Source organism: Castanea sativa, chromosome 12 (genome assembly GCF_040712315.1).
Source record: "Castanea sativa cultivar Marrone di Chiusa Pesio chromosome 12, ASM4071231v1".
Classification (NCBI taxonomy): domain Eukaryota; kingdom Viridiplantae; phylum Streptophyta; class Magnoliopsida; order Fagales; family Fagaceae; genus Castanea; species Castanea sativa.
Window position 1 is genome coordinate 25,364,171 of NC_134024.1, and position 71,692 is coordinate 25,435,862.

Here is a 71,692-nt window from a genome sequence, read left to right on the forward strand (position 1 = left end):
GCCTCAGAATGTTCTCGGGAAGATCGCCGAGGTGGCTGCCTCCTCGGAACAATGGCAGGATTGACGTTTAAACGATGGCAAATAAAGTTCGGATCTACGCCTGGAGCCTCATAGGGGTCCCACGCAAAGACATCTAAATTATCTTTCAGAAATTCCAACAACTCCATCTTCTCTTGGTGTGGCAAAAGTATGCCAATTTGGAAAAACCTCTCCGGATCATCTGTTATTATAAACTTCTCTAACTCCTCACAAATAGCCTCGTCTCCTGCCATCGCCCTGTGTGCCTCCGAGCCGTTAATTGCTATGACTCTGGATGGGCAAGGTTGATGACTCAATTTCGACCGACGAAGCACCGCGGCGGATATGCACCGCCTAGCCACTACCCGGCCGCCGAGGATTTCCTCAACGTGCTCCCCGAGGGAATTTCACCTTAACATGTAAGGTAGAGTAGACAGCTCCCAAGGCGAGTAACCATGGCCTGGCGAGGATGGCCGTATATGGAGAGTACGCGTCAACCACAATGAAATCTACCTCAACCGTTTCAGTGCCGGATTGAACGGGTAAACGGATCCGTCCCTTCGGCATAACGGCCCTTCCTTCGAAGCTTATAAGTGGGGAGTCATAAGTGGTTAAATCTTCCAACTCCAATCTTAGCCCTTTAAATAGATCAGGGTACATGATATCTGCACCGCTGCCCTGGTCTATCATCACCCTCCTCACATCATAGTTCCCTATTCTGAGGGTAACCACAAGAGCATCGTCATGGGGCTGGATAGTCCCTACCTTATCCTCCTCGGAGAAACCCAAGACAGTAAAGTGCTCTTTAATCTCTTCGGCTTGCTACCCACATCCTCGGCCCGCGGATGGGAAACCGCCATAACCCTAGTGGGACCCGAGCCGGTCCTACTGTGTGCGGCGAAGATAACATTAATTGTTCCCGGCTTGGCCGAGATGAACCGTTCCTCCGATTGTTTGAACCAACTTGACCGACCTGCCCGGTGGGCCGACACAAGTGCCGCTTTAACTTTCCCTCACCGACGAGCCGCTCTAGATGGTTCCACAGGTCCGACAGGTTCTCGGTAGTGTGGCCCACATCCCGATGGTACCGACGAAAAGGTTTTGATTTCTTCTAGCAGGGTCCCCCGCCATCTTGCCGGGCCATCGAAGAAGGGTTCTTTACGAACTTTTTCTAATAACCGATGCACCGGTTCTCGGAACACGCATTTACAACTGGGTGCCGCCGAGCCGGATTGTCCGAAGTAATCCCTCCTCGGCTTGTTGTGATATCCGTCCGACCTAAAATCCCTTCTCTCCCCGCGGATAACCTTCTCCTTTCCTTTCCCCTCGCCGTGGTCTTCCTCTACCCTCTTATATTCATCGATACGATCCATAAGACGGCGTACACTCGCGTACGGGCTTTTTCGTCAAAGACTTTCTCGTGTCGTGATCGCAGGGAGGCCCACCTTAAAGGTATTAAGCGCCACCTCATCAAAGTCGCCGTCTATTTCATTGAACATCTCCCAGTATCGGTCGGAGTATGCTTTCAGTGTCTCCCCTTCCTTCATGGCCATGGATAGCAACGAGTCCAATGGCCGAGGGACTCTGCCACGTAATGAACCGCGAAGCAAATGCCCTAGTTAGCTCCCCAAATGAGCCTACGGATCCTGATTTGAGACCGTTAAACCATCTCATAGCCACAGGTCCCAAGCTAGAGGGGAAGACTTTACACATCAAAGTCTCGTTGTGAGAGTGCACTGCCATCCTCTGGTTGAAGTGACTCACGTGCTCCACCGGGTCAGTCCGGCCATTATAGATGGTAAACGTGGGCTGGGTGAACCTTCTAGGAAGCCTCCCGCTCTCAATCCTCCGTGAAAACGGAGATTTAGAGAGTTGGTGCAACGCCCTACTCATGGTATCGTTACCTAAGCCCCTAGAACGAAACTTCTTACGTCTGCGTGTTGGTTGATCGTCTTCTTCACCGGAGGATGTTGCGCTGGTGGGGGAACATGACCTTGAACTGTACCCAACTCCCCTATCCTTCTCTGAGGAAGAACTAGACGAGGACGGGGAAACCTTACGCTTCGCGCGACGTAACTTCCTCTTTAAACGATTAATTTCCCTCTGCATGGATTTAGAACCCTCATCGTGAGTAGTACTACCTCCTCCATGAGTATGGCTAGTGCCTGGGTATTCCGTATGGACGCTTCCCTCACGATCCCTACGATGTTCAAGACGTTCAAAGTGATCTTCCGGTTGTGATCCTTGTGACTCTGCATGGTGAGAGCCTAAGCCTGCCATAATATCCCTACCTCTTCTAGACTAGACTCCCCACAGACGGCGCCAATTGTAAGTGCACAATTGCACCTGGACCCAAGAACAGTTGTGGGCTCAGGCCCAATGAGCCTTAAACAATACAAATTTGTAGAGTGTGGGTTTGAAACCCAGGTTAGAAGTATTTGGGGATTAAATGACAAACTAAGGATTTCGAATATTTGGAAACAATAAGGAATATTATAAATTGGCCTCCTCGGACGTAAGCCGAGAGCTGTTCTTATATTATATCCCCTTCTTAGTCTTTATCTTTCTTTTTAGGTTACAAAAATCCCCCTTCTTCTGCCTTAAATTGCTCTTTATATACTACTCTTTTGAATGCTTTGTACACGTGTTGCCTCACCTCTCCCTTAGACTAGATATTTCTTTTCTCAGTGCCTTTGAATAGTAACCAGAAGTTTCTCTCCCACTGTTCAGGTGTCACTTCCCCATAAATGCGGCCAGGGTGGTAGGTGCAGGGTCTTTAATGTGGAGGTAGCAGCCTTTATCTTTGACATTTCTTCCACACCGGTGCTTCTGGGACGTTCTAGGGTTCACCCCTTTTAACCATTGGCCTTAACCATGTCATTCCCTAATCTTTACTATGAAATCCCGAGTTCTTCAACATTTATCCGAGGATAAGGTCACCCTCGGCTGGATCCTCGGATCCTCGGCGTATGGGCCGACTCATAGTACTAACAGTTTCCAAACCCAGGATCAGGTCGGCCTTCCTTAACACGGCCCACAAGGCCCATGTTCCCATCAGGATCTTTTTGCCCCCCACACACAACAAGTTGAAGATTTTGCAAAGAGGGTAAAGGACTTCATGAGACTACTTTGTAATGTTGTATTCATGGAGTTGCTAAGAGTAAATGCAGAGGTAAGGAAATGTTGCCATTTTTCATGCTCTAACTCTCTATGATTATTACTTTATAATATTACAATTTTTTTGTGATCAATAATCAATTTTATATTAATGTTGTCATATAGTCCATAGGTATTTTTAAGAAAAAGTATAGTCCATGTGTGAATGGTTTAGATGTTTCCTACTTAATTTTGGAATCTTAGATTGATTAGTAGAATAATATGGTGTGAGGAAGTGCATTATTCATATTAAAAGTGGCAATTCACATTAATAAGAAACTAAACAAGGGCGTGTAATAACCTCTATACATAGTGGTGGTGTAACGTTAGTGCATGTGAGAGTTAGAAGACAAAGTTTTGTCTTATTTATTTATTTAAAATACGCATCCTACTTTATTGATACCTATACAATACCTATGAGAAACTATTCAAATTCTACTACAATTTATTTGTTCATATCCTGTCAAAATTTGTTTTTTTGGGATAAATAATAAAACAAAAGTAGCTACCGCTTACCATTACAGTTTTTTTATTATTATTTTATATTTATTTAAAATATGTATCCCACTTGGTTGATACCTATACAATACCTATGGGATACTATTTTAAATTATAAAAGAATTTTTCTATTAACTTTTAATTAAAATTTTTTTCATGCATGACTCTCTATTTGTTTTTTTAAATATATGTGATTTTAAATTTAACTATCTTATACAACGCACGGGTTAACGACTAGTTATATATATTGTCAAAAGTCTTGTAGCTCAATTATTTAATACCTTTTGTTATTTCCAACAGAAATATTCATATTCAAATTCCTCGCCCCAAACTACCAATTTATAAAAAAAAGAAGTTACTATATTAGCTAAAAGAAATAAAAAAGCTAATAGAAATAAATTATGATAGCTTGCATAAAGCATGTCCACCCTAAATAACATGTTGCTATATTTTTTTGTTGTAATAACAAGTTGCTATATAACTTTTATCATTTTAAATGTATAGTTGTAAAGTATGATATGTTGTATAAAGAATAACGAGTTACTATTCCTGTCAAGAGTCTTATAGCTCAACTATTTGATATCCATTAGTGTTTCCAACGAAGATATTTAAGATTTAAATTGGTTGCATAAAGAATATCCATCCTAATAACAAGTTGCTATTTTAGCTAAAAATGAAAGAGCTCATCCAAACCACGATAATATAATCAGTTAATATTAAATAATTGTCTAGTGCTAATTTCATTTTCCAAAATCACTTAAGAGTTTTATAGTTCAGCTAGTTGATACTTACTGTGTTTCTAAAGAAGGCATCTAAATTTTAAATCTTCCCTTCCCTAATTATCATTATTTAAATAAGTAAATAAAAAAATAAAAACACTGCAAAAACGTTTACAGCCATCTTATCATTGCTTAAGAACAGATGGCAAGTGAAGAAACAACTATTAAACACCATGATAAGGTAAGAGCACATACACAGAAGAAAGTCCAAACCAAACCAAATCTGGGTAGTTCCGTAATAATATGCAACTCTAGTGTCAATTCCCAAGTAGAAAACAAATACTATTAAGAAAACATCATGCATGATGATAATGATAATCATGAATGATGATAAATGATAGTAATATGCATTCACATAAGAAAGCCTTTTAGAGAGAGAGCGAGAGAGAGAGAGAGAGAGAAACAAGAAAGAAAGAATAGCATTTGACTTCATTTCTCACACACAGTGAAAGAGAAGAGAGAGAGAGAATGAAGAAAATTCAATCGGATCGAATACAATTTTGACGTCCGCAAGGACACACACGCACACTCTTGTCTTTCTCACTCTAAAAAACTTTCTCTCTCTACAAAGTGTTTTTTTTTTCTCTCTTCCTTTCTCTCTCTAGAATACAGCGAGGTACAGGGCGTCGTGCACTGAAGCTTCTTCAGGCTTTTGTTTGTGAGAGAAGAAGAAGAAGAAGAAAGAAGAAGAAGAAGAAGAAAGAAGAAGAAGAAGAGATGAAACCCTAAAGCAAAGCAAAAAGAAAAAAAAAAGCTTTCTTTTTTCAACTCGGACTCTGTTTCCTGTTTTTTTATTTCTTAGTACTTTGAATTCACATATATAGATATTTATGTAAAAGAAAGTGAAAAAAAGGAGTTGGGTATTTCTTATTTTTGTTTTTGGAATAATATTTTGATCAGTGGGTATCGAAGACTTTGTCACTGTTCAATTTGCAACTCTGGTGAGTTCTCTTTGGTAGTCTTTGACTCTGACCCTTTTGAGTTCTACTTTTTTTTTTTTTTTTGGGCTTGTGAGGTAGTTTTTGGACTCTGTTTATTTACTCATTTGAAGTTCTGGATCGTTGATTTGTGGAATATGGGGCTCGATCGAGAAGGGTTTAGTATAAGCAGTGTTTGTGTTGTAGTTTGAGTAAAGTTTCAAATTTTTTGGTTGTGTGTGTTTGAAGTTTGAAATTTGAGCTAAAAAGGGTGTGGGGGAAAAAGGGTTTTTCTTTGATGGGTTTTTTAAATTTTATTTTTACTTTAATTGATTTTTTTTTGGGTGGGTTTTTGGTGATGTGGGTTTGTTTGTAGCTGTTTTGTTTGGTGGCTTTTTATGAGGGTTTTTGGTTGATAGTGTGAGGAAATTGAGATTTGGAATCTGGGTTTGTGTGAGTGTCAATTGGCTAGTTTTAGTACAATGGTTGAAGCTATAGTAGATCTAAAAATTTGTATATTGTTGTACAGAGATTCATGCGGGAGCAGCTTGGTGATTGCTGGTTTCGCAGAGACGGTACAATTCTAGAATGTTCAGAATTGATACCTGTTTCTTGGTCTTGGTTTTTATCAGTATCTGGCTTGCCTTTGGAAGACGTGAACTTCGTAGACACAAAGCCTACCCGTTTGGATTCGAGCACAATAAGGGTTTTGAACCTTATAGCCCTGAAGTGCTATCTGGTTTGAGTTATTTGTCTGGATTTTCACACTTTGTTGTGTAACTTTAGTTTGTTCAATTCATGTTCTTTTAAGATAGTTTTAGAACTTTAGGTGAGTGTTTGTAGATTTTGATTTTTTTGAAAAATGGTGCCTTCGGGGCCACCCACTCCGATCGGTAGTGCCCAGTCGGTTACACCTTCACTCTTGAGATCAAATTCTGGGTTATTGGGAGCTCAAGGAGGTCCCATGCCTCCTCAGTCAGCTTTTCCTTCGCTTGTGTCGCCTCGGACTCCGTTTAATAACGTGAATATGCTTGGAAACATGCCTAATGTGTCCTCTCTTCTAAATCAGTCTTTTGGAAATGGAGGTCAGAATCCTGGGCTTTCTGGTCCTGGGAGTAGCCAGCGTGGAGGTATTGATACTGGCGTTGAGTTGGATCCACTTTCTACTATTGGCAATGGTATGGGTTTTAATACTTCTTCATCTTCACTTGTAGCTTCAAACATGGCAAACTCTGGTTCATCCGGTCAAGGACAGGGTCAGCAATTCTCGAACCCTTCTGGTAGCCAGCTAATATCGGATCAGCAGTCCCAGCAACTTGAATCCCAGAATTTCCAACACGGTCAGCAGCCAATGCAACAGTTCTCTGCTCCTCACAGCACCCAGCAGCAGCAGCAGCAGCAATATCAATCAATGCGAGGAGGCTTAGGTGGTGTTGGACCTGTAAAATTGGAGCCTCAGGTGGCTAATGATCAGCACCAACAGCACCAGCAGCAGATGCAGACATTGAGAAGTCTTGGTCAAGTGAAAATGGAACCACAGCAAATGCAGGCAATGAGAAATTTGGCGCCAGTAAAAATGGAACCCCAACATTCTGATCAATCATTATATCTGCATCAACAGCAGCAGCAGCAGCAGCAGCAGCAGCAGCAACAGCAGCAGCAGCAGCAGCAGCAGCAACAACAGCAGCAGCAGCAGCAGCAACAACAATTCCTCCACATGTCGAGGCAGACCTCTCACGCTGCGGCTGCCCAGATTAATATTTTGCATCAACAAAGACTCTTGCAGTTACAGCAACACCAACAACAACAACTATTAAAGTCAATGCCTCAGCAGCGGTCCCAATTACCGCAGCAATTTCAACAGCAGAATTTGCCTTTGAGACCTCCTGTAAAACCTGTCTATGAGCCTGGAATGTGTGCCCGGCGTCTAACACATTACATGTATCACCAACAACACAGACCTGAAGTAAGATTTTCTTACCATTTAGTCTTTTGTATGTGTATGGGGTGTGGGTGATTATGAACTGTAATAATGCATTGTTTTTTTTTAATGTAGGACAACAATATTGAATTCTGGAGGAAATTTGTTGCTGAGTACTTTGCTCCCAATGCTAAAAAGAAGTGGTGTGTTTCTATGTATGGAAGTGGTCGGCAAACAACTGGAGTTTTTCCTCAGGTCTGGTGCTAATGACATGCAAATCTACTAGAGCTCATCTTAGTTGGTATCTTGTTTTTATTTATATATTCATTGATATTTAATATCATCTTCATCCTATTTTGAAGTAAATCATCATAATAGTCTCTCAAAATGTTATTGGCCCTCCGGATTTCTTTGTATACATAACGATCGATCTTGTAAATTTTGCAGGATGTATGGCACTGTGAAATATGCAATCGCAAGCCTGGCCGTGGTTTCGGTATGTTTCATTGATAGTTTTTCCAAGTTTTGTAGTTTTCTGCATCTTGTTGTAGTCCATGGTGCCCACTGCTACTCTAAATTGGTGTCCCCTCTTAAATATCTCTTGTCATGCCATGTGTTCTTTAGCATCTTTGCTTTTCTGCTGAATATTCATGTTAATTAGTCAAGTACTTACGCTATATGTAAATGTTGTAAGGGTTAAGTTTACCATGTCTAACTGGCTTCTGAATTCTGTTGACTGTAAATTTTCAGAAGCAACTGTCGAGGTTCTTCCCAGGCTTTTCAAAATCAAGTATGAAAGTGGTACTTTGGAAGAACTTCTTTATGTTGACATGCCTCGTGAATATCAGAATTCATCTGGTCAGATTGTCCTGGACTATGCAAAAGCAATACAGGAAAGCGTTTTTGAGCAACTTCGTGTTGTACGTGATGGTCAACTTCGGATTGTTTTCTCTCCAGACCTAAAGGTTATGCAGAAAATAAATTGGCTTCTTTACGTTAATGCCTTACAAGGTGTCATTCATTGACATTCTGTCTTGTCCTTCATTTATTATACCAGATATGCTCTTGGGAGTTTTGTGCTCGGCGTCATGAAGAGCTTATCCCTCGAAGATTGTTGATACCTCAGGTAAATGATGAAATTTTTTCATCTTATAACAAGAGAAGCTCTTTTGTTTTATTGTTGATGCCTGCAAAATATGTTGTCCCCTGGGCCATGCTGGGGGCAACCAAATTAACTGCCTGATTGTATTTATATAAAATTTGCTTAGCGACAATCGGACTTTAAAAAAAAAAATTTCTTGAAGTATTTGAAGGTGGTGATTTCGCTTCCTGTAAATAAAGTATTTGTACGAGGAGGTTCAGTAGTTTATAACTATGCCTTATTGCTAATACACTTGTAATACTAATCCTTTTCTTCAAGACTTCCTTGAGGAGATCTAATTTCTTTAACATACAGATTAACAATAGAAGTTTATCCATTTGGTTATCCCTTTTTGGATAGCTAGTAATATGCGCATTATTCAGAGGAACTATGTCTTGGATTTATATGATAAATGAGATTAGTGCTTTGATAATGACCTTTATTTTCTTGATTGTCTGCCTTTCCCTTATTTTTGACTATTATGGTATGACTTAGGCAAATATGATCCATTAAGCTTGAATGTGTGTGAATTTTTATGATTTCTCTTTATTTGATTCTTTTTACCCCTATTATGTCTGATTGATCTGAAACCATCCCAGGGCATTATATGTACCGAGTGAAATGAATTTAGTTTGTCTTTCTGCATTATTTGGTGTGAGTTAATCATGAGTGATAAATGGAATCAGTTTATGATTTGAGAAATTAAATCATTCATGGTTCATTATGATGGTTATGTTGCTAATGTTTGGTGCAATTCCATTTGGAGTGTTGTGCTACACAAAGATATTCAAAAAGATCTCTATTTAAGCATGTCAATAAATCTGGAAACCAAATTGAATGGATTTGGAAGTACCATGAATCCTATAAGGGTTCTTCTAGAGCATCATGGCTCCTAATATATTAAATCTTTGCCAGAACGAATGCAGATCTACAAAACCAAGTTTCCTATTTGTCAAAGGGGTTTATTACTTGGAGAAGAAATTGGAAATAATTTTGTCTTGTTTATATTCTTGTTCTAGGTTGCACTGTCATCATTTTACATATACTTTTGAAGCATATCCTGGATTTCTAAACTGGATACCTGTTTGCCATTGAATGAAATAATATCCATTGGATGTATACAATTTCTGGATTCAATGTCCATCATAGCTTGGTCAGTTTGTTTTGGATGTACCATTAGAGTATGTATCTTACGGGTTCTGTGACCCAGTTACTTTCCAAGAAATATTCAAAAGACCCCTTAATCAAATATTGTTGTCCAATATTGGTGTCAAAATGTTGATTGTTGAAATGTATGTGTGGGGGCATTAAGTATTTTTGCCACTATTGGATATTGTGTGTATTTAATAGTTGTAATTTTTGCTTCTCAGGTTAGTCAACTTGGAGCTGCAGCCCAAAAATACCAGGCTGCTACTCAAAATGCACCATCCAATTTATCCGTTTCAGAGTTGCAAAATAATTGTAACATGTAAGTCCTTGATCATATGTTTCCTTGTTCGTTTGCTATCTCTGAGCGTTTTTCCTGTGCTTTATTTTTGTCCAGATTGAATTTTGGTGGTTCAATTAGTTCCTTAAAAAAGAAGAAGAAAAGATAAAACATTCCATTGGTTCCTCCTTATCTCATTCAGAATGTTTCAATATCTACAATGCAGCAAATGTTCATAGATTAGTTATTTTTCTCTGCATGTGCCATATATTTATTTTCTTCACTTATGCTCTGTTTACGCACTAGAGCAATGGTGTTCCTAGGGAAAGTATCTGTTTTTACACTGTTCCTGTTGATGCGTACTGCAAGCATCCATGATTTTCATGAAGTATAGGTTGCACGAGTTTTTAAGTTTGGCAGTATGTAGAGGTTAAAATTTAAGGTTTCTCTGAGAACCTGCAAAGGATATTGGACATTGGATTCTCAAATTTGCTTTGTTTATGACATATGGTTTCTATTCTCAAATATTTAATTGGGCAAGGCTGTGAGACAGCCTAACACTATTATATTTTATTGCAACTAGTTGGTTCTTTGATTATTTATGGATTATCATGACATGCAGGGAAAGTATTCCATTTTTGTTGCACCCCCCTTCCTCTATTCTCTCTCTCTCCCCCCCCCCCCCCCCCACTGCCCAGGTGGTTATGGGTGTATTTATGTGTGAATTGTTGCTGTGATACTCTGATTTTTTATTGTATTTCCTTGGCTTTTATCCATGTTGTATGATGTGTTAATTGTATGATCATTGAGGCCTTATTCTTTTTTACTGTAATTTTTCTTTAGGTTCGTAGCATCGGCTCGACAATTAGCAAAAGCTTTGGAAGTTCCATTGGTAAATGACTTAGGATATACCAAGAGATATGTGCGCTGCCTTCAGGTAATGCCCCTTTTTTGTTTAATGGGCTTTGTAGTATCCTGGCTTCTGTATTATTCCCTATGTATTAAAAATTTGAATGTTGGTGGTATTTTCTGCATTTAAAAGCTGCAGTTCATCTTACCATGACAAAAAAAAAGGTGAAAAGAAAAGGCAGTTTAGGATATTGGGGATATATTCTTTAGGTAACTGCAACAGAGTTCGTATTTAGCTTGAGTACTGCTGTATTTGGAGTGTCAGTGGTATTTTCTTTGATGTAGAACAATGTTCACATTACTGATACTTGTCGGTCAGTCTTATCTCAAATTGGCATGTAACATTATCTTATTACTGTAGTACCCTTTCTGTTTCTCTTTATTCATTTTGGTGGGGGGTTTGGGGGAAAAGTGTTCTAATCGTACCTTGCTAGTTGATAGTGAAACTCTCTTCCAATGCCTTCCTAGAGAAAAATTTGTGATTTAAATTTTGTTTCTCTTGTACACATCCCCTGTACTAGGGTTCCACACCTTTTTTTTTTTGAACTGAAATTTGTTCAAATATTCTTTGTTTGACACATTTCTTTCTCCTCTACCATATCTGTTAAAAATATATTCCATTTCTGATATTAGGTTGAATATGCTCTTCTTAGGTCAACTACATCATGGGTTGGACTAGATGATTCTCTCCATTGATTGAGCTTAACAGTTATCATTTTTTCTCCCTATGCAAGTACATTAAATTAAGTCTCATTAAATCTAGCAGTTCCAATGCAATGCCATAGTCATACTTTCAAAATATTCAATATGTGCTCGGGAATTTTTTATTCCTATTCTATTGGCTTTTCCACCTCACTCATGAACCCAATATGCAGCACTGAACCCTTAAAGTTTCTTATCTCTCTCTGAACCACAATAGTATACACTAATTTAAATGCTCATCTGCTGATAATTTGAAGGCTCAATTTGGAAATTTCTGTAGAATTATATGTTAATTCTTAATTGGTATAAAAGGTTTTGGCTTCTAAGCAGTGCTTAGAGTGTATTAGATATTTCAAATGCTTAGAGATTTGCTTGCAGCATTGAGTTTTTGTTATTAAGTTTTTATTTATTGTACATTGATGTTATGATTATGGTCCCTATGTGGAATGCTTCCATCTCCACTGCTGTTGCATTAGGGATGTGGTATTGTTAAAGATAATAACTAAATATATGCCAGATAAATGAGGCTTCTCTTGGCTACTCTCTATATGAAATATATATAATTTTATAAGTAGTAATCTATGATGAACTATATTAATGAGACTTGTGTGCAGTGTGATTGATCACCTAGTTGTTTCTCTTATTCTTGGCATGCAGATATCAGAAGTGGTTAATAGTATGAAAGACTTGATTGATTATAGCCGAAATACAAAAACGGGACCTATGGGTAAGTTTGATGTGAATTTTCTTTCAGTTAAACTTTTACCTTTACATACATATGCCACATTTGTGGTCTCTTTTCCAAGGTGGAGTGGAATGTTAGATCTGAGAAATGGAGCATGGGAAAATATGGTGTTCACGGTTATATAGCTATACTATCATACTAACGTTGTTAATGTGATTTTATGAGGCGAATAGACATTCAATATGTTAGAATTTGGTTTGTTGTAGAAATAAGGGAAGTTGATTTTTTTACATTTTATGCAATAGAAGACTTTAGTGAGAGGTTTTTTTCAATCTAGCCTGATATTTAACCTTCACCACCCCCCCCCCCCCCCCCCACCCCCACCCCCACCCCCACCCAACAAAAAGAAGAATAATAAAAGAAATTGTGATATATATATAAAATTTAATTGTTACAATAATTGGGGAGGGGACTTTGAACCTTGGTTTTCCTAGTAAGGAAACTAGGCAATGCTATTGAGCTACAAGGCTTGTCACATATACACTTGTCAAAAATAAAAAGGGTTGAGCAGGTTCATAAACACCAAATCATTTGAAAATTTGGAAAGCCAATAACACTTCTGTCTAGAGGCTGAATATTTGGGCTTCCAAGATATCCTTCTGGTGGTAATGTAATTGCCTGGGCAAGAGGTGTTAGAAAGTTGTCTGATCTTTCAAGAGAAGAAAAGGATGATGATGAGTATTGTAGTACCTGTCATACCGTATGTAAGTCGGAGGTATACATTCTTGCAAAACAAGGCACTTAGAGGGATTGATCAAATGGACATGCCATCATAGAATATTTTTTGTTTAGTAGCTCAATGCTTGTTGGCATAATGTGCCCAAACTTGTTTCTTTTAAAGCTTCTAATGATATTTGCAAGAGGCATCAGGCTTTCAGACCTTTTTAGTTTGAGGGGCTTTTTGTGTGTGAAAATATTAGATCTGCAAATACTTGTTTATGATTTCTCATCAAGGTAGTCTAATTTGAAAGGTGAGAAACAAGGGTTTATGCGATGTGAATATGAAGCAAAACTCTGGTGGCAGTTTTCAACACACACACACAAGTAATTGATTTAATTAAGATAGCAGCAGCAGTTTTTAACATTTAAGGACCTGATTCTGACAAATGAAGAGCTGCTCCCTTATACTCTAAACTATTTTGCTGACAGTCTTCTGGTGGAACATGGATTTTTTTTTTCTTCTGTGTATTTGCATGTGAAATGGCTATCAAAATCTGTGTAGTTAGTATATGGAAAAATGTGCAAGTGCATTGTTATTCCAATTCCCTCAGATTTATTTGTGCTAGTGATTTTTGCATGCGAGCTGCATCACAACTCTATCCTGGATATCAAATGCCATAGGGTAACTCATTTTATGTCTGTTTCTTCTCAGAAAGCTTGGCCAAGTATCCTAGGAGGACAAGTACGTCATCTGGGTTTCATGGTCATTCTCAACAGCCGGAGGAACAGCAACAACAGCAGCAAACAATGGCACAGAACTCAAGCAGTGAACAAGGCTCTGTCCAAACTGGTGCTATGCCACTTGCTGTTAGCAATGGTGTGCCTAGCGTAAATAATTCCCTCAACATGGCATCCACATCAACCTCAACAAGCACCATTGTTGGGCTTCTCCATCAGAACTCCATGAACTCCAGACAACAAAATTCTATGAACAATGCAAGCAGTCCTTATGGAGGAAGTTCTGTTCAGATTCCCTCCCCCGGTTCCTCCAGTACTATTCCGCAGGCACAACCCAACCCTTCCCCATTCCAATCACCAACACCCTCCTCATCTAACAATCCCCCACAAACGTCTCACAGCGCCTTGACAACCACCAATCACATGAGTACCTCAAATTCATCAATGTCCTTGCAACAGCCAGTTCTTTCCGGTGAGGCTGACCCAAGTGATTCGCAGAGCTCAGTCCAGAAAATCTTACATGACATGATGATGTCCAACCAACTTAATGGCACAGGTAATATGGTTGGTGTTGGTTCTCTGGGGAATGATGTGAAAAATGTTAATGGGATTTTGCCGACAAGCAATAACACAGGTCTCAATGGTAGCAACTGCTTTGTGGGGAATGGGTCAGTCAACAGTAATTCTGGTATGGGGGGTGGTGGATTTGGCAGTATGGGTGGACATGGTCAATCTGCCATGGTTAATGGAATTAGAGCAGCAATGGGAAATAACTCCATAATGAATGGAAGGGTAGGAATGACCTCAATGGCTCAAGACCGAATTATGAATCATCAACAACAGGATTTGGGAAACCAGCTGCTTAGTGGGCTGGGAGCAGTTAACGGCTTTAATAATCTTCAGTTTGATTGGAAACCTTCCCCATGAAAGGCTTTAATTGATCACGCCTATGGTTCCAGTTCTTAACTATAGCTGCTTATGCAGCATGAGAAATGGCAGAATTGCCGGAGGCCCTGCGAAGATGGTTGGTTGTATACGGTGAAATATTATTACAGGGCTTTGCTCCCACTCTGTACTAATCTGTTATTTATATATAGAAAGGAAAATTTGGTGGCTGGTGGTGTGGCTAAATGGGCTAATTCGCTGTGATTTATATTGTACGTTTATATATATATATATATATATTTTTTTTGTTCTAAATTTCATATTTTCTTTACATATAATACCCCCTTTTTATTTTTCTCCTTTCCTTTTTTTTTGAGGGGGTGGTTTTGCGCATGACCAAGTAGATAATCTAGCAAGCACGCTAACAACGAACCTTACAATCAGAAATTAAAGCAAAAAATGAATGAAGAAGGTCTAGGGCACAACAAAACTGAATCAGCTGTACCTATTGTTGTAGCATCTTTTCTTTATGAGAAAGTCTAGGGCACAACAACAAAATTTTACATTTTCGCAACAGGTGGATCCCATTATATTTTACTTATTTATTTTATTTTATTTTGACCTATGATGGGTTGAGCGGTTGATAAACGGGGAAGAACTCATTCTTTATTCTTATCGTTGACTCTCTCAACTCTCAAGCAACCTTATTTGAAGCTATCTGTAGATAAAATTGGTTATCCTATTTTGCATTGGCTGTCCAATTAGAGCTGTTGGGACATTTATATTTTTGCCTGCCGATGTGGGTATGGTAGTCCGGAAACTTTGCTCCAGAATTAGCCAAGTTGGCAGACATAATTAGGCCTACTAAGTAAGGTCTGAAAGAAATATTATCCAGTTGTGGAGGGATTAATAAAGGGTCGAAGAACCAATAATGAAAAAACAATTCAATTGTTATGTTACTGAATTACTCGGGGAGAAAATTCGAGGTTGGAAAAAAGATTCAGGGACAGAGAAATTAAAAAGGCATTCTTCAACACATTGAGCTAAGCAAATATGAAAAATGAATAGGCCCTCTTGATATCTGCCCTCACTTATGCTTTGAGAAAATGCAAGGATACATAGTTGGAGTTTCTGGAAGAGAATGAGAAACTGAAGGCATTCTTGAATGCAGAAAAGGTAATTTAACATAACATGTACCAAATGAAGGAGATAATGAGTATGGTGTTAACATTTACATACGAAAATGCTCTTGAATACTGGAATAGTGCCTTTTGAATCAACAATAACTTCATTGACACAACATTAATGTCCTTATGCCTAAAGGTAATTATGTTTCTCATTTCTCTCTTCAAGCTTCAAACCTCAACATATTTCTCGACAGTAGCAGATAGGGTGGACTTGGGCACTGCACCAATTACACTCTCTTTCTTCTCTCCATTCTTGAAAAACAGCACAGTTGGAATGCTCCTGATTCCATACTGAGTGGCAATGTTGGGGCAGTCATCGGTGTTGAGCTTGAGGCACAGGATCTTTCCTGCATATTCTTTTGCTAGTTCCTCAATCACAGGGGCAATCATCCTACAAGGTCCGCACCATGGTGCCCAAAACTCCACCAGAACTGGGTTTTCACTTGCAATCACAAGGTTATTCCAGTTTGAATCTGTCACCACTTGAACTGCAGATTTCAAGCATTTCCATAAATTAGCAGTGAGAAACTTTTTGAGAGAATCATATTTACAGCAACTCAAACTACTTTCTGTAGTCTTTCTCAGAATTCATCAATTATGATACATAGAAGGCAGTAGTATCATATCCAACTTAACGTTTCTTCCTTAGAACTTTTTGAGTTTTAGGGTAAAATTTTGGTACAGTTCTTTAGGTGTTTTATCTTAGGTTCTCTAAATAAATTCAACCAAGCAGTTGCATTGACCAATGAACCACCTGGTTATATATTTAACTGTTTTTGAAAAAAGATAACACTCATTTTGTTTTATTGATCTATACAGACATATGGTTAAATGCAATTGGAAAACCTAAGCTACAATACCTAAGGAACTATACAAAGTTTTCCTCCTAGTCTTAACAGCAAAATCACAAGGTTATTCTAGTTTAAACCTGTCACCACTAGAACTGTAGATTTCAAGCATTTGCAAAAATTAAGTGAGCAACTTTTTGAGAAAAAATCAAATTTACTGGACTCAAACTCCTTTCTGTTTTCTTTCTTAGAATTCACCAACTATGGGATATGGAAGGCAATAGTAGCACTATCCAACTGATTATTTTCCTTAAGAACTTTTAAGTTTGAACAGAAAATCCCAAGAAGCAATTATGACAAGTTTAGCCAAGCTAGAAAAGATAAAAATAACAAGACCAAAGCAACAACAACAACATCTCTAAGATCTTGGCACTTAGGCTTATGAGTTTCATTCGTATATTTCCTCATTCTAACTACTATGCAGAAATAGATATAAAACAAAGCAAAAAAAACCTCCTCCTAAGTCTTCTCTTATGAAGTTGCTTTAAGCCTTGAACAAACCCTTCAGTTGTTTGATAGACTAAGATGTTCAAGTCAGCTCTACTACCATTTTTTGCTAAGGATTTATAAATACTTAAAGACCATAAACGAAAGGGGATGTAATTTTTACAAGCCACCTTGTAATCTACTATCAATAAATAAATTATGTTATAGAGTGAGTACTGAGTAGCTAACCTTCATTCACAGCTTCACGAGCTTTGCAGACAATGCTTGGTTTTCTGGGTTTGACACTGATTGAATGAGGGTACGATGAAGATGATGAAGAGCATGTGACTGATGTGAGTAATGACTTCTTCAATGCATTACATGTCGGAAAATTAAGCCGTTCCTTTGAAGAAAATGGATGGTAACATTGTAGAGCAGCAGTTCTAGTAGTGCACACTGTGCTCAGCTGAAAACAGTTTTCTAAAGCCATTTTCTTTTTTTCTTAACAGTTGTGTATGTTTTTTTTAAGGTATTTTAAGAGAGTGGTGAAAACTGAAAAGGGATTGTATTCTTTTTTTTCTATTCCTTTTTTTTTTGGTCTATTGGGCAAGTGACAGCACAAGGTTTTCTATTGATTCTTTTTATTTTATTCTTTTAGGTTTTATATTTTTAGGATTTCTTTGAAAATTTGTAAGTGGATATTATTACAAGATTCTAAGGTGCTAAGAGTGCTCAAATTCGTGTGGATAACATTATGTACTGCAGTCTCAATTTGTGCCACTCAAATGTATGATACTCTCTATTTTTATGGAAAAGTCCAAATCACCCATTTTCCAGGATTTATTGACCTGTTATTGGTGGACCATAAACTTCTCATCCTTTTGGTACCTTTGGCTTCTTGCTTTTTAGGGATGGTTTTCAATTCAGTAATGCTACGCAAACAACTTTTTTCTTAACCAATTTCATAATTGTTGAAGTAATGAATGTGAGTGATGGACATCATGGATTCACTACTCTTTCTCCATTACTCACATTTGATCACTTCAACAATTATGAAATTTATTGCAGTAAAGTTGAGCACCAAATTATGGAATAAGACTTGAATCCTCCAAATTGATTTGACTAGTAAAAATAATGGAATTACTAATGCCAATTTGCGGCAGAAATTAAGATAACTAGTGATGCCCCATGTCATTTTTTTATTGGAATTTTGGCGAAGCCTATCATTTCTAATTATGAATTGCCTTTAGCTATGCTTAAAACCATAGGTAATTCTAGGATGAGAAGTTTGCCTGACAAGTACCATCACTTGGGTGTGGAAGATTCAAACCGCCACCAATCGAAAGGGTTCAGATTATTGACCTAGATTCCTTTTTAGGTCTGCGATCGGATTGCTTGGTATCATGGAGCATGGTTAGTGAATTGGCAAAGGGATGAGGTGGGCAAAGCCAACAAGTGGAGGGGAGGTGCAAGTCTAGTGAGGGGTGGCAAGGGGTAAGGCAAAAGAGTGGAGAGTGGGGGAGGTGGGGGGGGGGGGGTGTTTGTTACATCAGTTTCATAAAGTTCCTCTTGCACTGATCTGAATTTTGTCCACAATCAATTGGGCTTTGGGATACAAAACCAAATTCAACCTAGTATTTTGGCAAATCCGTGATAAGACATGGTAAAAAATGGGCGGGTTGGGTCAGGTTGGTTCGGGTTAGGTCAACAAGTTGCGGGTAAAAAACGAGTGATTTTAAGTAGGTTAAAAACAAGTTCGGGTCAATTGGGTTGCGGGTCAGGTCGGATTGACCCGTATCTTTCACATGATTTTTTTAAAATAAAGAAAATAACATGTATTTGTCATTTGGAAAGTCATGTAACAAATTAATTGATGTAAAATGCATTATTTTGAATTCATCACTTATATAAAGAATGAACTCAGTTAAACTTATTAATATTTATTTAATAATTTTAAAATTGTATAAATTCTAACATTGCTATCTAAAACAAAATAACACAAAGATACTAAACAAATACACAAGTTTTATTTCTACACAATATCAATATCCCAAAATATAAAACAAAATTACAAATGACTTATTGAATAACTCATTAGACAAAGAATAAAAACATATAAAAAATTTACGATCTTCAAAATTAATTTTATAATTTATTATCAATTGTGGTTGACACTCTATTTTAATTTAAGATATACATTAAAGTTTGATTGTTTACTTATTTATACACAGTATCTTTTATGAATATCATATCATTGTTAAGCAACACACACTCTAAGAAATATCATAATTTATTTTGAAAAGCCGTTTATTTTGGACATAAATTGTTAAAAAATAGGTCTAAGCATTTATAATTTATGCTAATTTGATACTTTGGCTTCACTATTTTCACACTTGTGAATGTTTTTCACATATGTCTACAATTTTAAATCTATGTTTTTAACTCTATTATAACCAGATTATCTTGGCACGTACTTTATTATTTGATATCTAAAAATCTTTACTCATTACAAAATGTTCAACCATTCATCTTTCAATTAATTTGCATGCAGTTATGTAAATGTCTCAATTGTTTCCTTAAAACTCACAACAAATGAGTAAATCAATATTGTCTTAATTTTATTATTTTTTTTACCAAAAAAAAAGTTTAAAAAAAATGGTTCAGCTTCGGGTTAGGTCGGGTCATTGGTCAACCCGTTTTGCTTCGGGTAAAAAAAAAAATTGGATTCAGGTCGGCTATTTTTCGGGTTAGAAAATTCTGATCCGTTTTGCCATGTCTTTCTATGATGGATTGCTTTGGTCTGGATTAGACAAATTCAGTCAGATTATTGGTTATCTATTCACCGTTAGGATGTTATTATTATTATTCAATTAATAAACTCATTCTTTATACATAATTTTAAAATACATAAACTTGAAATTCAAGCATTTAATAGATGAGGTAGTTATTGATCACAGATAATCTTGAAATTTTGCAAACATAGTATAAAAAGAAAATGTAATTCAATGATTGATTATTAAATTTCATATTTAATAATAAAAAATTGAGTAGTTCAACTTGAATGTTATTCTGTATTTTTATATATTATGATTTTATGAGAATAGCATATAACTTGAGGCTAACTATTGTTTCGCACTTTTAGATGTGAAATGTTTTAGATAATGTTCATATTTTTTCATCAAATGTCTACCTTTTACATATAATATAAAAGATTATAAACATGATATGAAAGAGTATGACTGCAGTTAAATGTGAACTTAAGGTGTCATGTCAACCTTATAAAGACATGTACAGATATATTAAAAAAAAAAAAGTCTACCGCATTAGATTTTTCCATTATACTGAAAAATTTAAAATTTCAAGACCTAAATGAAAATAATTGATATTCTCAAAATTAGATAGAATTCTTTTTGCTTTCTATAAAATTCCATAACCAAAATGGTAATTTGACAATTAAGATATTACCAAGCCACTTGCCAAAGTTGCTTCCTTTAGATAACCCTTTTGCTTTATCATATCTCCAGCAAATCGGTATGAATTAACATCAATCAAATTATTAATATCAATCAAATTATTCCCATTTTTAGCTTTTAGGAAGCAAAAAGCATACAAAAGAAAATGGATAATAAAGCCCAAGTTGCTTTAAAGTCGAAACCCAATGATTTTGTGAGACCCATAAATTTAACTGCACTCCTCAACATTGTGGGCTTCATTCTAGGAGGTCATTTCATGATCAAGTGGAGTCCGTGGACTTCTACTCTTGCAAGAAAGAAATTGATCAGTACTACACATTTCTTTGCCCATGTCCAAGGAATCAGTCCGTATTAAAGTCTGTTTTAACTAGTGGATTTTATATATTGTGTGTAGTTGCCGTTGTACTGTTACACCAGTTTGTATTTGTTTAGTTTATAGTTTATACTCACTCTTTTCCAGCTTGTAACCTACCTTTTTTTAAAAAAATTTATTATTAATAAAACTTTACATCTTTTATCTCAAGAAAAAAGAAAAAAGAAAAAAATTTGAGTAGTACATGTCTTTCCATTTGATTGGAAGGGTGAAAATGTAAAAGAATAAAAAACTGAAAAGAAAAGACGTTAAAAAAAAAAAAACAATACAATGTGAACATAACTCAAAGCACAAACACAGTGGAGAGGGAGGGGCAAATTTGGTCGTTGGCTGGCATAGTGTTTTCTCTTCAGTTTTCTGTCAAAGTTGAACAGAACATTTTAGTGGGTTTGGAAAGAAAATACTTGCGCCTCGCCCGTTTTTCTTCTACAAATCCACCAACCAAACACACCAATAAATATCTTTCCCTCCTCCTTTAATTTTCTCTCTTCTTTTTTTATTTATTTTATTTTATTTTATTATTTTTTTCTATCTTCTATATAATTCACCTAACCAAACATTACCTTAAGTTTAAATGCATAATAACTCACTTATTTCAATGTTTCCATTACTTTTAAACAATTCAGTGCCAACACATTCCAAAACGCTTAAAAATTAGCCAAGATCTCTAACCGCTTCTTCTTCTTCTTTTCTTCTTTTAATTTTGAATTTTTATTTTTATTTTTTTTATGTGGATGTCCGAGGTTCTTTACTAATTCACATGTATGTAGTGAGCCAGTTCCTATTTCTTCCTTGCCCCTCTGGTTACTTAGGCTTTGAAAAGAGATGAATCTAGGCCCTCTCTTTTGTTGTATTCTTTTGTGTTGGGTTTAATAAAGAGTTTTTCAGGGAAAAAAAAAAAAAAAAACCCTCATCCTTTTGCTCTACACATTAAATAATCATATAAATAAATTCCTCAACAAGATGAACCCAAAGTATCTATTAATAAACTTTTTTTTTTTACTGGTTAGAAATATCATATTCTAAAAATATCTGTGGGAATTGTTGAGAACCATTTAGTGTGGGCATTAAATTTTGCAAGTAGGTCCAAATCCAAAATGCATAACGTGCACCCAAAATGAAAAATGAACCAAAATCCATCTTGGGGTATGCATGCAATAGAAATCTGTCAGACTCAGTCCCAAGCTTGAAGCAACACGCAATGTCCCGCGTAACATTTAATGTAGTAGTAAGAGGTTCAGCGATATGATCCAAACAAGTTGCATTCAACAAACAAAAAAAAAAAAAAAAAATCCAATCAAGTTGCTTCTAGTTGATACTTGATATATGATTGACAAAAACGGTATATACGTCGGTGTGCTTTATATCCTCCTCCTTTAATCAATCCATGGCGGCACAACTTATATCCCTATTTACCTCAATTAAGCTTTGTTTGGCAGGACCAAACAGTAAGAGAAAATAAAATGTAAAGAACATGTAAAAATTTAAAATTAATATTTTGCATAAGTATCTAGTAGGAGGGATTGAAAAGTCAACGATATTATTATTAGTATTTTTTGTTGTTGGAAAAACTGTTACACAAATATGTGGCATAAAAAATAATAACTCTCTCTCTCTTTTATCTTTTGACTTTTCTACGTCATCTTTGATTTTCTCTTCACATTTTTTTTTCAATTTTTTAAATATATTTTCTCACTTTCCACTTAAACACTGGAAATATCAACACTTCAAAACCAAGGCTAATTAAGTTGTATGTTAGCTACAAATCACAAAAGTGAGTAATTAATATAAAATAATTGGACTCAAATTAAAAAGTTTAAATTTTTAGATTAAAGTAGTCTCTTAAAAATGACATTTCCAAATAGAGTTGTCCAAAATTTGAATCCTCTCCATTAAATCACCACTTTGTACAAATAAATTATTGTTATACTCAAAAACCCATTTTGAGGGGCAACTTTGAAATTTTTTAGTTTTATATAAATTACTTGGTGGAAAGCTTTGAAGATATCTGACATCATATGTCTTTTATGTTAATTAATTATTAAAAGATAAAACAAAAGTAGCTTTAAACAAATAAACTAGTAGAAAATACAAGATATCAAACGCATTAGCAGTTATGAACTTATGATTACAACTGTTGGAAAAAATTTACGAAAAGACGAAATATGATATCATGGATTACCAGTATACTCCCCTAGTTACATGTTTATTGTGTGTATGTGCATTTGGTATCAGTTTATTTAGCTTTTTGCTAAATTAAAAGAGAGAGTTTTAAAAAATTATACATAAAAGTTAAAAATTGAACAAAATATTTAATTCCAAACACACTTATTTTGTTTTTTTGGTAAATTATACCAGCCTTTTTGAGGTTTCATGAAATAAAACTCATTCCCAAACATTTAAATAAATGACAGCCCCTTGATTGGTGTTTGCAAAGTATAAGTGCAACATAAAATCCATTTCACATTTTGACTTCTCTAATGGATATTCTATTTTAAAAAAAGATTATTGTGCAAACTATGAATGAATCAGTGAAATGTCATTCCGTTTGGCTCTTGAGGTTTGTGGATGATTGACACTCTCCTTTGAGATTTGTATAAATAAGTAGAAATATATTTTAAATGCATAATATATAATCGCATATGCTTAAATTTATCTATGACATGGTAAAATCTCAAGGAAAGATAGTATAACATCACATACACCAATATTAAATTTTATAAGGATTTAGTATAAAATCTCTTACACCATTATGTTCAAAGATTGATGTTATATCGACAATATTTTATATATAATTATCAAATTTTATGTAAGAAAAATGGCGGATGAAAATAAAGAACAAGAAACACACGGATTTACATATATAACATCTTTCTTTGGAATGCAGCAGGGGAAAAAAGAAGCACCGCTGCCCCATTAAAACGATCCAATCCTTCTTCAACATGCAGCTAATCAGCTATATATCTGTCGGGGTCCCATGCTAATGCAATGAACCAAATATAATGATGAGCGATGTCTTTATAGTTTTCAGTGATGTCGGGTACCATTTAATCCAAAACTTGAATGCAGAGAAAACCTTTAGACAAGTTGCATGATAATGATGAAGCCAATCAACAACGCATTGGTATGTTATCACAATCCTGAAAAATGCATGGCTATATGCAAATCCAGCACCTAACTAGTATTGGTGTTTGGTGATAATATGCTTGTTTCATATCCTCATTTCCCATGGCCTCCATGGGGGCTGAACGCAATCTTGTTTGCTTTAATTAGAAGCGCCCCCACATTACGTACTTGGATGATCGATGTGCACATTCACAGCTCAGTGGTGTACGTGATAGACCCATGTTCATTGCAAATCATTTACATTTCTCCACCATACTACACTAGGACAGTCCCACCATTTATTGAACATTTAGTATGTGGTAGTCCCATATTCATAGAGACGAAGAGCTATGTGATTTCCATGATCGATGAGATCTAGAGCTTTCAAATTTTCATGATCAAGACCTAGAGCTATGAAATTGGGTTTGAGATTTCTGAGTTTTGTGAGAGAGAGAAAGAGAGTTTGTGAGAGCTATTGTACCATAGAAGTTATAGGTTGTATAAAACTTTTATTTTACTGTAGTGACTATATAAGTTCCTCGTGTTCCTAATTTTCAACATTTACAATTGTTGATAAAAGATTTAATTTATTTTGTCCATGTTCATCAAGCTGTTGATAAAACTTTTCCCTATATAAGTTTTCCATTTCAATAGTTATGCCAACTGTTGAATTAAGTATGTGAATTTCCTTACTTTACTTAACAGTTGAGTACAACCGTAAAAACTTGGTCACATTTTTGAGTGTTAGCCTGTTAGGATGCATGGCTAATTACCCTTGCTTGAAGCACTAGTCCTACGACGTCAGCTTTACTACTAGCTAATGTACTAATAGCTAATGTAATAAACATGATCATGCTTGTTTATTCAACCCCATTTGAAACTTCCAACTTACTTCACTCAGTCCTCCTAAGTTTTATTGCTAAACAATCTTATCTTGGTAGTTGCTGCATTAAGAAGAGAGTGGAGTTTCGGATTCAATCTTACCATTCGCTATATTGAACATTTTTTTCCCCTTTCTATTCCTTCCTGTAAAGCTGACAATTATCTCTCTGGTTCTTATTTTATCAAGTTTGGATGTAATTGAGGGTTAAATCAAAATTTTTAACATGAATAGATAATTATGGGGGACATCTAACAAGTAAGCTTAGGATATATCCTAATTCTTATGCAATGAAAATTGAATGTGTTTGAGTCTCATTTAATTTATGGAATAAATGGAAGGGCCCCCATTTGTCAATTGGCAAAAGACTGAAAAGAGAGTTTTTGTCTAGAAAATTGATTCACTGATTGAGACCAACCAACAACATAAGGCCCATGTCTCTTATAGGAATGGAACCATATTTCCACATCAAATATCTCATGAATATGAAGACATCAACTCTACGTACAAAACCATTCCCAGCAAGTAAATCCACTATACTACCTTGATATTGAAGATAAATTGCTTACATAATTCTGTGTACCATCCTTGTTTGAATTTTCAAATTTCCAACACAATACTTAAAAAAGAACTATGCTCCTAAATTGGCTGGTATACTTGGGGAATCACATTCCATGACATTGTCATCCACCACATAGACAGGTATGGATATTAATGATGAAGCTATAAATATGGAATAGATAAACACAAATATGGTGGGGCATAATGACGCATTAGTGTATAACACTGTTAAAGATAAGAAAGCCCAAAGAAAGAATAAAGAAGAAAAACTTGTCAATTTATAATTTAAAAATGGAGCTGTTTAGATTGGAATTGTGAAACAAACTGAAGATATATGGGAGTATGTAACTAGTGTATGTGTTACTGTTTAAGGCTTAACTTTATTGAGTTGATTAGATTATAAAACTAGTTAACTATTATAGTTACTTTTGCTATGTTCTAGCGATCCATGACAAAAAAAAGTATGGATCCTAATAAATTGAATTGGTAAAATTACTTGTTATTGAATGAAAGAAAAAAAAAACTACTAATAAGTGCAAAAAATTGTAGTCAAACCCAAATTTTTAGTTTTTTTTGTTGTTTTAGTGATTAATCGTGTGACAGATTGACATATTAGGAGGTATATGTACTATCAACACAGGTTGATTTTTAAACAAAAAACAGAAATAATCGAATATGGGTTATTAAAATTAGTTGTTAATATCTTGCTAGACCTATTTTGGATTAGCTTTTTTGAAACTTTTATGTGTTTATTTAGTTGGCAAAAATATATCGTAATTAAAAAAGAAAAAAGTAAAAGAGGTTTTGAAAAATTGTATATAAATAAATAAATTAGCATAAAAAAGTTAATCCAAACACGCTATTTGTAAGTGCACAATTTGTACCTTGACCCAATTGCGTGATGGGTTCAGGCCCAAAAAATCTTATACAATCAAATTTGTAGAGCGTGGGTTTGAAACCTAGGTCTTATGGATATTGGACAACAGATGGTGGGCTAGATTGTCACTATCTACACAATCGATGGGTAAAAATAACGGAAAATCCTCATCGGACATAAGTCGAGGATGTCTTATATTACTTTTTCCTTCTTCAAACAATAGCTTAAAATTAAAGATGATGCGTACAGTGCTTTTTTCTCTTCTTTTTTCCCGCCCCCATTTCTAATGCCCTTTTTCTTCTTTTATACTACTCTTCTTCTTCCCATCATCTTCCACGTGTAGCATAAATCACCCAGTTAGATACTTGTCTCATCCATCACCTTCCTGAAGTCTTCAAACAATAGCTGTAAAGCTGGTCATTACTGTTCAGAGGTCACTTCCCCATTAATGCGGCCATAGAGGTAGGTGCAAAGTCTTTAATGCTGTGGTAGCAGCTTTTTCCCTTTATACTTCTCATACGTTCTTACTCTCTATAACTGTGTGAAACACGTTTCTACCCAACAGACCTTCCAGAATTCCCTACCCAAACACTATGACATGCCGTACGATCTTTACTTGACTTAGTCGAGGAGTTGCCCCTCCTCGGACAACCCCTATCAACCTTTCTAACAATAGTTTACTGGTGGGCTTCAAAGTTCTGCTCAAACAGATAAATACCCTTAAATCAGGCCCAAGGCCCAAATGTGTATTCTGACCATCCCGTCCCTACAATAGCCCCTAAAAACTTCATTTTTCTCCTTAGAGGAGAAGGAAAATGGAGTTTTGAACCAACGCTACAGCCTCTACACGCTTTCCCAATCGTCACACGTGAGAGGGTCTTTTCGCTTCCTCTAAGTCGTTTCTGACGCTTCGAAATCCATAACACCTGTATTAATGGCTGTAAGTTACACCTTGTTCTCCACGTTCAACGGTGAGATGCGCATCCAACGGTTTGGATTCTTTCTCAAATTTGGGCGGGATAACTTCCATTCAATGCCGCTTCCCATACACCAAAATGCCTAGGGAACCGAATTTCAACCACTCAATTCAGAAATCAATCAAATCTCAAAATTTCCTACTCTCTCTCCTTTCAAGAAGCTCGCGAAGAAGTGTCTACCTCTTTCCCATAAGTTCTTAATCTTTTTAATTCATTTCTCCTCAGTCATAGTCCTCGGCCACTAATTATATTCTTTCCCTCTCTAAACCTCCACTCTTATCCCAACCCAATGGGTAGATTCAAGTATCTAGTAGATACCAACGCCGGTATGGAGGGTTTCCGGGCCAAATACCATATTCCCCATGACGTAGGCTTGAGAAATTACCCAACCGAATCCGTAGCCGACAATAGGCAAGAAGGGGAAGTTGTCATTCCCATCATTGCCTTTTTAGAGGGTGGGATGACACTCCCCATGAAAAATGTAACCAGTGAATACCTCCACAATCATAGGCTATGTCTAGATCAATGTACACCCAACATATTTAGAATCTTAGGTTGTGTCGACGCTTTAAATGAGCAAATGGGCCTGAATCTCACATGGCACGACATCGCTTACATGTACGAGTGTCATATCTTCTCTTCCTAAATCCAATAAAGGTATGAAGGACGACTGTTCAATTGCTTCAGAAAATTGGTCTGACAGTCCTCATTGTCCAGTCGTAGAGGGAGACCCAGGTGTGACTCCATAGGAGCTAGTTTTTCTTGGCCTTGGACTTGGTTCTTTTAACTTTACCATTTCTAGCTATATTGCATCTCAATTCCTCTTTGTATGACATTCATTGTGATCTAACCATATCAGATTCCTCGGATATTTTTGCAGACAAACAACACGTACGGCCCCGTCTAAGCCTTTGCAGCGTTGCAGACCTCAATTGCGTTTTACGATTCGAGGTATTTGTGAGCGATGACCTGCAAGTGAGGGCAGCCCATCTCATACTGAGATATGACCCACTATCAAACGATTTCCAAGATATCGGCAACGCTATTATCGCGGGTGATCAGAGACGTAAAACGATAGACATCTCGAGACCGGGTTTCCTCGCTCTACACGAATTACCGGATGATCCTTCCATCATCTTGTACGCACGCCTAATAACATCAGTCCCTCTTTCGACACGTCTTTAGGAAGCAACCATCCGAGAAGAGTCAACATCCTCGCAGAACTCTCTTGAAGAAGAAATAGACCAGTTCTGACTTGAGGAAGCAGAGAGACCTCTAGAGGGCCAACTTGTGAACCTCTTGGACGAGGAAAGCGAACCTGCGGAGGGCTCCGAAATATAGGGTTTCATAGTCGCCCATGTTGATAGTAGTGACGAGGAGGAAGAAGAACAAATGTCCAAGAAACAGGAGACAAGCTTGAAGTCTCTTCTCGGAAGGAGGGGTCAACAGGTTACTATGAAGAATGCCTTGGGCTCCCAACCCCCCATTAATCTTCCTCCTCCACCCCCTCCTCCAGGCCTAATTCTTCCTGCTCCTCACCTCAAAAAGAGAAGATCAGACAAGGTTGAAGAGAAGGATTTTGTTCAGAAAAAGAAGCAAAAACAACAGAGGGCAGGAAAAGGCCATGTTTGAGAATCCTCGGTGGAAAGTAGGGACAGCTGAGAATTGGCCGAGATATGCCAAGCACAATCCCACTGGTCACCCCTACTGGAGTTAGAGGGGGCTCCCATTCCTTGCCATTCTTCAATAAGAGATTTTCAAAAAGGGCATAGCCATTACCTGGCGGAAGTCTTAGAGCAACCCATCCTTTTACCCAAGGACATGGAGGCCTTGGAAAAAATGAAGCAGCCTTAACTCTTCCTTTCCCTTAAAAGGGATTTGGCTCTGGTATGTGTCATTCAACTTACCTTCTTTTTTATAAATTTGCTTATAGATGTTCTGTTATTTTCTACATCCTATTGTACATGTTCCCCATATTTATGCAGGCCATCTAAGAGGTGTTTGCCGTTGAGAATTGGGTAGAAGATGTTCGTAAAAAAGCTAACACCGAGTTCACCATCAGGGTCGAGATGGAAAAAGCTTTAGGCCGAGCTGACCTGGAAAATAAGAAACTTGCTGACAAACTTATGGCAGAAGAGCAATTAAGGAAGAGCGCTGAGGCTGGTCTCAACACAGCAGAGGCACAAGCCGAGGAGCAACGCAAACAACTTCGGAGCCACAAGGAGGACCTGGCTACTGCCCAACAGGAGATTAAACGTCTAAAGGGGGAATTAGCCCAAGCTAAGGAAACTGCTGATGCTGCATCACTCGCTTCTTTTAACAGAGGGGTTGAAGAAACAGAAACCCGATTAGTTGAAGAGCTTGCTGAAGTGTGCAGAGAGTACTGTCAGCAAGTGTGGATGGAAGTCCTCAATGTTGCAGGTGTCCCTGCTACATCTTAGTGGAGAAAAACCGAGAGTGTATGGTATCCTCCCGATATTCGTGCATTTGAGGCAACACTTGCTACTGCTGCCTCTGAGACAGCGTCTCTTACCCAGCCTTCCACCACTCAGGGCAATCTTCCCCCCACACAAGCCTTTATAGGTCCTGGCCAAGTCGTACCCCAAGGAGAAAGCATTGACAAGGATCCAAGCAAGATGGCTGGCCAAGGAGATCCTCCACCAGGGGCTAAAGACAAAGGAAAACAAACTGTGACCTCGACCAAGGTTGTGCCTTCAAACGCTCCTCTTACCATTAAAGTCATGGCCCCCACATCCCAAGAAATCAAGCTTAAAACAAAAGGAGAGGAAGATAAAAACAAAAGGGATTGAGCCTAAGTCCGCAGAAGATCTCTCATCTAAAAGCAAGGCATAAATAACTTGGGACCTCATCGTTGTCTTCTGCCTACTTTTGTACTAGTTTAACTTAATTTTTTTTTTAATATTTATATTGTCACTATTTTGTTATGCTTTAATTTCCATTGTAACTTCAAACAATTGCATTATGAGTTCAAGACTTTAATTCTGACTTCATTTGCTGGGAACATCTGTTCTTTTATTTTGATACAATTCATATTCATAACACGACTAGTCGTAATGTGCAAAGGATCAATATAGACCTTAGTGACGGATATAATTAGCAACAGCAACATAAGAATATATCTGAACTCAAAGCAAGAGAGATAGGGTCTGAGACCAGACTTTATATAAAAGTTAGGCACAAAGAGTAAATTACTAATCATAACCACGTATATAGTGCGAGAGTAAAAAATATAATCACCGATTTTCCTGACACTTAAAAACGATAAACTAACATGTTAATTTTCCAAAAGTAAGTGATCCGAGGACCAAACTCAATTAAGGTTTTGTTTAACACTAAATAAAATATCAATTTCTACGAGGTATGTGGTCCGAGGAGCCAAGCATGACCAAGTTTCTGTTTGATACTTATAAGAAATGAAGTGAAATGTTAATTTCCCCAAAGTAGATGATCCCAGGACCAGACGTAACTAAGGTTCTATTTAACACTTAATAAAATATCAATTTTCACGAGGTATGTGGTCCGAGGAGCCAAGCATGACCAAGTTTCCGTTTGATACTTATAAGAAATGAAGTGAAATGTTAATTTTTCCAAAGTAGATGATCCGATGACCAGACGTAATTAAGGTTCTGTTTAACAATTAATAAAATATCAATTTTCACGAGGTATGTGGTCCGAGGAGCCAAGTATGACCAAATTTTTGTTTGATACTTATAAGAAACGAAGTGAAATGTTAATTTTCCCAAAGTAGATGATGCGAGGACCGGACGTAACTAAGGTTCTGTTTAACACTTAATAAAATATCAATTTCCACGAGGTATGTGGTCCGAGGAGCCAAGCATGACCAAGTTTCTATTTGATACTTATAAGAAATGAAGTGAAATGTTAATTTTCCCAAAGTAGATGATCTGAGGACCAAACGTAACTAAGGTTCTGTTTAACACTTAATAAAATATCAATTTTCATGAGGTATGTGGTTTGAGGAGCCATCTTATTAGGTCATTTGAAGTATGGTTCCTTTCGGATTTTCTCCAGCAACTGATGTACCGGTTCTCGGAATACGATGTTGACTACCTGAGGGGTGGCTGAACCAGATTGCCAAGCGAAATCTCTCCTCGGCCTATTGTTATTGTATCTATCCGACCTGAAATCCCTCATCTCCTGAGGGATAACCTTCGCCTTCCCTTTACCTTGCTGCTGATCTTCCTCGACCCGTTTGTACTCGTCAATACGGTCCATGGGTCGACGTACACTCCGTACAGGCTTTTTGGTCAGAGACTTCCTTAAATCGTGATCAGTTGGAAGGCCTACCTTAAAAGTGTTAATCGCCACCTCATCAAAATCGCCATCGATTTCAATAAACATCTCCCAGTATCTATCAGAATACGTTTTCAAGGTCTCTCCCTCCCTCATGGCCATGGACAACAATGAGTTCAAAGGCCGAGAAACCCTACTGCAGGTAATGAATCGAGAACCAAATGCCCTAGTGAGCTCCATGAAAGAATCAATAGAACCCGCCTTCAGGCCATTAAACCATCTCATCGCCACAGGTCCTAAGCTAGAAGGGAAAACTTTGCACATTAAAGTTTCATTCTTAGAGTGTACCGTCATCCTCTGATTGAAATGATTCACGTGCTCCACTGGGTCTGTTCTGCCATTATATATGGTGAACGTGGGCTGAGTAAACCATCGTGGAAGCTTCCCCTTCTCGACCCTACGTGTGAAAGGTGACTTAGAGATCTGGTGCAACGCCCTGCTCATAGCATCATTTCCCAAGCCCCTAGAGGAAGACTTCTTTCCCTTACGACCATGAGGATCGTCTTTCTCATACAAGAAAGTTTCACTAGGAGGAGTTCTGGACCTTGGCCTGTAACTATTGCCTTGGGAACCCTGAGAAGAAGGATCAGAGAGAGACGGTGCCCGCCTCCGTCTTGCACGGCGTAATTTCTTCTTAAGGTGATCAATCTCCTTCTGCATGGCCTTCGCATCATCCTCATGGGGGACTCTGCTTCCACCATGCGAACAACTCCCACTGGTGTGCACCGTATGTACACTACCCTCTCGATCCCTTTCACATTCAAGATGTTAGAAATGATCCTCATGCTGGGACCCTAGAGATTCTGCGTGATGTGGATCTGAGCTTGCCATAGTGTTCCAATTCCTTCAACACAAGATTCCCCACAGACGGCGCCAATTGTAAGTGCACAATTTGTACCCTGACCCAACTGAGTGTGAGCTTGAAACCTAGGTCTTATGGATATTGGACAACAAATGGTGGGCTAGATTGTCACTATCTACACAGTCGATGGGTAAAAACAATGGAAAATCCTCCTTGGACGTAAGCCGAGGATGTCTTATATTACTTTTTCCTTCTTCAAACAATAGCTTAAAATTAAAGATGATACGTACAGTGCTTTTTTCTCTTCTTTTTTCCCGCCCCTATTTCTAATGCCCTTTTCCTTCTTTTATACTACTCTTCTTCTTCCCATCATCTTCAACGTGTAGCACAAATCACCCAGTTAGATACTTGTCCCATCTACCACCTTCCTGAAGTCTTCAAACAATAGCTGTAAAGCTGGTCATTACCGTTCAAAGGTCACTTCCCCATTAATGCGGCCAGAGAGGTAGGTGCAAAGTCTTTAATGCGGTGGTAGCAGCTTTTTCCCTTGATACTTCTCATACGTTCTTACTCTCTGTAACTGTGTGGAACGCATTTTTACCCAACAGACCTTCCAAAATTCCCTACCCAAACACTATGACATGCCGTACGATCTTCACTTGACTTAGCCGAGGAGTTGCCTCTCCTCAGACAACTCCTATCAACCTTTCTAATAATAGTTTACTGGTGGGCTTCAAAGTTCTGCTCGGATAGATAAATACCCCTAAATCAGGCCCAAGGCCCAAAGTCGTATTCTAACCATCCCACCCCGCTATAATTCACCAACCTTTTATTCAATACAAAAAGTAGACATATACCTAGAGATATTGCAAGTGGAAGGTAGGAAGCTCAAGTTTACTAACATGTACAACTAAGTAAATGAAAGTAATTGTGAAAATAACTGTGGTACAAAAGTGATGTCTACTGACTTTCTCTTTCACGTCATGTCTATGTTTAGTGGTAAGTACTCAGCTAAAAGTAAAACACCTACATATGAGGAGTTTTGAGCACCCAAGCTTCCACTTTCAATATCTCTTTGTTTTTTTTGCTGAATCACTTTCAATATCTCTATCTGCCTACTTTCTGTGTTGAATCAATATAATTAAATTATATCATACGCCAATGCTTGATTCTTGTACGTTTGGGTTACCATTTTTTTCCCCACATTAGGTTATTAGTACCGTATCCCTACCCTAGGCATAAATCACTTCATGCAATTCAGCTGCATGTCTAAATTGCTAAGGTATCAATCACTCTAAGGATCATTTTCTTGTTGCCGTAACCTTTAAGGAATTAACTTTAACTGATGTGGTAATACACGCTGTACATGAAAATTAATGCATGAGAATTCATGACAAAGACGTATATATATTACAAGGTTATTGGAAACCTTATTTAGTCCAAAACAGCAACTTCTGCTCTGCTCTGCTTCTGACTCTGTCCCTCAAAATGCCATCTCGGTGGGCAAGAAACTCAAAAAGAAATGCACAACAAGGTCACAGGAAACAAGTTGAAGAAGCCAGGAAGAGCCAAGCTTCAACTTCTACTGATTACAACAACAAGAGGAATCTGAACAGAGAGAAGCAAAAGAGCTTGGATGAAGCAATCTTCTTTGCTCGGAATTCTAAGAAAACAAGTCAAGAATTCATAGATTCTTCCATTTCTACAAATGGGTTCTCTGTGTTTTGCAGTTTTGATTCAAATACAGGAAGCCTGACTGTGGAGAAAAAAGCATATCCTCTTCCTCAGCCTCCTATAAGCGTTAATAGGTTTTATTCTGAGACGGTGCCACTTTCAGTTTCCAGTGAGAGTTCATCTTGGTGTTCTTGTGATAAGTGTAATGAAAACAATGGTGATCATGGGGAATTTGGTTCGTTTAGGTTTGTTTCTTCCTTCCCCTATTCTGGCTTTTTAGTTTCTGAACTTCTGTAGTTCTGTTGGTCAGTTAAATTCAGGTTCTTTTTTTTTTTATGATATAGAAAACTATTAGAACTTGGCCTCCATTTGCATTTTGATTTCTATGTTCTCTGTTATATCTTTCCCAGATCATTTTAGGCCAATTAATTGCGTGGAGCACAAAGGTAAATAGGTGTTTCTATGCCCAGCCATTGGAACTTCAATACTATGCTTCAAATCAAGTCATTTTTATTTTGTCTATTTTTTTTAATAAAAAAAAAGCAGTTTAAAATTTATAGTTTAGAAAAAAAAAGCAGTTTAAAATTTACAGTTTAGAAAGAAAAAAAAAAGCAGTTTAAAGACAAAAGTAGGAGTTTGTTTTGTAAAGAAGGTTTGAAGGATGTACATAACTGTTTTCTTTGCTAGTTTGTAAATATGGATTTTTTGCAAGTTATTTTGGAGCAAAAAGTCTTCTTTCTGCCCTTTACTGCAAGTTGTGTCACTCTTGTAGATCAAAACAGCAAAGATTTTCTGTATTTGAATAAAAATCATTAACATATGTTGCTCTTAAGGATTTCTTTCGAATATAATACTTTTCCAAAAAACATAATAATTGGAAAATCATTATAAAAACTTACCAAAACATCAAAAGCAAAACCAACTTCCTCTGATTTGTCGCGTTCCTTGTCACAAAACAAAACAAGCAGAATACTCATAATTAAAACACCATTTTCCAACCAAGTTTACCAACCGCAATGAGATTTGAGAATAGAAGTGGTAAGGGCATTTTTGGTGGTGGTTATGGTGATTTGGTTTTGGTGGAAGTAGCCACTACGATAGCGATTTGGGCTAAAAATTCATTAATCAGAAGGTGATCAAGAGCCACACATTCTCTATAGTCTATTCTTGGAGGTTAGCTTAGCAATTGTTGGAATTGATTTCTATCTACTCTCTATGCTTTGGCCTTTTGAGGTTTGAGTCTGATTCTAAGATATTTTATGGAGTTATATATGATGTAATGAGTTTTTGGTTGAAGTAGAAAATCGCTGTGGAAGTTAAACATCAAGAATTCATCCATGATTTTGACAGTAATTGTGTAATCTTCCACTTTTTAACAAAAGAAATGCTACATGGTTATCACAGACTATTTGAAGAATCCCGGTGCGAATCATGGTCAAGAATTTCATGCCTGGAATCCAAAACTTTAACAGCTTGCACATTTCCTCAGGATCTGCTCTTATGTGATACAAGTTTGGAGTCTCCATCTGTAAAGCTTGAAAGTAGAAGGCATCCATGTCATGCTCTTCCCCTTCCTCCAGGTTCTCCACCTTCTGAGAAACTTCAGTCGAAGTGGAGAAAAGGAAAGCTTCTAGGAAGAGGGGCATTTGGGCATGTTTATGAAGGATTCAATAGGTAGCATAATTTCCTCCCTCTTTTCGACTTCACTGCTTTCTTGTTGGGCTTCAATACTAGTCAAATGCAAAAGATATGGAGTAGTGGATATTGATGTAATTTAATGTTGTAAATACAGTGAAAATGGACAAATGTGTGCAATAAAGGAAGTAAGGGTCATTTCTGATGATCAGGCCTCAAAAGAATGTCTCAAGCAACTGAACCAGGTGTCTCTCATATTTTTCTGCAAAAATGAAGGATTGCATCTGCATTGTATGGCTGCTTTTTGTTCTCTATTGAAACGATTTTGATATTTGTATCTAAAACACTGAATTTGAAGCATCATGACGCAGGTATTAGAATAATATGTAACACATTCTACATGTGTGAACAGGAGATAGCATTGCTTAGTCAGCTGTCACATCCAAACATTGTCCAATTTTATGGAAGCAAACTGGTACGCAAACTTCAATCATTTTAAATCATTTTTCTACTGTGAAATCCATGTTATTCTCAGCTTTGAATCTATCTTTTGGGTTTGAAACTCAAAAAAGTTGCTTAGTGAGTCAGCGGGATTAACTACCACACACTGGTATAAAAATCTCTTGATTGATTCTACTGAAGTGAGTTTAATGACAAATTATGTTTATAACATATGTGCGATCCTTACGAAGTCTATATACTATCTTCTTTAGATCCATTTCCAGATTTGAGATAGTACAGTGTTTTACATTGTACCCTAAAATAAGCATTTGTTCATGTGCATATGATCCTCTATGTTTTCCTAGAAAATATAATGGATAAAGATGGAGTAACAGTTAATTTATGACTTCTGGAGTTAAATCCGCCAAACTACTGGGAAAGGAACGTGTAACTGGTATAGCAAATAACTCTGAATTCTTGATGCAGGGTAGAGAAAAACTTTCAGTTTATTTGGAGTACGTTTCTGGGGCCTCAATTGATAAATTACTGCGGGAATATGGTCCATTTGAGGAACCTGTTATCCAAAGTTACACCAGGCAAATTCTTTCTGGGCTAGCTTATTTACATGGAAGAAATACAGTGCACAGGTTATTGGATGTTTCAAAAGTTTTAGTTGTTATGGTTCTTGTGGTATATACTTACATGGAAGAATTACAGTGCACATGTTATTGGATGTTTCAGTAGTTTTAGTTGTAACGGTTGTTCTGGTATATAGTCTGTATTTTCAGGAACTGAAACTTGTATTTCCTTTGGCAGGGACATCAAAGGCGCAAACATATTAATAGATCGTAATGGTGAAACTAGACTCATTGACTTTGGCATGGCTAAACATGTATCTTTCTTCTATATTTCTTTTGAATAATTCCACAGTTATTGTGTTCGTTCCTAAACAAATCATCTCTGATCTCCTATTTATTTCTTTACATCAGACAACATCCTGCTCTTCAATGCTTTCTTTTAGAGGAAGCCCTTATTGGATGGCGCCCGAGGTAGTAGTTTCTTCCAAATTTCTCTCCTTCCATATCATTCTCACTTCCTTCTTCTTACCTTCGATGTTTATAGTTTGGCAATGATTGTCTTTCGTAAATTTTTTCTCCAGGTGATAATGAATTTGGGTGGTTATGGTCCTGCGGTTGATATCTGGAGCCTAGGTTGTACTGTTCTTGAAATGGCTACTTCAAAGCCACCTTGGAGCCAGTATGAAGGGGTATGTCATTGTAGATTTATAATTTGCATCTCTTTAGTTTAAGAACCAATCTCATATTATTTTATCTTTCACTAGGTAGCTGCACTATTTAAAATCGCAAACAGCAAAAGTTTTCCTGAAATTCCTTGTCACCTTTCAGAGAATGCACATAGTTTCCTTAAACTTTGCTTGCAGAGGGACCCCTTGGCACGTCCTACAGCTGCACAACTACTACATCACCCCTTTTTCCAAGATCAAGGGACAAGAAAATTATGAAAGTTGATAATTTCTAAAGTCATGAGTGAACTTGAAAGATGAGGTGCAAAAGTTTGGTTTTGTATAGAATTTTTGTACAAATAATCGTCCAGAAGCAACTCTGTTCTATATGCTATGCAAATGATGGAAGCTGGCTGTTCTGACTTCTGAGGGTTTGGCACTTGCAGAAATTCTCTATTTCTGCAACTTCCTTCATGGTTATATGTTCAAGACCTTTTTTTGCTAAATATTTATAGAATCTGTTGGCCAACTGCATTAAAATTTGTATCATAAGAAATTTTCAGTAGCAGAGATGGACATACCAATAGAAGTCAGGAGTTTAAGCTGCCTTAGGCACCATAGTTCTTTTAAATATGTTAAAAAGCTGTAAATATCTTGTCTATGTTTTCTATAAAGATAAGGGCACAACTGCTCTGTATGTAACAACGAAAGAAACGATATCTGTTATAATAATAACAGAGCTACATGCAATATTTTTCATCAAGAATTTTTGTATAAGAAACACAAATGTTTATCCTACCATATTGATCGGATATAAATCCAGTTATTAAACTAGTTTCCAAGAGTCAAGACTAAGCTTGACTGTTTGTAATGTAGGAGACTTTGCTCTCATACTCCATCAGGCACATTTAATAGTGGGGGCATATTATGGTTTCTATAATATGATGGAGGTTTGCGGGATGGCAAGAAGTAATTATCAGCCATATAATTTAAACTCATGTATAAACTGTAACGGGTATGGCAAGAAGAAAAGTGGAGAGAGATTGAGGTGGCAAAAAAACCAGGTTCACCAGGTAGTATGAACATATTTGAATACCCTTGACTGCTCCTTATTGTCCTATTGTCATCTTCAAATGAATGGCACATCCTTGGCCCATAGAAATAAAATAAGGGTTGATTGAATCACTGAGATTAAGAAACACGAGCAGAATTAGAAACAGATTCACTACAAAAATAATCATGTGTGTACAAAATTCTGCTGTCATACACTGACTCAACACACTTCACATACAGAAAATGCCAGAGAGAGTAGATTCAAATCCTGAGCTTTAATTATGCAATCATCTTTCGATTTAAGGGAATTCTACACAACAGCACAAACACAGTTTACTAGTAAATTGAATGCAGTCTGTCCATATCAAAATTGGCCTAAAAGTACTACATAGGATCATGTAATCTATAGGTGAACTTTGGTCAACCTGCACAAGCTCTCAAAGCATAAGGCCCATCCTAAAATGAATAATCCTTTAAATCTGACTTTAGGTCCTCCACTTCTATGTCAGCCATGCACTCTTCTTCAGTAAGGGGAGGGAGTTGCCTAGTCTTGCGCTTTACGTTATGCTTGTGCCAATCACTCTTAAAGTGATCCCTAAATCCGTTGGCATCCCCGAAAGATGCATTGCATGTGCTGCACTTGTTTTGCTTTCCCTCCGCCTTGGCATTCCCATTTCCGCCAGAGATAGTAGTCTGCTTTTGTAAATTTTCACTCAGTTGGGACACAGAGTCAGCAGATTCCTTGGGTAGGCGTGACGGGCCTGATGGCGCATCATCATAATCATCATAATGATCCACATGGGTGTCCTCCTCCACATGCACAGAGTATGCAAGGACTTCAAACCTTCCTTGCAAACTGCTTACAAATTCACTACAGTCCCGATATAAACCAGGATCCACTTCACAAATCTGTGCAACATTTAAACAAACATAGAATATGTAAGTAAACAGAGTTGCCTCATTTCAGAAATCTGCTTACCAACAAATAAACAATATGAACAACACAAACTGCTAAAAATAGATTAATGATCATACATAAGTTTATGAGATTCCACTAAGCTAACTAGCATGCTGGAAGTGTACCAACTGATATTATATTGTCCTTTAAGAAAAGGAAACAAAATTTTCATCTTACAATGCAAAATGCTCTTTAAAGGAAAATTAAAATTTAACAAATATAAACCGCTTTTTTTGTTTTCTACATCAAACAGAGTATAAAGGACTTCAGATGCATCTTGAATTCTAATTTTTTGAGGAATTAACACACCCCCCCCCCCCCCCCCAAAATCATGTAACATTCTGCTTTATATGGGTTAATTGGAGACCACTTGGGCCTATGAAGGTAATATTTGATTCTAGGTCTGAGGAATAACACCAATAGAATTTACTAGCTAAATTGAGTGATAGTGCATAAAACTACACAACTTTAACTATCAAAAACCAAAAGTAAAAAATTAAAGCAGCAATCGGTCTCTGAATTTGGTCCCTGATCCACCATATTACAAGTTTCACACTCCTAATAGACATCAGTGCATTTCAATCCATTGTTATCCAACTTAATTCTTCTTATTATCTCCACTTGCAGACTAGTTTAAAACACTAGGAGCACAAGCATGAGAGTAATAGTGAACTAACTGATCTGGGATAGGAATTTTTTTTTTTGATAGGTAATAAGATTTATTGATATCAAAAAAGGGACACTCTAGTACACAGGGGTCAACAAATCAAGTACAAAAATTACATAAATCAAAAAAATCAAGAAAAGATGAAAATGATTGGTTTCGCAAAGGTAACAACCAATCGAATAAGGTTCTACAGAAAAATAACTTGAGGTCTGGCATGGATCTCTCATTATCTTCAAAACACCTGCTTTTTCATTCCCTCCAAAGACACCACATTAAACAATGGGGAACAATTATCCATACATGTCCATTATAGTTAACAGTAAAAGACATTTGTACATTGATAACGTAGGATCCGAACTTACGACAGATGGATGACTTCCAGACTCATCTTTTGAGGTGATGCTAGCATTCCAGACATTCAGCTTCTCCAGAAGTGAGGCAAAATCCTTTTCCAGAACACCAATTCGTAATCTCATTGGCGACCGTTTTATTGGAAAGTGCTTCTGAAGCTCATGTATAACTTCCAATGCCTGAATAAGATACATCATTAGCTCAAAACACCTCAGAGTAAAATCACTGTAACAAATAACAAATTCCATGATCATCACACACTCGTTACTACACACTCACTGAAAATCGTGCTTTCAGCGTGTAACAAGATTTTCCCATTTCATAAAACAATGTGGTGATCAAAATAAAGCATATTATTAGTACTTATTAATACCTGCTTCTTAGAGTTGCTATGAGGATCAACAGCGAAATGAATATCGCGCATAAGCCGCTCAATCATGCCAATGGTGTAAGGGCGCTGAGTTTCGGTATTGAATGTCTTCTGCATAACAATGGTGGCGATATCGCGAAACTGATTGGACAATTGAGATTCCCTCTCCTTCCCAGCCACTTGAAGCTCTCCTTTATCCAAAATCTGCCCAACAAAACACACACAATAAGCAAGTCCCATTTGGGATGCACTTACTAGCCAGCTTACTGCTTATTTTTCCTACTATTTGCAAGTCTCGCACTTATATCTCAATACAAATGAAATGAAGCTAACCTCGAACATTTAACAAAAAAAAAAAAAAAAACAAATTGAGTATTATTATGTACAACAAATAAAGAGAAAAGATAAAACAGACCTCCAAGCAAATTTGAGTCTGGTCATCAGTTCCAAAAGCTTGAAGCAATTCTTTGGACTTGGAAAGAATTCCTTTGGAGACATTAGAATAAACGGTGTGTGATTGCAACACTTCATCCAAGTCTTTCTCTCTGTTCCAAAATTACAACAATAATAATAATAATAAACAGTATGTGATTGCAAAACTGAAAATTTTATTAGGTTTAAATTACAAACACTGAACAGTTAAAAAAAGAAAATGAGAGAGGGAGAGAGAGAGAGACGTACACGCCAGAGCGCCAAGAGAGGACCTTGTTTTTGTAGCAAGCGATCTCGAAGCGAGTGCCGTGCTTTTTGAGGCGGACCACTGCAACGTTGGTAAGCCTCTTTTGCCCTACCGGCTGCACCAGCGTCCGCGACATGATTCGCTATTCCTCAGATTATAGGATTGAGAAGAAGATTGATTGTTGCGTTTTTTAGTCGATGGCTATATTTTTTGTTTTCTTTTTAAGAAGGGATTGTTATTATATATAAATACTAGTGGTAATGGTGATTTAATGATTGATATTAAGTATTTCAACCGACATAGGAGGAGAGGAAAAAAATATCTTAAAGAAAGTGACGTTTATGTGTATAAAAAAGAACAAAGTTTCTCTCCAAACTATTTTGGGGAGGAATTCTTCAAATTTTTTATTTTTTATTTTTGTGTGAATTTTAAGAATTTAACCGTTAAATTTCATGTTGCTTACGTTCTTAATATATGTATCAAATTTCGTTCAAATTGGATATCATTTACTATTTGATCAATTAACTTATTTTTTATATACAACTTTAAATCACAAAAATTTGAAATTATAACATTTATTTGATGACATAGCAATTGATCTTTGATATTCTTGACATTTTGTAAGCATTAAGAATGTAATAAGAACATGCAATCTAATGATTAAATTTTCAAAATTCACACTCAATATAAAAATATATGATGAGTTTGTAGGATTTCTCTCCAAACTAATTTGGAGAGAAACTTTGTTCATCCAAAAATGTCCAAGCACAAAACTTATTAAGATGCTAAAGGGCTATTTTTTTTTTCATCACTTATCACTTATCACTACTCACTCATCACTTAAGATACCCCAACTTCCTAAGGTGGTATGTTTAGCACTTGTTTCGAATTTTGATAACTCAAAAAATTTTATTTTTTGTGGGACCAATGGATTGACTTGGTGTAGTTTTTATTTATTTAATTTTTCCTTCAACCCCCAATACCCAAACTCACTGAACCCAGTGAAAAAAAAAAAAAAAAAAACCAGAAACACAAGTGAAAAGGAAAGAAAAGAAGAAGTAGAAGAAGATGTATTTAGACTAGGCTAGAACCGGCGTGTAAGGGAGAAGAAAAAAGAAGAAGAAGAAGAAGACCACTCTTTGTGAAAGGAAAAAGAAAAAAAGAAGAAGAAGACCACCCAAACTCACTGAACCCAGTGAAAAAAAAAAAAAAGTCAAAAGTTGTGAGTGGACCTCTGACCGCGGGTCCCTTAATGTGTGTATTTACAAAAATGTCATCATAAACAAACCATTCAGCCATGAGACCCACATTTTTTGAGTTATGAGCGATGAAAACAGAGTTATGGGTGATGAAAACTGAAAATCCAAATAGTTCATAATTATCATCTATTAAGCGACCTAGACATATTCTAATGTTTCATCCCAAAAAAAAGCTACCTATACATATATAATTGCCCTTACACATATAATAATTGCTATAATGCATTTATAGAATGGAGTAACTAAGGGACAAAGGGTTCGTGGCACCCCCCACACCCACAAATTTTTATTTAATAATTTAAAGTTTAAATTTTTAAAATTTTTGTTTAATTCTCCTTAAGAATTAAGTTTGTTAAGTAGACCAACTAGCTTAAACATATGCATATGCCCCCTCTTACAACAAAAATAAAAAGGCTTTCTACTTAATAAACACCTAAATTTGTTTTCACAGAAAAATAAATAAAAAAACTAAACTTAAATAGAAACGTTATATCCACAACATTTTCATAACAAATTTTAAGTAATAGGTTGTTATTGGTTGTTACAGGTGGACAAAAAAGTAAATTAAGTTGTGAATTAAAATTAGTATCAATAACAATTTACCACCTATAATTTCTTGTAAAAATGTTGTGGATGTAATACTTCTCAAACTTTAATAAAATTATGGCATTGAATGTTTTAAGTACCTCATAAAATGTTGCCAACTCATCCAAAGACTAGCAATATTGATTAGGGTAATGGCTCTCATTCTCATTCCTTCCCCCATATTTTGGAACTTTAAGATTGAAAATTATATTTTCTTTTCATATTTTTTTAGTTTATTTACTAAATTACGTAATGATAATAATTTATATTTAAAAAAAGAAAAGAAAATGTAGATCAACTATATCTATACGTTTTGTTATTGATATAACTAACTTCACACCAAAAAAAAAAAAACTATTGATATAACTAAAAGAATGGAGAACAAATTATGTTTTGAAAATCTTTTTTGTCTTTTTTTAATATAGCTTTGGTGAGTATTTCTAATATCATGTTGAGTAATTAAGATAGCATCGAAATTGAATGCGCTATTTTCGTATCAAATTGTTTGGATTTTGTGTTTCCTTAAAGTTATATTTTTCTCTCATCATCAGAGTTGTGGGAACCAGGGTGAACTCAAGGAATTGTGGGCGTAGATTAGACCTAGAGAGGGCCCATATGAACAATAGTAAAAAGGGCCTGGGCCCAAACCAAGCGATTGGAAGAAGGTACAAATCTGAAGTCTGAGACGAGGAGAAGGGAAAGCTTGAAACTTAGGCAGACGATTGAGGATTGTCAGGCCATGCCTAGGATATTGTTTAATAGAAGGAATAGTAATTTGTCCAAATGAAAGTTGGAGGAAGTTTCCTAATGAAGCCATTGTCTCCTTCGCACTAAATCTACTGTATCAACCAGCCATGTTGCATTTATGACTAAATAAATATTCTGAACAATGTCCCAACTGTTGGGAAAACACATGGAAAACACAGTTTTGTATTTCATACAAAAACACTCAGCGAAATATAAACGGATCATGTGAGGTAACACGCAATATCTGAATTTTAGAAACAAAAAACAATAAGGTGTACCTTGATGTAGTGAAATTCAAAACAAAATGAAGATTGAACTTGGGAAGACTTTCAATCTTCACTCCAATTCCATAATGTGCCCAAGATGTGTGGTCTCTCAATCAGTTTTATACGTATTTGTTCAAGAAAATAACCAAGTGTCTTAAGAAAAAACTCTGAATTTTTCTCTTTTTAATCATATGTATATTTCTACACTTGACAGTTACTTTATTTAATAACTCTTATTAAATAAATAACTAATTATCTAATTGGGTTAGCCTTTTGGGCCAGTTCAATTGGGTTTTAGTGTGTGGCTTGGAGTGGGACCAAAAGAGACAAATAAAACTCTAACTCCAATGAGTTTTTGGACTTATCTGTCAACTCTTGACAATTCGAAAGTTACCATTAATTATATTTAATACTACTATATAAATATTGTGAGGGGAAGAGGATCCAAAACTATAGATAAAGTAATTAAGGACATCACCAAGGAAGTAAACCTCGGGAAACATTAGCAGAATGTCCTTAGAAAGATAATAGCTACCTTACGCAAAAGCAGAATGACTACAACAGACAAGGGTTTTGAGGACACCAACTTATCCTCGGAAAGTAGAGAACCAAAGTTAAGGGGATCATGGTGCAAACTGAGGGTGAAAAAGGGTTGCTTGGCACTGGGCAAAGAAGAAAGGAAAGAGGAAGGATAAAACAGTCATCCTCTCTGCATTAAATGTATTGCAACCACTTAGCTGACCGCATTAATGGAGAAATGACTTATAAATAGTGTCCACACATCTCATACCTTAGTGTAAAAAAATTCCATCAAGGCCTTGATGGGACAAGTATTAGGGAAGTCCAATCCTAACCCTCCAAATGTAGAGTTCAAATGCATTTTGGCTGACTATATAAAGCCAAGAAGCACTTGGATTAGTGGAGGATTTTTCTTTTGGCTTAGGATAGAGAAATTATTTGTAATCCTTACCTCGGACTCAACCTGAGGACACCAACTTAACCATTTCAAGGTTGTTCTTGACTGAATACACCCTGACTTCTTTTGGAATTAGCTCTACTTATGTTATCTTGTAAATGTTTTCTTTATGTTGTTAGATTATAAACAGCCATAATATAAATTCTAAAATCTTGAATTATCATGATTTCACAACTACACAAATTAATTATAAAGCTTACCTTGATCCATTGCTGAACTTTTCTTAAGATCAAGTTTTAGTCAAAAGGCACTTAATTCTTATAGGATTGGTTTCTCTCTTTTGACCCTCTTTTCTCTTTCATTATTCAGTGTATTTAATGGGGTAGCTGATTGTCTCTTTTATAGGTAAAGAGAGGACCGAATTCCTTGTATCTATAACCTCCACTTGCCCATCAAAGTTGGAGCTACTTAGAAAACTTACTTCTCCATTAACCAATATTTTAAAGACATGTAATTTCTTATTAAACAATAACATATATGAAGTTATCAAATTAATACATTATCAAATGAGACAATTTATTCTTACATTCTCTCACTTGACCCATATGATAACTTATGTTAAGACTTAATAAGATTAACTATTAGGTGCACAATGGTATCCTCTTACTTTAAATTGGTCGTCATAATACTATAATTAAACAACCCACTAATGCGAGTCATAACGGTTTCATATCAATTATACGACATAGTTCCTTCCATGTACTACAACACTAGCAACCTGCTTAATATAGCCTATCAATGAGAAGTGACTTAAAAGGTCCAACAATAATGCCTCTTTTGTTAGAGACTATTCCTGCTATTATTCATTCATTGTTATATATGTATGTACATAAAATAAAACATGAATAATCAGAAACACAATTAATAAGATCTCCAAGTGTCAAAAGCGTAAAGTAACATTAAAATAACAACCAAAATGTTCTACGTTCAAGACTCATTCGATCAACATGTTCCTTGAATGTTTTAGGAGGTAACCCCTTTGTCAATGGATCTACAATCATAAGCTGTGTGCTTATGTGTTTTATTGACACTCGTTGTTTCTGAACTTCTTCCTTAACCGTAAGGTATTTCAATTCCATGTGTTTCACACCATTAGAATACTTATCGTTTTTAGAGAAAAATACAGCTGCAGAATTATCACAATAAATTCTTAGTGACTTGGAAATAGAGTTAACAATTCCAAGTCTTGAGATAAAATTCCGCAACCACAATCCATGAATTGTGGCATCAAAGCATGCCACAAATTCAGCTTTCATAGTGGATGTAGCAGTGATAGTTTGCTTTGAACTTTTCCATGATATTACTCCTCCAGCTAACATGAACAAATAACCAAAAGTGTATTTTCTACTATTAACACATTCAGAAAAATCTGAATTTGAGTAACTAATGACCTCAAGATTATCAGATCTCTTAAATGTGAGTAGATAATTCTTTGTGCCTTGCAAGTACCTCATAACTTTCTTTGCAGCTTTCTAATGATCCAATTCTGGATTGCTTTGGTATCTTCCTAGCATACTAACCGCAAAGCTGATGTCGGGCCTTGTGCATGATTGAGCATACATTAAACTTCCTACTGCAGAAGCATAAGGAATTCCTTCCATTTGTTTCCGTTCCCATTCATTTTGTGGGTATTGCATAAGGCTGAATTTGTCCCCTTTTTGAATTGGGGCAACCCCAACAGAACATTCTCCATATTGATTCTTTCTAGAACTCTTTCAATATATGCTTTATGAGGCAACCCTAACAGTCCATGCTTTCTATTCCTATCACATATGTTGCCTCACCCATATCTTTCATTTCAAAGTTCTTAGAGATAAACTTCTTGGTTTTATGCAATAAACCAAGATCACTACTAGCAAGCAAAATATCATCAACATACAAAATTAAAAATATAAACTTACTCCCACTAACTTTCAGATAAATACACCGATCAACATTGTTTTCCTTAAATCCAAAAGTTGTAATGGTATTATTAAACTTAGGATACCATTGTCGGGAAGCTTGTTTTATTCCGTATATTGACTTCTTAAGTTTGCAAGCAAAGTGTTCCTTACCGTTAATGGAGAAACCTTCAGGTTGATCCATATAGACATCCCCTTTTAAACTCCCATTCAAGAAAGCAGTTTTCACATCCATTTGGAGCAACTCCAAATCATAATGAGCTACCAATGCCAAAATGATTCTAAGTGAGTCCTTCTTGGATATAGGGGAGAAGGTTTCTTGGTAATCAATGCCTTCTTTCTGAGTGAAACTTTTGGACACAAGTCTAGCTTTAAATCGTTCGATATTGCCCTTAGAGTCACGTTTAGTCTTAAAGACCCACTTACTACCAACTTTCTTGTATCCTTCAGGTAATTCGATGAGATCCCAGATTTCATTTTGGTCCTTTGATTTCATTTCATCTTTCATGGCATCCATCCATTTAATAAAATCAACACTTTTTATGACTTGTGAAAATGAAACCAAATCTTTACTTGTTCCTATATTAAAATTAGATTCATGTAGATAAACCATATAATCATAAAAAATAGCAGACTTTCTTTCTCTTTGAAATCTTCTTAATTCTATTTCTTGTGGTTCTTCTACCACTGTTCATTGGTGAGCATCTCATTATGGAGTAGTGGTTCATTAATTTGTTGTTTAACAATTGTTGGAACAACAATTTCATTTGAAGTTATAGGTAGTGGAACTTGTACCTTAACTTCTTGAAGATCCACATTTCGTAGATTATCACTCTCATTGATTTCACCATTTTCAATGAATCTGGCATTACCTATTTCCACAATTCTCGTACTATGGTAGGACAGTAGAACCTATACCCTTTAGACTTTTCAGGGTAACCTATAAAGTAACCACTGATTGTTCTAAAGTCTAATTTTTTTTTTTTCAAGTGGATTATAAATTTTAGCCTCCGTTGGACAACCCCAAACATGCAGGTGTCTTAAACTTGGTTTCCTTCCTGTCTACAGTTCAAAAGGAGTTTTTGGAACAGCCTTACTAGGAACCCAATTTAATAAATACACAGCTGTCTTAAAAGCATACATCCACAATGATAAAGATAATGTGGAATTACTTAACATACTCCTAAACATAGCCATTAGAGTACGATTGCGTCTTTTATCTATACTATTTTGTTGTGGTGTACTTGGTATAGTGTAGTGTGCATAAATGTCATACTTTTCAAGGAGTTTAGCAAATGGGCCTGGGCATTGCCCTGATTCATTATACTTTCCATAATATTCACCAACTCTATCTAATCTAATGATTTTCACTTTTCTTTCTAACTGCCTTTCTACCTCAGTAATGAACACTGCAAGGGCTTCCACTACTTGAGATTTTTCATGCAATAAATAAATATAAGTGTAACGTGAAAAATCATCTATAAAGGTGATAAAATATTTTTCTTTACCGAAATATGGAGCATCAAAAGGCCCACAAATGTCTGTATGGATAATTTTAAGAAGCTCTATACTTCTTGTGGCACTTTTCTTAGTGTGTTTGGTTTGTTTGCCCTTAATACAATCCTCACACACACACACATACACATTGAGATCAGTAAAATCTAGGTTTGGGAGAATCCCATCTTTTACTAGTCTCTTTAACCTTTCTCTGGAAATGTGTCCCAACCTTTTATGCCACAAATTTGAGGAATTTTCACTAGTTAGGCTACATTTAGTACCGATACAATGATGCAAGGTGAGAAGGGTTTTAGCAAATTCATCATGAAGGTTAAATTTGTACAAACCATCAGAAAAAATACCAGAACCAACAAAAGAGGTATTCTTAAATAAAGTAAAACTTTTATTCCCAAATTTTATGAATTATCTATCAAGATCAAGTTTAGGCAAAGAGACTAAATTTCTAGAAAGAGAAGGAACATAAAATGTTTGAAACAAATCTATGTGTTTATTGGTATCTAGAAATAAACGATAAGTCCCAATTGCTTCAATTGGTGCTTTGACCTGATTTCCCATCAATACAAAATTTTCATTTGGATTTATTGTTTGGATTAAAAGAAATCTATGTGTCGAAATTGAAATATGAGTAGTAGCCCTAGAATCAAGCCACCAAGTATTAGAAGGAACTTCAGTTAGGTTTGATTCGAAACATACAGAAATATAACCTTTAATTAAGTATTTACATTTTCTTTCAAACCATTACCTACATTTTAGGTAATTTTTCTTAAAATGTACCAACTTTTTACAGAAGTGACATTTATAATCATCATTTTCCTTTTTTTGAGGCTGACCAGTTGGATTAGGATCACTTGTTTTGCATGATCCTTGCATCAAGCCTTTTTTAGGCTTCCTCCATTTTCTTTCAACTTCCTGATTTATGAGATGAATTGAATGTTGCTTAAGTTGATGAGTCTTGCCTCTTCTTGATTAATTATAATGGCCAATTGATTTAAATTCCACTTATCTTTCATAGTGTTGTAAAAAATTTGAAATGGCCCATACTGAGGAGGCAAGGAATTCAATATAAATTGAACGAGAAAAAACTCATCGACATTCATCCCTAGAGTCTTTATTTGAGTAGCCAAATTAGTCATTTCAATGGCATGCTTCTATGCTTTCCATCAAATTTCATGGTGGTAAGTTTAGCCATTAATGTCCCTGCAAGGGACTTGTTAGTTGTTTTGAAACGGTCTTCCACATTTGAAAGAAATTCTTTTTCATTGTCAGTTTTAGGAAGTGTTGTCTTGATATTGTTTGCTATGGTCATTCGCATAAACATAATACTTAGTCTATTTGATTTTTCCCATGCTTTGTACAAAGCCTTTGCTTCCACATTGCTTGTATCAGTAAGTGCAGATGGTTTTTCAGATCCATGTGTTATATCAAGATCTAGTACACCGAGGTGAAACTGAACTTGTTCTTTCTAATATGAGAAATTTGTTCCATTCAGCTTGGGAATAAACGAAGCATGTGAATGAAGTGAAACATGGACTGATATTGCAAATAAAGTAATAATATATGCTCACTACATTAGTGCTAAGAGTTATCGATTAAGGAACAATAAACTATAATGAAAAACATGTTTAAACAATAATAAATAGTATTACCGTGATCACCTTTGGGCTATTCTTATAGTAAACTATTAAACAGTTATAGTGATTCCCTTTCACCTAATAGGACTAATTAATAAAATATTCATAATTAAGTTGGTCTATTACATTTGGGTATCCGTTCCAATCTCAACCATGAATATCCATCAACTATCCTGTTCCAATTTATTAATCACATGAAGGTGGTGCATCTTTGGGCCAACCTAATATTCTTGTGATTAAAAAAATTGTGATTTGCAAAGTCACTAATTTTTAACACTAGGGAATATGTGTTAAATTTCAGTTAATTTGACTTGTTATCTATGCGTCTTTCTGATTGGGTCATTTTGGTGACTACCAATACGGCAATACGTTTCATAATACAGACTCCAAATTAAAATTAATGACTTTGCATGAACGTTAAATTAACCGTGATATATTCATACTAATATAGACGATTATAATCACATATAATCTCATAGAATGAAAAAAGTATCACTGTTGCTTTATACTAGAACCCAATATATGCCAAAGCTATGTTTGGACTATTTAAATGGCTAAGTGACCAAGTATAATAATTCTGCCGCACCAATTAAATGTTGCTTTATACTAGAACCCAATATATGCCAAAGCTATGTTTGGACTATTTAAATGACTAAGTGACCAAGTATAACATTCTGCTGCACCAATTAAACATGTTAATATCATTTATATATATTAGCACTAATTTACGAGGAACTGATGTACCATTATTGAAACCAAATAATTGGTTAAAGACCATTATAATTTGGTCCTTGTAAAATTGTTATATCATGAAAAACATTCTAATCATTATTTTGTTTTGCAGCTTACGAGATACAAGCAAAATGATGTGTTCTTAAATTGATTCATGATTTATATTTGGTGCTAAATAAATTAATAATGCAGAAAAAGCTACTTATATCAGTGTTAAGGAATAATACGGGAAAGTAACCGAAAACATCAAAGTTAAATTCATTGACATGTTATATTTTTGGCGAAAGAAACCAATTAGTTTATAAAACGTATGACACTTATCGAAGTGAGCAAGCACGAGAGAAAATTCATGATAATTTTAAAAAACAAGCTCAGATACCACATGTAAATGTTTTCTTTATGTTGGTAGATTATAAACAACCATAATATAAATTCTAGGATCTTGAATTATTATAATTTCACAACTACACAAATTAATTATAAAGCTTACCTTGATCCATTGCTAAACTTTTCTTAAAATAAAGTGTTAGTATAAAAGGCACTTAATTCTTATAGGATTGGTTTCTCTCTCTTGACTCTCTTTTCTCTTTCATTATTCAGTGTATTTGATAGGGTAGCTGAATGTCTTTTTTATAGGTAGAGAGAGGACCAAATTCCTTGTATCTATAATCTCCAATTGTCCATCAAAGATGGAGTTACTTAGGAAACTTATTTCTCTACTAACCAATGTTTTAAGGACATGTAATTTCTTATTAAACCATAATATATATGAAGTTATCAAAATGGATACATTATCAAATATGACAATTTATTCTTACATATCTTTCTTATAATGGGTATTTAAGGTTGATCGTGCATCCCACCTCTTAAAAATTAATTGTGTGAGCAAAAATATCAGGTTAATACCTGTCAACTTCATTGTCTAAAACTTTTTGTCCGTCACAAATATAATTGCACTATAGGCCTTATTAATAAATTATCTCTTAAGACTTTATTAAACATTTAACCCCTTTATGAAAATATTTACAGCAATACAAAGTCATAATATATAACTATTACTTTGAAGATTATTACATTTTGATCCTTGAGTACCCGGTTTAATCCTTTAAGTTATTCATATATATATATATATATTTTATGAAATTAGATTTCATAAAATATGTACTTTTGTAACTCTTTACTAAAATGGTTAGGCCTAACATTCTAAATAACTAAATCCATTAAACTTATCTTAAGGGAACATTTTATATCTCTATAAAGAGATTATGAATTTTATCTTGAGAATATGTGTTCCTTCAACATTATGTGTGATTGCCCAACATACTGAGATATTGACCGTTTGTCTAGATCTCATTTTTGATATATTAAAGAAACCTACATTTTATGATTGGGTTTACTATTCCCTCATGATTGAGAGTTTATGTAAATGAAAGTCGTGAGATTTATTATTCATTTGACAATCGTTAATAGAATAATAAATCTTACAGCGGTCTAGTTCAATATGTCTTATACACTTAAAACATATTAACATATCTGTAGAGAGGGAAAATTCTCGACCTATCACAAGCTGACACATCATACTACCAAGTCCACAAAATACAACCAATTACAAGGCGCCACATACTGCTGCTAGGTTTTGCCATCACTATTCAGATTCCAATAAAAATTTGCCAAGTGTCATTGAAATAAAGGCATGAAACTGCATCAGCATGCGTAAGCGATTACACAAGCAGCCCTGCACGTGTAAGTGATGACACAAGCAATCCAGTACGTGTAAGCGATGACATAAGCGGACCAATCAGGCTGTGACAAGTGTCACCAATCAAACTCCGCCACGTGTCGCTCACCCACCCCTAAACTCCTATAAACAGAAGCCTTCCTAAGACATTTAGGAGGACAGAAAGAAGGAAGAAGATATCTTGAGTTCAGAAATTCAGAAGCTCTGCCAGGAATCAAACCCCAAAGCTTCCAAGAATTTCAAGAACTTCAACCTCGAATACAGACAACATTCGAAGCAAAATCATCTAAACTACTCGTCTAGATCTCAAAGGTCACTAGAATCAAGCTCAAAAGCCTCCAGAAACCTCAACAAACCATAAATCAACGAAGGTCTACGGAATCAAGCCTCTAAAGCACCGAAGAACTTCCACCACAAACCTTCAAACACGAAGAACATACGAAGAACACACGAAGAACACGAAGAACAAAGAATTTCTAATAAGCTCATAGCCAGAGATTCATTGTAATTCTGCTTCAAAGATCTTCGATCCATTCCTCAGCCAAATTGAAGGATATCTTGTGTTCAAATCAAAATCACATTACCACAATTCCAATCAACAAATCTTTCAGGGAGATTGAATCAGAGGATCATTCTTTTGTAATTACAGAGAATTGTACCACATATTTATCAATACAAATTTGTATTTGTGAAACTATTTTACTTGTTTGATTTATTTCGAACTAAGAAATTTAGTCGTCAACAATATCAACTAGAAGTCTTCACTTCCATGATCAAGACAAATCATCTTACTTGACATGTTATAATCTTTGCAGATGAAATGCCTAATTTCATCACCGACTACGAACCAAGATTTTGAGTTTACAAAGAACTTGTGATATATATCTTCTGTGACTAAATCACATAAATCATATACTATGTATCTCAAGAACTATATGGTAATGTCCAACTATTCATGCTCTCATTATTTTATATAATAAGAAAACAAGTTTTGTGACAAGTATCAGAGCAAGGAGATGAGAAGATGTGACAAGTATCAGAGCAAGCAGAGTTAATAAACAGTAAAATATTGTTCATTTGTCATTTATCTTAATCTTTAGGTCTTTTCTTATTGAGTCTCTTTCCATTACCTAACTGTTAGTTTTAAAGCCCACTTCTACAAATTAATTGTTTCAGATAAAGGCCCAACCCGAGAGGGTTAATTAGTTTTTACCCCCATACAATAGTTATCAATTTATCATTTTTTTAATAGTTCTTGAAGTTGATTTTTGTTATTTGTTCTCAAAGCTTCTTCTCTTTTTGTGTGCGCTTGAAGTTAGATGCCAAATAGGATATGAACAACATAATTTTATTTATATATGGAAATTAATTGTAACCTCTAGCTTTAAAATAATGAAAATTGCTATAAAAATTAATTGTAACCTCTCGCTTCTTCTCCTGGCTCTGTCTTTGGTTGTGAGACTTGTATAGTCAATACAAGCTGTCCAAAAGAACCTGAAGGAGCAAGAACTTTCAATCGATGGTAAGTGCTATTTGTACTTAGCGAGAAAATTGAAAATAAAAAGTATTGATATTAATTATTACAAACAAAGGGGTGTGTGTATATATATATATATTTATTTATTGTTAGTCACATTTCCACCAATAAAACTTCAGCCCGGAAAATATTAATGTTAGAATCCCAAAGCAGAAGCTTGACCCAAAAAACCCTAAACCCGAAATTATCATATAATAATCGGCATTGGGCTGGCCCATGCAATTATTCATCATCCTACAAAAGGGTTTATGTTGCCGTAGCTTCGAAGCTCTCTGTTTCCCTCTGTGTATCTAAAAGTGTAATTCCATTGACTCAGAGAGAGACAGAGACACACAAAGTCCCAACTATGCTCTCTCAAAACCAGAAGTGCAAAGCTTCTTCAGCTTCCGAAGAAGATAATCCCACCACCAATAATCAGCGCTCCGATTTCCTCGATATCTATGGACCTCAAGTACTGCAATTCTCTCCCTTGCTTTTTCACCTTTTTTTTTCTAATTGATAATGTACATGTTTATCAAGTTGTTAGCTGAATCTTTCTTTAGTATTATGTTCTTTTATTTTTTGAATTGAAATGATTTATTTACTAGTGGGTTTTATTCAGAAACTGATATATATGTTGCGTGTCAAGCTGAAACTTTTTTTTTTTTTTGGCTCTAAATTATGAAACTTAGAATTTGACACATGACAAATGTTCATTTTCTTACTCTATGTAATAAAAAACAAAGTGAAATGTCTATTTGTGTAAAACGATGTTTACTCCACACAAGTTAAGGTTGTGGGTTCGAGTTTGAGAATCTTAAGAGTGCCTGCCAACTGCCTTTCCGCCTTGTGCATTGGGAAAGGGCTACTCGACCTGTCATGGTGCAGCCTAGTGGTTGGAGGCTTGGGATGAAATGTAGACCCAACCATCCTAGGTTTGATACTCACTAGGAGTTCCCTTGGATTACCTGATACAGTGTTTTAGCGGGTGGGGTCGTGTATCTGTGGTTTATTCCCAAGGGTTGGAGGTTCCGTTTCATTAGAATAAATAAACTTGTACTCATTTTAATCACTCCCTCTATTTTGTAGTTATTGTCTCTACCAAAATGGTGGTTGTAACATTTCACACAGCATGTTAGTAGGAACAGACATTGTGTTTGCTAATTTGGGTTCTAGAGTTTCATACTTGATAGAGGGAGATCTTACCGCTTGACTGTAGTCCATTATTTTTCTTGCTGAAGGGACCCTTATGATGAGAATATGTGGATTTGAGGAAACTAATTATAAAGCTATCTTCTCTTTAGAAGTAATCATGCAAAATTTTGGGATGGTGTTTTGATAATCTGCAAAAATACTTGATTAAAGCCGTTGTCTTTAAACAACTTTTTTTGATGTAAAAGAGATGCCTTTTCTTTGTACCAAGTATGCTGCTCCGGTGGGCTGTGGCTCTTGGAATATATTGAAACATATTCATTTGTAGAAGGCTCATCCTATTGCAAAATTAGCTTGTCAAACGTGTGACAGCACAATACTCTTGCACTTGGTTCTGACAAATTTATTACCTTAAAGGCTTGCAAAACTGAAGCATGTTACACATTTTGTCTATGTCAAGAACTTACATAATAATTGTTGTAAAGATTCCTTCACTATCATTCTTTTTTCATTATTGATGTGCCTTTACAGGGTAAGGCAGAAATTATTTTCAAGACGCCAGACGCTAACTCAACTTTAAATCTCCAAGTAGGTCTCTGCAAACATCCAAATTTATTAAAATTAATTTTTGCCAAGGAGCAAGAAAAATTTGATTAGTGTTTAATTTATGATACAGGATGTTCAAGGGCTTGTAACTTGGGTGCTTGCTGAAGGATTCTTGCCATCATGGGTTTTTATTAAGGTAAAGAAAAAATACAGCTGAACTCAATTAGTTTGTTGATGATCCATAGCTAACCCTGAATTTTTGAAACTTAAGACTTTGTTGTCGTTTTAAAGAAAAAAATTACATACCCATACAACACTATCATAGTAGCATATGCTCCTGTTGTTTACTACTAGTGAGCTCAAAACTATATGTGATTCAACTAATTGCTTAGGTTAGAGATTGTCTTTATTCTATAGCAAGATTTTCTCATATTTCTTGTGCTTGTGACCACTTCATACGAGGCCTATAGCTTTGCTGTTTTTTGCTTGTGGTTGTCTCATTACCGTTGGTATTGGTGGACGATATGAAAGAGAGCTACTAAAAAGCTAAATATCAAAAGAGGACACATGCTATAGGTGGCTTTTCTTTTAAATAATAGATCATGTGGCACTTGCCTGTGGAGCCCTCTTGAAAATTTTAATATCTTTTGCTTCATCACAAGCACATATTCTTGAAATTTGATTTTTAGCTCTCTAAATATATGAATGCTTTGCATCCCATAGATTTTTTTTTTCAACTTCTTTGTGTCGTGGTTTTTAAAATAACAGACAAGTCAACAACTACAACCCCTATTAATTGAGGTTGGCATCCTAACTAACATAGGGTAGAGCTGTAGTTACTGATACAACAATCTTATGAACTGCAGAACAAGCCTCTTATTCCAAAAGTGGTTATGCTTTATGTCCCGGGCCTGGATGCAGCTTTGTACTTATCACAATCTAAAATACTTCGTAGTTTTAAAGAATGCTGTGGCAATCCGAGGGCAGTATTGGCTCTTAGGTTAGTAATGAATGTCTTTTCTTTTGCCCTTTCAAAATATTATTGTGTATCTTTCTCTTCTGTACAGACCTTATGGTTTATGTTTTTTTTTTTTTTTTGGCTAGTTGTGTATCAGATGGAATGCAGACAATAGATGCACTCCTAACTTGCAAGCGGAAAAGAAAGAGAGATGATGTTGATTCAGTATCAAAAAAACTTAATCTGGCTTCTGAACAAGGTCTTTAGTCATTATTCTGTCTTGAAATCATCATTTTGCATAATGAAATTAGGTGTTCAATAGTTTTGCACCTGAGGAATATCTATTCAAACTGGTATGAGATGGAATTTCAGTAATTTGTATGAGCTATAAAGAAGGCATGAAAAGGGTTGCATGGTTATTGGCATTGGTGCAATTGCTTGCTTTACTACTTTTTGGATAAGTAATTGTTTGCTTTACTACTTGCTCCAGTTGGCTAGTGGTCTGTTTGAAAATTGCACTTCGTAGCTGGCCAGTTTTGTTATTGCTAAATTAATAATGCAAGAGCAGGAAACACACAAGTAGATAATTGGGCCTGCCTGGGTTGGGGGGGGGGGGGGGGTTGTCTCTTGCATTAAAACCTTAATACCATGTATGTTTGGAGGGATTAAAACCTTAACCCTATTTTTTTTTGGAGGGATCGGAAGAGGGTTTTTGGAGGGTTGGAAAGGGTTTCGAGAGAAACGAGAAGGGAGAATAAATCCCTCCATTTGGTAAAAGGAAAAAATGGAAGGGGAGGGAGCAGGAGGCAAACGCCCCTGGCCCACCAAAATCCTTCCAAATTGGGCAGATTGGAGGAGGGAGAGATGGCCTCTTGAGAAAATTGTGTGAATTTTCAATTTCCTCCTCACTTTAAACTGGTAAAATTGTGTCTTTTATTTGCTCATTCCTTTCTATTTTCTTTCCATCCTTCCAAACAACAAGAGTGGGAGGTGGACTCCTCTCACTTCTTTTCATCTTTACTACTTTGCATCTCTCCTACCAAACTTGGTGTAAAGACAAATATGTAGAGGATTGTGATGATCATATATCAAACAATGTATGCTGCTTCAATAGAAGTGTTTGTGGCTTTCTTCACACTGTCAACCATTTGCGTTATTAATTAACCACTCTCACCCTCATCTAGAAAGAATAGTTTCTACACCTGCCAGGTCAAGCAAACTGCAAGTGGTTTAGCAGTTTCTGGTTCAACCACCAGTTCCGATGTGTCAAAAGTGGTTTACTATGAAGTCGATTATAGAGAATAATGAGGGCCGGTCCTGAGACCAGTCAACAGTAACAGCCCACCCAGTCAGACCAACTGGTCCAAACTAGATTTTAAATGAAGTGCACAGATGTGTGTTCATTACTTTATCCAAAGAGAAATTTATTTACTTCTTCTCAACACAATCATTTGATGAAATGGCATTGTCATTATGCAGAACGATGTGATAGCAGTACAGATGTTCCATCCTGTCTGGAACTCATGAAAGATTTACCTTTCCCTGTTACATATTACACACTTACAGAGAAAGAACGAGAAGACAATGGATATTGTCTCAATCAGCCAGGTGAAATAAATAGACAGCTCTGATTTATCTTTAACTAAACTTATTTTGCTAGTGAATTTTTTTTTTTCCAAAATATGTTAGATGGTTCTTTAATTTCTATGTTGATTAAACACAGGTTTTCTTTCTACTCTTCCGGCTCCTTCAGGATGTTCTTTCTATGATATGTTGGCACTTGATTGTGAGATGGTAAGTTCATAAATGTCAATTTGAGTTAATAATGAGGAAATGCTTTAACATATAATAATTAGCACTGAGATAATTGTAAACTAATGTTAAATTTGAGCTTAAAAGAATTCAGTGACAGAAAAATTAGCACAATCTTCTATTCATATCATGGAATACTCGTTAGTGGCTCCTCGATTGGTATAGTTTCCATTTATTGTATCCCATGGGAGCCAATAGTAGCGTTGCTTGTTGGCATGAAAGCAAACAGGTGAAAAAGTGATCTTGTCAGTATTGTTAATTTTTTGAGTGAGGATAATGACCTATAATTGCTTAATTTGATGGCAATTCATTATTGAGTGCAAAACAAGAATTTAGAAGTTGATGTCATGATGCCATTATGTGTATATTTAATGCTTTTGTTGATTTCTTTTTGCCATTTTGTCCCACTGGAAGTGAGAAGTAAAATGTCCTGTGTCCTACATTAAAAAACCTTCAGCTACATTGCTGATTCTTTGGCTTTAAGTGAGGTATTGATGATTATTTTCTACCTTCACATTTCTAATTTGTGCTCATTGATGTTGAACTCTTTTTCTTTAAGGTGTCCTGAGGGTAATTTTTACCCTTAATGACCTATATTGATATATATTAGAAAGCGCTTTGATCATTTGATAAACTCATGTATGGCATTTTTCCATGTAGCACCTATTTAGTTTCCTTCCTATCTTCTCATTTGGTTTTTCCTTTAACGGCAAATTCCAATCTGTCTGTAAGTGAACTTGGCTCACTTTATAGGTCATTAAGCTGAGTCAGTTTTTATTATTTAATATTAAAATCCTGTTGTATTTGTATTAAGAAGTTGAAGTAACCTCAACATTATCTACATGAAAACCTAATTTACAAAAAAAGGAAAAACTTGAGGTAACCTCTTGACACATGAATATCTTTTCATCATTATTTATTTGTGCTTGAACTTGCTTTGCTTTTTCCTCCTTTTTAATTCAGTGACCTTTGAATTTGTAATTACCTTTCGTAGTTAGGTTCATGCATGATATATGTAAGCAATTGTCTTTTTTTTTTTTTTTTTTGGTCTTTAACTTTTTATTTATATTATGTAAAACTTGAGCAACTTTCCTTCTAGCACCATAATTTCTCAGAATGCCTAAATGATTTTTTTTTTTAAATTTGTTTATTTATTTTATAGGCTCAGTGCATTAATGTCTTTACTTTTTTCTGATTTATTTATTCTATAAATTTATACTGCATAAGACATGCAAAACACAATTTGGTCTGCTTTTGTGGAATTTCCTACTAGAGAGTAACATATGTTTGGACTTCAAAATTCAAATTTAGGTTGTTTGTCTGCTGAATGTTGTCTTTTGAATGCATGTTCTTTACTGCCCTACTTAAAAATTGAATATAATTTTTTTTCTTTCTACTTTCTAGTTAAGAGTCACTGTGTCATTTTAAATGTGTCTTCTCTTCATATGACTTATTGGCAATTGATAGTCACAGTTCAGCCTTTTCTTCCGTAGCTGATAGGTCATTTGTGCACTTACATTTTCCTGATTTTTTTTGTTTGTTTAGTGTATCACAAGTGAGGGTTTTGAGCTTACAAGAGTGACCTTGGTGGATATCAGAGGAGAGGTATGCTCTATCTAATTTTGTTTTTATCCCCACAAAAGGAATTGGATTATCATAAACATGTTTTGAATGTAGACTATCTTTCTGTTGATTTCAGTCTCATTTTTGTTACACTAAAAAGTTGCATTTAGTTGCCTAAATCCTAAATGTTCATTTGTCTTGTGTGATATGCTTGCGTAAGTTTATATGAATGAAATTCATCCTTATCATGTTCAGTTGCCCAATGTGGTATGACATTGATTTTTCACATTTTCAATTTACACTAGGCTTCTCTCACCTTACTTATATATTTATGTTTCATTGTTTTGTACTGAAGTTTGTAAAAATGGAAAAAGCTGGTTTTTTGAGGTACCTTGTATCTTGATGATCATCCCTAAATAGCAGCTGCATTTTGTTATTGATACATAGTGTTGATGCAAGACAACCCGAATAAAATTGAAGCAACAATAAAATAAATGGATATGACCTAGGAGTCAGCACCTAGGCCTTGCTTGGAGTCAGCACCAAGTGAGTAAACCACTAGGAGTCCGCACCTAGGGTGGACCTGGAGTCAGCACCAGACCAAAAGAGACCAGACAACCATTTTTTTCATTCATCAAAATATCAACTACCTCCTCAAGGAGTACAATAGTTTGCTTATAAAAGATTACTAAACCCTAGTTCTAATTGGCTAGGAAACCCTAATTGCCTTGTTACAAAAATAATCTTGTTTCCAAATTAAAATACTAATAGCTCAATAAACTAATAGGACCTAAAACATAAAAATACAATGGACTTGCAAACATAAATAATACTAAATAATAATCTTCTTGCGTCTCTCACATCATTCTCCTCTGGTTGGAGAAAACTTGACCTCGAGTTCTAAAGCGTTGAAGGATTAGGATGTTGACAAGTAACACTTGCTTCAAGTCTGGAATCATCCTAAGGAGCATAGAGAGAAAAACCTTGAATTCCACCATGTCAAACTCTCCTGGAATAACAAAATCAATGTGTGGAATCAACATAATCTTATCTTGAACCATTGGAAGCACTTTATTATCCACTTTCTCCACTTTAGCAAACTGTTTGTCTTCATGCACCATGGAAGGCTGATCAAAACAGATTCATTAACTTCCAATATCACATCATGTGCACCCTCTAACATAATACTCTCTTTAGAAACCATCTCTTCACCTTGTTGTTCTTCAATAGGCTCGTTTCCATGCACGCACATTAGGCTTTGGTGTCACTTGAGGTTTCTCCACTACCAACATATCATCATTAATGTTGTCTTCTATGGGGCAGCAATAATTTCTTTGTGATCAATTATCCTCGGTTTCTCTATTGAATCAGTTTGAGTCTTCATTTGCTTCATCTGAGCAATCATGTCTTGAACATTTTTCATGAGCTTTTTAGATAATTCTTTTAATTCCTTGGTAGATAATTCCTTGGTAGATTGTTCAAAAGTGCACTGAGGACATGAAATGGGATGAGAATTCATCCTCTTTGCTTCAACTTGAAAAGTACCAAACTGAGATTGTGGTAGATACTTAGCTCGAAAGTATGGTGACAATTACTCATCACTAAGCTTTTCTTTCATATCTTCCCACACACTAATGGCAGGTTCATACTTTAGAAAGCGGAGATATTCAAGATCCTCCCAAAATATTTGTGCTCCACCTCTTAACTTCAACTTTGCATACCTAACCTTTATGTTGTCTACAAAATTTGCTTGCTCAAAGAATTGCTCCATCCCATTCATCTAGTTGACAAAATCCCTTGAATTATTTTTACAACCATCAAAATAAGGTGCTTCTAATATTACCATGATTCTCTAAAATAGTGCTTCAACAAATAGTTGCTATGATTTTCTCTGGACAAATCGTTGGAATGGGCTTCTAAGATTGTTCTCCCAAATAGTTGCTGGGATTGGGCTTGTTGATAGGTTTGGATTTCATGCTCTTTTTTTTTTTTTTTTTTGGGATAGTGGGTGAGAACTCACTTAAAGGCTTGGGTTTAAAAACTGACTTGGGTTGGTTTGTTGGTTTGTGTAGTTTAATTGGACCTGGTGAGGGAATATTAAAATCCAAAAGGCTTCCTAATTGGGTGGGTCAAAAACTATGAAGCACGGGTGCGTTTGGGGATTTGGGTGCGGGTGCGGGTGCGGGTGTGGGTGTGAGACTCGGCAATTTTTGAAAAAGTAGGGTGTGGGTGCGGCGATCAAAAAATTATTAAAAATATTTATATTTATATTTTTAATATATTTCTAAGCATACTTTTTTCACATTATATAAACATATACCAAATAAATTTAGTCACAATAGTTGCACTTAAATTGTGTGTTTCCACCTGATTTAACAGTAGAACCAGGTAGTTTTTCTATTTTAGTCACATACTGCCAAAGAGGAGCTTCATCATTTGGCACTTCTTCATTAGATGAAGGTGAACTTTTTGTGCTAGTAGTTTCATCCATTGCAAATTCAACAGATTCAATTTAACCTACAAATAATTTCCAAATATATAATAACTATTAACTAAATAAAAAATCAAACCCCAGTGTCACAAGACTCACAACATTACACAGACAGCTTATATAAAATAAAATAAAAAAATAAAAAAAATCAGATCACCACCTATGAAGCACGGGTGCGTTTCGGGATTTGGGTGCGGGTGCGGGACTCGGCAATTTTTGAAAAAGTAGGGTGCGAGTGCGGCGATTAAAAAATTATTAAAAATATTTATATTTTTAATATATTGCTAAGCATACTTTTTCACATTATATAAACATATACCAAATTTAAGAGCAATAGTAAATAATAACTAGAATACAACTCCATTATATAAACATTCCATGATGTTCGAAAATTATAATACAGCATGTGAAGGCAGAGAGTGAGTGAGAGCCTAGTTGAAGAGTGAAGGAAGAGAGTGAGAGAGAGACGCAAGAAATATGAAGAGGGAGGGGGCTGACTGTTGAACGGTGCGTTTGCACTTTTTTTTTTTTTTTTGGGGCCAAGCTAAACGGTGCGTTTTGCACCTTCTGTTTTTTTTTTTGAATTTCGGCCGTACCAGCCGATTCGAGCCGGTATCGGTATCAGCTGATACGGACCGATTCGGGCAGAATCGGCCTGAATCGGCGCCGTGTCGGTGCGTATTGCGCCGAAAAAAATATTTTTTTAAAGGCGGACGCGGCATCGCCTGCGTGTCCCCGCGTTGCGCCGCGTCGGACGTGAGTGCGGCGGCCCAAACACTGCACCCGTGCTTCCTAGATCACCACAGATTCACAACACAATCACAAATCACAATGAGTAATAATAACTATTAACTAAATAAAAAATCAACTATCAACTATTAACTATTAACTAAGAGTGAGTTTGAGAGCTATGATACCTGAGGGGAGATGGAGAGCAGAGAGCAGGGGAGACGGAGAGTGAGAACAAGTTGAGACGGAGAGCAGGGGAGACAGCGCTGAAGGCAGAGAATGGGAGAGAGCCTAGCACAGCACGAGCTGAAGAGTGAAGGCAGAGAGTGGGAGAGAGGCGCAAGAAATATGAAGAGGGAGAGGGCTGAGTGAAGGGCTGAAGGCTCTGACTGAGTGAAGAGAAATGAGAGTGTATAATAGGGTTTTGATTTTTTCCAAACGGTGCGTTTGCACCTTTTTTTTTTTTTCCGGCCAAGCTAAATGGTGCGTTTCGCACCTTTTGTTTTTTTTTTTTTTGAATTTCGGCCGGTATCAGTGGTTGCGCTCGATACGGACCAATTCAGGCCGAATCGGCGTGTATCGCGCCGAAAACAATTTTTTTTTAAAGGAGGACGCGGCACGAACGCGCAAGCAGCAGCGTCGCTTGCGCGTCAACGCGTCGCGCCACGTCGGACGCGGGTGCGGCGGCCCAAACGCCGCACCCATGCTTCCTAGGTCAAAAACAAGAGGGGGAACTTGATTAACAAATGGGTCGGGTGAGGGTTTTCAAAGACTAAAGGGTACTTGAGTTAAAAATAAAAAGGACTGGGTTGGGCATTACCTTTGAGATCATATCGATGGGAGGCACTTGTGTTGTAGTTGGATGGTGGTGTGGTGGCCGAAGTGAGGGTTGGTTTTGCGGTGGGACCATGGTTGGCGATGGAGGTCGCAGGCTACTATCAGTGGCTGTTGGCGGAACAGTGAAGGTGGCGCGATGTACGATCGGCACTTGGATTCTGTGGGTTGTGGGTAGGTTTGTGTTATGGAGCTTAAAACTTGATGGATGCTGCTGTGTGGATTTTGATAGTAGTGAGATGGTGGAGGTAAAGGGTGATGCCGGCAGGATTTTGTGGGGTTTTCTGTAGTGGTAGGCAAAGATTCTATTCTTCTGGTGGGTGGAAAATGCAACGGTCGAAACTCTTTTTTTTTTCAAATATTTTCTGGTTCGGATTGACTGTGGTGATGCTTCAAACAAATCGGTGTTTGCTCTAATACCAAAACTAATGCAAGACAACCCGAATAAAATTGAAACAATAATAAAATAAATGGATATGGCCTAGGAGTCAGCACCTAGGCCTTGCTTGGAGTTAGTACCAAGCGGGGAAACTACTAGGAGTCAGCACTTAGGGTGGACCTGGAGTTAGCACCAGACCAAAAGAGACCAAACGGCCATTTTTTTTTTTCATTCATCAAAATATCAACTATCTCATCAAGGAGTACAATAGTTTGCTTATAAAGGATTGCTAAACCCTAGTTCTAATTGGTTAGGAAACCCTAATTGCCTTATTACAAAAATAACCTTGCTTCCAAATTAAAATACTAATAGCCCAATAAACTACTAGGACCTAAAATGTAAAAATACAATTGACTTGCAAACATAAATAATATTAAATAATAATCTTCTTGCGTTTCCCGCATCATATTGGGTTTATGTTATTTATGTTAATGTAAAATGGCCCAAGAGGCCCAATATATTGTAAGCCCATGTAGGGCTACCCCTAGCTCTTATACATACCCTACTAGAGTTCATTGTAATCAACACTTGAGAATACAATAAAGATATAGCCGCCACGGTTTTATCCCGTGGATGTTGGCCATTGGCCAAACCGTGTAATCCCTTGTGTTCTTCTCTCATTCTTGCTTCCGCTTCTTTATATTATTTTATTCTATTCTTTAACATAAAGCATGCTTGTATCTTGTAATCCTTTTAATACTATTATATTATTACTAATAAAAAAATATCATCATCCCTGACATCATCAATGACTTATATCGCAACATGGGGTTCACAGTGTGTCAAAGTATTGTATTCAAATTTCAAATACATTGAGATACAGCTCATCCAAAATTTTGACTATCCATTCTTCATTAAATTTTAGTGTAAATACCTAATTTTTGTTTCCTTTTTAATTTTATAATTAAAAAGCAGTATCACTTGGTGTTAAACATTTGGATGGGAACCAACGTTATTTTTCTTGGATGTCTAATTAGCCACGACTGAATTTTTCCAGGTTGTGCTAGATAAATTGGTTAAACCATCAAACACTATCACTGACTACAACACCAGGTACACTTTCGTTTGAGCTTTTAGTAGACATTTACACACTTTTGTTTGAGCTTTTGGTAGACATTTATTTGGATATTTTTGAGCTGATTTTTAAGAAATGAACTCAACAGAAATATTTGGGTTTTGGATATCTTGTGTTGTCATCATTAAAGCAAGCTGTAATGCTAAGAAACTTTGTTGGAGTTTTAGCAACTTCCCATGATACATATTGATGTTCCTAGTATGTATCATCAGTACTGTCTTTTTATTTATTTATTTAATTTTTTTAAGTATGACTGTTTTCTTATTTTATATATCATATACTATATAATAAAAGTTGAGTCCTACACGCTGTGACTGTGCCAATTGGATGTCCTCTCTCTCTGCATGTATGTTATCAGTTTTCATGTCCAGAGTGTTCATTATCATGAACACGATGTTCATTTTATTCAATAAAATTTTTATTTCCTATATAAAAAAAAAGCATATATGTTATCAGTGTGTCAAAAGTGGTTTGACTTGACTATTATCTATTGATAATAATTCATTGTGGATATTCAGGTTTAGTGGAATCACATGTGAGTTGCTAAATGGGGTGACTACAAGCCTTAAGGAAATTCAGGTTTGTTGGGTGTATGCTTACTTGATTAACATGGTTGTATGCTGTTGCTTCACTGATCGATTGCATGTTAAGACTACTTTTTTTTTTTAAATTTATTTACAGTTGCTTCCATGTTCAGGAAGATTTTCTAAAGCTGGTTTACAAAGAGACCATCCTTGTTGGGCATTCCTTGGAGAATGACTTGTTAGCATTAAAGATCTCTCATGGTTTGGTGATAGATACTGCAGTAATGTACAAGCACCACCGTGGTGCATCTTACAAAACTGCTCTAAGAGTTCTTGCCAGGAAATTTCTTTCTCAGGAGATACAGCAGTCAGGCAATGGTCATGACAGTATTGAAGATGCAAAAGCTACCATGGAACTAGCACTTTTAAAGATTCGATATGGCGAGTACTTCTTTTCCGTTGTACCGTTAGCAAATGGAAATTTGGGCAATAGTGGAAATTCGGAGAATTAATAGTTTGATTATTTGATATTTCCAACTTGGAAGATCTTTAAGAAATAAATAGCTTATATATATATATGTGTGTGTGTGTGTGTATATATATATATTCTTTAAGAAAAGCAAGTGGAAGATATTAATTATCATATTTGCAAGTTTTTTGCTACTTTAAAACAAAATTGGGCTCATTACCCCAAATGTGGTCTTTGTGAAGAGCCATATTTCAAATAAATGAGGTTCCCTATGAAATGAGGCAGGGAATGGAGCCACTGTGTAGAAGTTTCCAGTGTCATGGAGGATACTAGTGGAGATATAAATGTAGATGTCATTGTCATTGTGGCCATATAATACTCATATCTTGTCTGTAACAACCTGTGCTCTGAGTAACTTATTATGAAACATAGGGAAAATATTTATCTGTTAAAATATATTTAATTTTCTTTGGTAACCCCTTTAGAGGTTATAGTTTACACTGGTACGTGCTCTTATATTCTTTTCTTTTGGAATTAGGACCTGAATTTGGTTCACCTCCATCTTACATGCGGGAAAAGCTCCTTACAATATTGAGTCAGTCTGGCAAATCCTCTTCTTTTATTGATGATATCTCCGTAGTGAAGCGATACACCTCTGAGTTATCCCATGCATTTCCTGTGTCTTCTGATGAAGAAGCTCTAGCAAAGGCCAGAAAGGAGGTAGATCTTTATAATGGGTTGTAAATGTCCCTTTCTCCTTATGTGTTAACCATCTACATAACAAGCTTGTTACAACTCTTGTTACTTCCAGGTGAAGAATGAACGGGTGCACTTTGTCTGGACTCAGTTCTCAGAACTTAATTCCTATTTTAGAAAACAGGCGGAGGATGCAGAGAAATTAAATGGAAGACTTGCAGAGATGATGTCATTGCTTACATGTCATAAGAAGTCTGCTAACAGAAAAGGTGTCAAATGCAGCATCAAGCCTGAACTTAAGGAAATTCTAACCCGCTTGGATGCTAGAATCCGCAGCCTCTATGCCACGTTACCCATTAATACCATGCTTATAATTTGCACTGGCCATGGTGATACAGCAATCGTCCATAGGTAATGCTCGTTGGACCTGTTTTATGCATTTACTATGCCATGTTTCCTTTTTTTGCACTCCAAACAAATATAACTTTTTATTTAAATGCCAATAGCCAAGTAATTGACAACATATTTGGACCAATATTTCCTTATACCCACATTCAGACGGTTTTTGATATGTTTATTATCTAGAGGAAGTCAGCCTTGTATTCTTCTCTTGCTTTAAACACACACACACACACACACACACACACACACAACTATCATGTTTAATTTGGTGCCACTGCTACCAGCTTGAAGAATGATTATCAACTTGAACACAACAAAATGCTACCACTTTTGTATTGTTTAGCTTCTTTTCTCAACTAGTGAACACATTTGTTGGTGGTAGTGGTACAATTCACTCATTCTCAGCCAGATGTTTGTTTATTATTTATTGGTAAAATTACATTTGCACGTCCTGAAGTTGAGAAAATGAAATATAGTTTATGCCAATAATGAAATCTAACTACAAAAATATCATTAGACATGTTATCAAATTATGGCACTCATGACAAGTTCTACACGATAACTTCATGTCATCTTCCTCAACCTCCTTTGTTAGTAAATAAACATGTATTAAAAAAAAAAAAAATTCTGAATCCTGATTACAGCAACCATCCCCTAAAAGCCAAGCATTTTGAAAGTTAGCCAATGCCACCTCCTAATTTACCATTCTAAACAATTCAGCTCACAACCACAATACTGCACAAATTTCAATAGTTTCGAAATCAGAGCATGCCATTCATCACATCAAGAAACCAAACTTTGCCAAACTGAAATTCTGTCCACCTTTGGTTTCGTTTCTAAAAGTGGTTGAGAAATCAGAATAAAAGATGGTAGTGTTCTTTAACCTTATTGTGAGCTCTATTTCAGTGTTTCTCCACCTATGAGTTTCAGCGTCTCTTTTTTATTTTTAAATCTTATTTTGATCTGTCAGATTATGGAAAATCCATGACCTGGACAATGATTGAGTATTTTAGGTGATGAATCTAGTGGTAGGTTCTGCTAGTGTGGTGGAATTGGATCTGGGTCACAGCTTTTGCCAATCACCTCTCTCTCTCTGTTACCTGCCGAACTTTGGTGGGTTATTGAGTATAATGGCAAGTGTCTGGGTGAATTTCACTTATTTCCTCACCACCAAAGTTCATTTACTGTTTTAGTGGCAAGCAAATTAAGAGATGAAGTCCCCCCCCTGCCTTTTCCTTTTTTTAATAGACTTTATCTTCATTTGAAATTAAGGAGGTTGGAAGGAGATCATGTAAAGTTGATTTTGTAAAACTTGACTTGGATTGGCATGATATGATTTTTAACGTGTTGAGTGACTTTTGTGGCCTAAGTTACATCAATGCTGTGAGCTATTTACCCCTATTTCCTCAACTTCAGGGGGGGGGGGGGGGTGGGCAAGTCATAAACTGGAACTACAAGGGGTGACTGTTTTAGGGCCTAGCCAAGATAGGTTTAAATATAAGTTACCCTTATAAATATACTGTTACAGGGAAATCAAGTACATTCATACACCCTTGTTAAATCAAAACTGCATTTGTCTTTACTATGAAAATCAAATTGGCCTAACACACCCTGACTTAATTTTAGGCATAAAATTAGGTCCGTATAAGAAGGATTTCATTAGATCTCAAATATTGAGGAAAGATGTTTCTATTTGTGTATGAGTGGCCACTACCCCATAGATTGGCTGGTCTTGCATCTCCATTCAGCTCATAGTATCTATTACTCCAATCCTAATAGGCCATTGAGCTCTAGCTTAAATGGTGCCTCCCCTTGTAAGACCAAGGTGGAGGTTAAGGTCTTGGGTTCAAGACTCACCGGGTGCATGTGTAAAAAACAGAAATCGAATTCCTGATGGGAGTGTAATGGAGGTTATGAAATTCTTTTTAGGTATTTTTTTTTAATGGTGTGTCACTCACCAATTGGCATGGCATAATGGGAGGCTAATACAACAATACTGTGACAATGCAGTTGATATGGCAGTAATGTGGCATATTGAAATTGAGAGCTTCCATACCATGTGCATTGTAATGCATGCTTCCCATAAATGCTACATCTATGGTGTGTGCACATCATAAAAGCATTGTCATCTAGGAAAATTCTGTAACCTGAATTTCACTGCCATCAGGAATTGTATTATATATATTTGATGGCAAAAATCAGTTACACATTGACTAAATTGAAACCACCAAAAAACTTAAGGGCATACATGTATATAGCCCATAGTAGTAGCATAATGATAAGAAACGTTTTTTCACTTTCAATGAGTGAGGGAGCGTGCTCATTTGAAGTGCACAGATAATACAGGGTTAGATATTTGATGAAATCATATAGATTTTGAATAGTTGCATAGCATTTCATAGTAAATATATTTCAATTTTCCTTCTACTAATTGCAATTACTCTGTCTGATGTTTGTTTGTCTTTTCTCTCCCATGGACGAAGATTGAGGAAAATGCTTGCAGAGAAGAGTGAAACCAGTCTATGCCGTGAGAAGCTGGTAAAGGTATTGGAAGAGCTCCAGGCCCAAGCTGAGGTGGCTTTGTGTTTTGTAGGTGTGAAGAATTGAACATAAAATATATGCACGTCTTAAATTTGTTCTCATGATCTTGTATTTTAGCTAGCATTTACCCTAGGAGTGGGGCTTTCAAAATTTTGATAGAAATAGGGCATGAATACAATTGTTGGAAAAAATTGTAAAATTTAGTCGTGACAGGACCAGTATTTGATGTTCTGTCGGTGTCAACAGTGCAAGTGATAAAAAAGTATCATCCAATCTCATTTTTGCCTTCAAAGAGCAGGTATATTTTTACTGACTTTTCATGCTAGATTCTTTGTCAAACTATTCGTGTTAGACCTATATAATCGAATATCCTTATCTTGACGTGACACTAACGCGATCCACCAATACAAATTGTCACTCCTATTTGTATTTTACCCATATCGACTTCCTTTTCTTGTGGAAAGTTTTGAGTTTATAATATCTACCTCCATATCATTAACCACCCTTAGAAACAACAATCTTTGTTGAAGCATCATTGGCCACCCAAAACAGCATCTCTAGTTTTCACATGAGCAAATTAAATTTGAATAGGAATAAACCTTTTTGTCCATTTGAGAATACACCATATAGGATTCATAGAGCCTCCACAGACATCTTCACCAGGAGGTATGGCATTGAGTTTTCTAGAAATTCAAATTGCCCCACAATGCAAAGATTCAAATTCCACTTAGCATTAATATCTTCCACAACTTTAGGATTTAAGAGGTTTCACAAGTAGCCCTCCATTCACACTAGTGGACCAGTGGTTGTGTGAGAGCAAAGCAAAATAGTCAAGCTTTGTGGGCTCTGAATGTTACTCGTGGCAGAGTTGCCCCCAATTCTTATTTTCATTAATTCTGTGCCTAGTTTCAAAACAGCCGACTTGATGTTGAGAGAGCCCCAATTCCAAGTCCAATTCTTGGCTTACGCGTCCATACATATTTTTCTTTTTTCTCTTTTAAAAAAAAACTTGTTTTTTAAATTTTTTGAGAAGAAAAAGAAACACGTTTTCTATAGTATCAAACACGTATTAAACGCATGTTGTATTATACTTGTATGACAATTAAATTATCAAAATAATTGTTTTAAAACTATATTTACATTGTAATTGTTTATTTTGTTTAGGTGTGTTATTATAATGAC

At 36.0% G+C, this 71,692-nt stretch overlaps 5 protein-coding genes across 7 annotated transcripts; 3 read left to right on the top strand and 2 right to left on the bottom strand.

Moving 5' to 3' along the window:
* Positions 1-4,833: 4,833 nt before the first annotated feature.
* On the top strand, positions 4,834-14,726 carry LOC142618425 (transcriptional corepressor SEUSS). Of its 2 annotated transcripts, XM_075791358.1 has the most exons (11): positions 4,834-5,392; positions 5,898-6,498; positions 6,583-7,334; positions 7,425-7,544; positions 7,737-7,785; positions 8,040-8,254; positions 8,347-8,415; positions 9,801-9,898; positions 10,700-10,793; positions 12,125-12,194; positions 13,585-14,726. In XM_075791358.1, the coding sequence occupies exons 2-11, from the start codon at positions 6,231-6,233 to the stop codon at positions 14,535-14,537; spliced, it is 2,688 nt and encodes an 895-aa protein (XP_075647473.1). In that variant the 5' UTR covers positions 4,834-5,392; positions 5,898-6,230; the 3' UTR covers positions 14,538-14,726. The 2 variants fall into 2 exon arrangements, with proteins under 2 accessions (XP_075647473.1, XP_075647472.1); XM_075791357.1 differs by having other exon boundaries at positions 4,912-5,392; positions 5,898-7,334.
* Positions 14,727-15,656: 930 nt separating this feature from the next.
* LOC142619888 (uncharacterized) lies at positions 15,657-17,637 on the bottom strand. Its single transcript, XM_075793239.1, has 2 exons — positions 17,206-17,637; positions 15,657-16,170 (listed from the first exon to the last, which is right to left on the bottom strand). The coding sequence occupies exons 1-2, from the start codon at positions 17,444-17,446 to the stop codon at positions 15,851-15,853; spliced, it is 561 nt and encodes a 186-aa protein (XP_075649354.1). The 5' UTR covers positions 17,447-17,637; the 3' UTR covers positions 15,657-15,850.
* Positions 17,638-33,798: 16,161 nt separating this feature from the next.
* LOC142619109 (mitogen-activated protein kinase kinase kinase 3-like) lies at positions 33,799-38,096 on the top strand. Its single transcript, XM_075792175.1, has 9 exons — positions 33,799-34,258; positions 35,418-35,687; positions 35,806-35,893; positions 36,061-36,123; positions 36,576-36,736; positions 36,906-36,981; positions 37,079-37,138; positions 37,249-37,356; positions 37,432-38,096. The coding sequence occupies exons 1-9, from the start codon at positions 33,828-33,830 to the stop codon at positions 37,609-37,611; spliced, it is 1,437 nt and encodes a 478-aa protein (XP_075648290.1). The 5' UTR covers positions 33,799-33,827; the 3' UTR covers positions 37,612-38,096.
* A 545-nt stretch (positions 38,097-38,641) lies between these two features.
* LOC142618422 (uncharacterized) lies at positions 38,642-41,650 on the bottom strand. Its single transcript, XM_075791354.1, has 5 exons — positions 41,413-41,650; positions 41,147-41,276; positions 40,735-40,935; positions 40,373-40,540; positions 38,642-39,294 (listed from the first exon to the last, which is right to left on the bottom strand). Exons 1-5 carry the CDS (start codon positions 41,544-41,546, stop codon positions 38,842-38,844), a joined length of 1,086 nt encoding a protein of 361 aa, XP_075647469.1. The 5' UTR covers positions 41,547-41,650; the 3' UTR covers positions 38,642-38,841.
* A 12,511-nt stretch (positions 41,651-54,161) lies between these two features.
* LOC142621135 (small RNA degrading nuclease 5) lies at positions 54,162-70,802 on the top strand. Of its 2 annotated transcripts, XM_075794446.1 has the most exons (15): positions 54,162-54,285; positions 54,617-54,751; positions 55,963-56,019; positions 56,108-56,173; positions 56,844-56,977; positions 57,082-57,194; positions 58,415-58,543; positions 58,659-58,729; positions 60,293-60,352; positions 65,801-65,856; positions 66,397-66,457; positions 66,576-66,843; positions 67,410-67,591; positions 67,683-67,978; positions 70,453-70,802. In XM_075794446.1, exons 1-15 carry the CDS (start codon positions 54,283-54,285, stop codon positions 70,574-70,576), a joined length of 1,755 nt encoding a protein of 584 aa, XP_075650561.1. In that variant the 5' UTR covers positions 54,162-54,282; the 3' UTR covers positions 70,577-70,802. The 2 variants fall into 2 exon arrangements, with proteins under 2 accessions (XP_075650561.1, XP_075650560.1); XM_075794445.1 differs by lacking the exon at positions 54,162-54,285 and having other exon boundaries at positions 54,401-54,751.
* The last annotated feature ends 890 nt before the right edge of the window (positions 70,803-71,692 follow it).

Coding starts and splice junctions, on each gene's coding strand:
- LOC142618425 (XM_075791357.1), top strand. CDS start 6,231: ATGGTGCCTTCGGGGCCACCCACTCCGATCGGTAGTGCCCAGTCGGTT. Junction 7,786..8,039: donor CAAGCCTGGCCGTGGTTTCG/GTATGTTTCATT, acceptor GTAAATTTTCAG/AAGCAACTGTCGAGGTTCTT. Junction 10,794..12,124: donor GATATGTGCGCTGCCTTCAG/GTAATGCCCCTT, acceptor CTTGGCATGCAG/ATATCAGAAGTGGTTAATAG.
- LOC142619888 (XM_075793239.1), bottom strand. CDS start 17,446: ATGGCTTTAGAAAACTGTTTTCAGCTGAGCACAGTGTGCACTACTAGA. Junction 16,171..17,205: donor TCGTGAAGCTGTGAATGAAG/GTTAGCTACTCA, acceptor TGAAATCTGCAG/TTCAAGTGGTGACAGATTCA.
- LOC142619109 (XM_075792175.1), top strand. CDS start 33,828: ATGCCATCTCGGTGGGCAAGAAACTCAAAAAGAAATGCACAACAAGGT. Junction 34,259..35,417: donor GGGGAATTTGGTTCGTTTAG/GTTTGTTTCTTC, acceptor TGGTTATCACAG/ACTATTTGAAGAATCCCGGT. Junction 37,139..37,248: donor CTTATTGGATGGCGCCCGAG/GTAGTAGTTTCT, acceptor TTTTTTCTCCAG/GTGATAATGAATTTGGGTGG.
- LOC142618422 (XM_075791354.1), bottom strand. CDS start 41,546: ATGTCGCGGACGCTGGTGCAGCCGGTAGGGCAAAAGAGGCTTACCAAC. Junction 40,936..41,146: donor AGACTCAAATTTGCTTGGAG/GTCTGTTTTATC, acceptor TTTGTTGGGCAG/ATTTTGGATAAAGGAGAGCT. Junction 40,541..40,734: donor ATAGCAACTCTAAGAAGCAG/GTATTAATAAGT, acceptor TATCTTATTCAG/GCATTGGAAGTTATACATGA.
- LOC142621135 (XM_075794445.1), top strand. CDS start 54,434: ATGTTAGAATCCCAAAGCAGAAGCTTGACCCAAAAAACCCTAAACCCG. Junction 56,020..56,107: donor ACTCAACTTTAAATCTCCAA/GTAGGTCTCTGC, acceptor TTTATGATACAG/GATGTTCAAGGGCTTGTAAC. Junction 66,844..67,409: donor ACTTTTAAAGATTCGATATG/GCGAGTACTTCT, acceptor TTTTGGAATTAG/GACCTGAATTTGGTTCACCT.